The 61409-nt window shown below is 36.7% G+C and overlaps 2 protein-coding genes across 2 annotated transcripts; one reads left to right on the top strand and one right to left on the bottom strand.

Moving 5' to 3' along the window:
- Window positions 1-24496: 24496 nt before the first annotated feature.
- Window positions 24497-43117, top strand: LOC106088461 (scavenger receptor class B member 1). The gene is made up of 5 exons (XM_059369007.1): window positions 24497-24743; window positions 24824-25419; window positions 37591-37993; window positions 42407-42657; window positions 42733-43117. Exons 1-5 carry the CDS (start codon window positions 24719-24721, stop codon window positions 42940-42942), a joined length of 1485 nt encoding a protein of 494 aa, XP_059224990.1. The 5' UTR covers window positions 24497-24718; the 3' UTR covers window positions 42943-43117.
- LOC106088462 (ejaculatory bulb-specific protein 3) lies at window positions 43052-60841 on the bottom strand. The gene is given in 3 exon segments (NM_001311215.1): window positions 43052-43433; window positions 43710-43930; window positions 60798-60841. Coding segments are annotated over 2 exon segments (366 nt in total). The 5' UTR covers window positions 43906-43930; window positions 60798-60841; the 3' UTR covers window positions 43052-43263.
- Window positions 60842-61409: the final 568 nt, after the last annotated feature.

Genomic DNA, 61409 nt, shown 5'->3' with positions numbered 1-61409 from the left:
TCGATATGACATTTTAAGTCGAACTAGCCTTCTCCGTCCGTCCAACCGTCCGTCCGTCTGCCTGGCGAAAGAACGTTAACTTTCGAAGGAATAAAGCTAACCATTTACAATTTTTCACAAATGCTTCGTATTAGTGTAGATCGGTTGAGATTGTAAATGGGCCATATCGGTCCATGTTTTGATATAGCTGTCATATAAACCGATTTTGGATCTCGAATTCTTGAGCCTCTAGATGGCGCAACTCGTATCCGATTTGGCTGAAATTTTGCATGAGGTGTTTTATTATGACTTCCAACAACTGTACTGAATATGATTCCAATCGGTTCATAACCTGATATAGTTGCCATATAAACCGATCTGGGATCTTGACTTCTTGAGCCTCTAGAGGGCGCAATTATTATCCGATTTGACTGAAATTTGACGCGACGTGTTTTGTTATGACTTCCAACAACCGTGCTAAGTATGGTTCGAATCGGCCAATAACCTAATATAGCTGCCATATAAACCGATCTTGGATCTTGACTTCTTGAGTCACTAGAGGGCGCAATTTTTATCCCAATTGGCTGAAATTTGCCATGAAAATTTGCCATCTAAGTTTGATTCAAATCGGTGCATAGCCTGATATAGCTGTCATATAAACCGATCTGGGATCTTGACTTCTTGAGCCTCTAGAGGGCGTAATTATTATCCAATTTCGCTGAAATTTTGAGCAACGACTTTTCCCATAACCATAAACATGCGTGTCAAATATGGCCCGGATTTGTCCATAGCCTTATACAGCTCCCGTATAAATCGATCTCCCTATTTTATTTCTTGAGCCTCTAGAGGGCGCAATTACTCACCGATTTGGCTGAAATTTGGCATGACTTGTTTCGGTATGACTTCCAACAACTGCACTTAGTATACTTCAAATCGGTCCATAACCTGATATAGCTGCCATATAAACCAATCTGGGTTGTTGATTTCTTGAGCCTCTAGAGGGCGCAATTCTCATCCGATTTGGCTGAAATTTGCCATGACGTGTTTTGTTATGACTTCCAACAACCATGTTAAGTATGATTCAAATCGGTTCATAACCTGATATAGTTGCCATATAAACCGATCTGGGATCTTGATTTCTTGAGCCTCTAGAGGGCGTAACTATTATCCAATTTGGCTGAAATTTTGAGCAAAAACTTTTCCCATAACCTTCAACATTTGTGTCAAATATGGTCTGAATTAGTCTATAGCCTGATACAGCTCCCGTATAAATCGATCTCCCTATTTTATTTCTTGAGCCTCTAGAGGACGCAATTCCTCACCGATTTGGCTGAAATTTGGCATGACATGTTTCGGTATGACTTCCAACAACTCTACTAAGTATGGTTCAAATTGGTCCATAACCTGATATAGCTGCCATATAATCCGATCTGGGATCTTGACTTGATCTTGAGCCTCTAGAGGGCGTAATTATTATCCAATTTGGCTGAAATTTGGCATGACGTGTTTCGTTATGACTTTCATCAACTGTACTATGTATGGTTCAAATCGGTCCATAACCTAATATAGCTGCTATATAAACTGATCTGGGATCTTGACTTCTTGAGCCTCTAGAGGGCGCAATTGTGAAATTTTGTGAAATTTATGGTCCGAATCGGACCATAACTTGATATAACTGAATGGCATAGCAATTCTTATTTTTTATCCTTTGTTTGCCCATAAAGAGATACCGAGAAAAGAACTCGACAAATGCGATCCATGGTGGAGGGTATATAAGATTCGGCACGCTTTAACTTGTTTCAATTATTCACTTTCTATTGGGTTGCCCAAAAAGTAATTGCGGATTTTTCATATAGTCGGCGTTGACAAATTTTTTCACAGCTTGTGACTCTGTATTTGCATTCTTTCTTCTGACAGTTATCAGCTGTTACTTTTAGGTTGCTTTAGAAAAAAAGTGTAAAAAAAGTATATTTGATTAAAGTTCATTCTAAGTTTTATTTAAAATGCATTTACTTTCTTTTAAAAAATCCGCAATTACTTTTTGGGCAACCCAATATTAATATTTTTGCCAAAAAAATTATTAATAGAATTATAATCGCTAAAATTGTTTACCTTTCCAGAGGGAAAGACAAGTACATATGTCAACATCTCACCTAACTATGAGCTTACTTAATTTTTTTTTTTTATTTTTATTCCCCAAGATCGAAGGCGATCTCTTATTTCCTTATTTTACAACAGAATTGTCCTTGGACTATGCCTTTGTTCACTTGCTTCTCTTTACAGTGCGTAGAACAGGTTTTATGGGCAGGTGCGAAGTGTTCTTTGTTCTCATCCCAGGTGTAATTGTATATCATAGGCCTCCTAGGCCTATTAATATTTAACACCTTTTGCATTTTTCCTGATTTTGTTTTCTTTTTAAACAAAAGAAATTCTTTCGTACTTCAATTTGCATATCCAAAGAAGACAAAACATCAAATGATTAGTCATAGGCAGAATATTTCTTGACGAATGCTTGAAAGTTGTAATTGCTGCAACAACAACAATTGCTACTTGAATATTCAAAGGAAATCGTACACAAAAGGTGTTCGCAAAAGCCGTTTTATACCCTTCCCCAGTCATTTGGAATTTTGATTGTTTTTCCCATTGCATTTGGGATTATTTGTGTGTTCATCGTTTTGTTTTGCACCTACAAACTGGAAAAGTTTTTTTTTATTATTTTTATTAACACTACAAAAGATAAATATAAATTAGTAATTAATAAAAAGATTAGCAAATATTTTGAATATTTAATAGGTGAGAATGTAAATAGAATCTGCAAAAGGTAAGCTAATAATGATATTAAAAAATATAAAATTATTATTTTTTTCCATAAAAACAAATCTATCATAGGGCAGGCGTCTGAAGGCAATGTATTTCGAACGCCAATAAAAACAAATAATAACATGATGTCGCCACCAAGCCTGTAACAAAAGGAAATCAACTTCACTAGGTGCAGAATAAACTGGATATTTGAAGAGATTATATTGCTGTTGTTGTTGATAGTCAAATCAAAGAAAAACTATTTTAATTACAACCTGCAACACTCTGACACTATGGGTTGGGAAAAACCTGCCAAGGGTTAAGGGAAAATATTTTCAATTGCAGAAAAATTAAATTGTGCTTTATTTGTAATATTCCCCATAAATATGCATTCAAAAACTTTTTCATATCCAAACTGGAATATGCAAAAAAAATCTAAGTAAAAAGGCGATAAGTTCGGCCGGGCCGAACTATGGATAGCCACCACCTCAGGTATCCAACCTTTCATCAAAATACGGTGATTATACCTTATGCCCCATAGCAGCTATATCGAAATATGTTCCGATTTGAAATAAATATTAATAAGTACAAGGCATTGTTCAATTGTGTATAAGAAAATATTGATCTTTTTAGTAGCTATATCTAAGACTAAACCGATCTGAACCATACACGAAACGGATGTCGGAAAGCCTAACATAAGTCAATGAGTCAAATTTCAGTGAAATCGGATTTTAATGATTCTTTTATGGGGCCAAGACTTTAAATTGATATATTAGTGTATATGGGAGCTATATCCAAATCTGGACCGATTTCGGTCAAAATGCAGAAGAATGTCGAAGAGCCTAACCCAACTCACTGTCCCAAATTTCGGCTAAATCGGACAATAAATGCGCCTTTTATGGGCCCAAAACCTTAAATCGAGAGAACGGTATATATGGCAGCTATATGCAAGTCTGGACCGATCTAGGCCAAATTACAGAAATATGTCGAGGGGCTTAACATAACCCACTATCCCAAATTTCGGCGACGTCGAATGATAAATGCGTCTTTTATGAGCCCAAAACCTTAAATCGAAAGAACGGTCTATATGGCAGCTATATGCAAATCGTGATCGATCTGGGCAAAAATGAAGAAGGATGTCGAATGGCCTAACACAACTCACTGTCCCAAATTTCGGCGACATCGGACAATAAGGGTGGCTTTTAGGGGCCTAAGACCCTAAATCGGAGGATCGGTCGATAAGACAGCTATATCCAAATCTGAACCGATCTAGACTAAATTAAAGAGAGATGACGAGTGGCCCAACACAAATCACTGTCCCAAATTTCGGCGACATCGGACAATAAGGGTGCCTTTTAGGGGCCTAAGACCGTAAATGGGCGGATCGGTCTATATGACAGCTATATCCAAATCTGGACCAAATTGAAGAGAGATGACGAGTGGCCCAACACAACTCGCTGTCCCAAATTTCGTCGACATCGGACAATAAATGTGGCTTTTATGGACCTAAGACCATAAATCGGCGGATCGGTCTATATAGCAGCTATATCCAAATCTGAACCGATCTGGGCCAAATGGAAGAAGGATGTCGAAAGGCCTAACACAACTCACTGTGCCAAATTTCGGCGAAATTAGGCAATAAATGTGGCTTTTATGGGTCTAAGACCCTAAATCGAGAGAACTGTCTATGTGGCAGCTATATGCAAATCTGGACCGATCTGAGCCAAAATGAAGAAGGATGTTGAAGGGCCTATCACAACTCATTGTCCCAAATTTCAGCGAAATCGGACAATAAATGCGCCTTTTATGGGCCCAAAACCTTAAATCGAGGGAACGGTCTATATGGCAGCTATATCCAAATCTGGACCGATCTAGGTCAAAATTAAGAAGGATGTCGAAGGTCCTAACACAACTCACTGTCCCAAATTTCGGCGACATCGGACAATAAGGGTGGCTTTTAGGGGCCTAAGACCCTAAATCGGAGGATCGGTCGATATGACAGCTATATCCAAATCTGAACCGATCTAGACTAAATTGAAGAGAGATGACGAGTGGCCCAACACAAATCACTGTCCCAAATTTCGGCGACATCGGACAATAAGGGTGCCTTTTAGGGGCCTAAGACCGTAAATGGGCGGATCGGTCTATATGACAGCTATATCCAAATCTGGACCAAATTGAAGAGAGATGACGAGTGGCCCAACACAACTCACTGTCCCAAATTTCGTCGACATCGGACAATAAGGGTGGCTTTTAGGGGCCTAAGACCGTAAATGGGCGGATCGGTCTATATATCACCTATATCCGAATTTGGACCGATCTGGGCCAAAATGAAGAGAGATGACGAGTGGCCTAACCCAACTCACTGTTCCAAATTTCAGAAAAATTTGATAATAAATGTGGCTTTTATGGGCCTAAGACCCTAAATCGGCAGATTGGTCTATATGGTGGCTATATCCAGATATAATCCGATATAGCCCATCTTCGAACTTAACTTACTTATGGGCAAAAAAGGAATCTGTGCCAAGTTTCAGCTAAATATCTCTATTTTTAAAGACTGTGACGTGATTTCCACGGACAGACGAACGGACATGGCTAGATCGTCTTGGATTTTTACACTGATCAAGAAAATGTATACTTTATAGGGTCGGAAATGGAAATTTCGATGTGTTGCAAACGGAATAACAACATGAATATACACCACCCTTCGGTGGTGGGTATAAAAATAGATGACAAATTTGATTTTATTTGATCAATTTTGCAATTTTAAGCATGCGGTCCATATCTGAATTACAACCCGGACTCCAATTATTACACATGTTAGGCAATTGCCTTAGCTCTATATCACAAAATAAAGGCATGTCGCCTTCGCACAACACACACACTCCAGCACTCATTACAGTAATATTTTCTGGTGGTTTCTCTCTCTCTCTATCTCTTTCTCTCTATCTCCCTCTCTCACACTTGCTCTCACTTGACAGTAGTTAACTGTTATCTCTTAATTTACTCATTCTAAGAATAAATAAAAGACAAGCAGAACAAAGAAGCCGACAAGCGACTTGAGAGGGCATATGATTACTGCCTCGTCCATGGCATTAAAATTGTGATATGGCATTTGAATGCAATATTGGGAAGGGAAATTATCTTATATTTAATTATAGCAACTATGGCAGATTTTGCCTTCAAAAGAAAATATCCGCTAAAAGACATTGTCCAATGAAATTTTCCAAGGCAAGATATGTAGCTACAAAACCAAAAGGCATTTAGCAATACAAATAAAGGATAAATCAAAGGCATTTATCTAATTAATTAATCAATCGATTGATCTGAGTCTGTAGTGCATTCATAAAGAAAATACAACAAATAGGGCTACCCTACTTGCATCAGCATAGATAAAGAACTTCGCATATAGACTGGTTGGTGGCGCTTGTGAATATTGAGAATTAACTAAAAACATGACGCAAGCGGAATTCTGCTTTCAATGGCATGCGGTGTGCTTAGTTTGCTATTTCTAAATATGCAATATGTCCTTTCCCATGAAGGAAACTATGGCGTAATGCATGGATAAAGGGTTTCATCAGTCTTAGCTTTCAATATGTGTTTAGTTTAGTTCAATTGGCTTTGACAGAACATTTTAGAAACTCTGACACCAAGTTTCGATCTCCCCATTGGGCTTTTGGTCGTCCCGGTTTGCGTATACCACGGTGTGTGCCTTCAAAAGACTTCTTTGTTGGAGCTTCTTCATCCATTATGACAACATGACCTAGCCAACGCAACCGTTGCGTTTCGATACGTGTAACTGTGTTATCGTCGTCACAATTTAGTACCTCGTGTTTTAATCGGGTGACAGCCATGTGACTTTGTGAATATTTTTATGCTGAAATCTGGTGCTGCTAACTACCATGTTTTTTGCCGAGGCGAAATCTATTGGCCTCTTAATCTAAATTTTCCATAAAAAAGTTTAACTTTTTAAAATTTAATTAAAATTTTGATAAAACTTTCTGAAAAAATTAAATTTTAAAATTTTTCTTTGAGAAATAAAATGTTTACAAAATTTTCGATACAAATAAAATTGTATCAACACTTCAAATAGAAATAAAACAAGTAAACGCGTGCTAAGTTCGGCCGGGCCGAATTTTGGCAATCCACCACCATGGACTCTGCTAAAAATTTATAAAAATATAAATTTAGTTGAAGGGTATAATTTTATTCTATATACCAAACTTCTGTCAAACCAGCAAAAATTAAAGCTTGTAGGAACCGAACAACGATGATCGAGAGACCGGTTTACATGGGAGCAAAATCGGGCTCTAGACTGATTTGGACTGTATTTGACAGAGTTGTTGAAAGTCATAACAGAACACCGCATGCAAAATTTCAGCCAAATCGGAAAAAATGGCGGCTTGTAAGAGCTCAAGAAGTCAAATCGGGAGATCGATTTATATGGGAGCTATATCAGGTTATAGACCGACTTCGGCCGTACTTAGCACAGTTGTTGGAAGTCATAACAAAACACTTTTTGCAAAATTTCAGCCAAATAGGACAAAAATTGCTGCTTCCAGGGCTCATGAATTGAAATCGGGAGATCGGTTTATATGGGAGCTATATCAGGTTTTAAACCGATTCGGTCCGTATTTGACACAGTTATTGTAAGTCATAACAGAACACTACGTACAAAATTTCAGCTAAATCGGACAAAAATTTCAGTTTGTAAAGGCTCAAGAAGTAAAATCGGAAGATCGGTTTATATGGGAGCTATATCAGGTTAGAGACCGATTTGAGCCGTACTTGGCGCAGTTGTTGGAAGTCATAACAGAACACTACATGCAAAATTTCAATCAAATCGGACAAAAATTGCGGCTTCCAAGGGCTCAAGAAGTCAAATCGGCAGATCGGTTTATATAGAGGAGCTATATCAGGTTATAAACCGATTCGGTCCGTATTTGACACAGTTATTGTAAATCATAACAGAACACTACGTACAAAATTTCAGGCAAATCGGACAAAAATTTCAGTTTGTAAGGGCTCAAGAAGTAAAATCGGGAGATCGGTTGATATGGGAGCTATATCAGGTTATAGACCGATTCGGACAGTATAAAACACAGTTATTGGAAGTCATAAGAGAACACTAAATGCAAAATTTCAGCCAAATTGGACAAAAATTGCGGCTTCCAGGGGCTCAAGAAGTCAAATCAGGAGATCGGTTTATATGGGAGCAATATCAGGTTATTGAGCGATTTCGGCCGTACTTGGCACAGTTGTTGCACATCATAACAGAACATCGCATGCTAAATTTCAGCCAAATCGGACAAAAATGGCAGCTTGTAAGTGCTCAAAAAGTCATATTGGGAGATCGGTTTATATGGGAGCTATATCGGGTTATATACCGATTTGAAGCGTACTTAGCACAGTTATTAGAAGTCATAACAGAACACTACGTGCAAAATTTCAGCCAAATCGGACAAAATCTGCGGTTTCCAGGGGCTCAGGAAGTCATATCGGGAGATCGGCTTATATGGGAGCTATATCAGGTTATAGACTGATTTAGGCCGTACTGCACACAAGTGTTGGAAGTTATAACGGAACACCACATGCAAAATTTCATCCAAATCGGACAAAAATTGCGGCTTCCAGGAGCTCAAGAAGTCAAATCGGGAGATCGGTTTAGATGGGAGCTATATCTAAATCTGATCCAATATGGCCCATATGCAATCCTCAACGCCCTACTTCAATATTAAGTAAAATACAAATTTTCCATGAACATTCCATTTAGTAACTGGGGCAAACTTCTCACAAATCAATGAGTGCTGTAAAGCTCAATGATAAGGGATCTCCTTTTTATAGCCGAGTCCGAAGGGCGTACCGCAGAGCGACACCTCTTTGGAGAGAAGTTTTTACATGGCAAAGTACCACACAAATATCGCCAGCATAAGGAAGGGATAACCACCACTGAAAACATTTTCTGATTTTCCTGCCTGGATTCGAACCCAAGCGTTCAGCGTCATAAGCGGACATGCTAACCTCGGCGCTACGTTGGCCTCCATGACGAATATTAAGTATCTGTACAAAATTTCAAACGGCTAGCTTTACGCGTTCGACCGCTTTCATGATTTCGACAGGCGGACGGACGGATGGGCATGGCTAGATCAATTGAGAACGTCCAGACGATCAAGATTATATATACTTTATGGGGTCTTAGATGAATATTTCAAGGTGTTACAAACGGAATGACGAGATTAGTATACCCCCATCCTATGGTGGAGGGTATAGAAATCAAATTTTGGCAAATTTTTTTTCGAACATCAATATTTATCTAATTCTCTGGAAAAAAAAACCCATTTTGAAATATTTCCTAAAAAAAGTCTGACAAAATTTTTTAATAAAAATCGAATTTGGACAAAATTTTCTATGATAATCAAGATTTTTTACATGGCCCTGTCAAAGTACTCATCGGCCTCTTATCGAATGCCAGCAATTCCCTCGTCGTTCTCCGGTCGATGACCGGCCATAGCGCCTTCGCAATCCGCTAACCATTTACCGCCTCGCCACCGTCGCCGCCCTGGCCCTCCCCTCTACTGTGTTCAGTAGCTCGACAAATGGCACGTAGGCAAGACCGACGACTGGTTCGCCCGGCGCAGACGAACCCCTCCTGGCGCACTCATCCGCCCTCTCATTTCCTGGAATTCATATCGTGGGACCGGAGCCAACCCGGGGTTTCCAAACAGTCCGCCACTCATCTCGACTTCACCATGCTCGACCCCAAGGCCTTGAGCGCCGCCATACTGTCCACATAAATTCTGAGTCTCGAGGGCGGTAAGTCTCTTGCCAGAATTTCTCTTACGGCTACTGCAATGGCACAGACCTATGCCTGAAAGACCGTACACTCGTCCGGCAGTCTCAGAGACATACTGATATTGAGTGCATCAGAGTAGACCCCTAATTCAGTCCCTGACTCCATCTTGGAGCCATCTGTGTAGATTGAGGTCTCATCGTCCTCATGTATACCATCCGCCCTCCATTTATCCCTCTCAGGAAAACGAATCGCGAATGTCCTCCCTCCAGTCGGCACTGGTGCCAGGTAGTCGGAGATCCTCCTCAGTCTACCCTCCGTATTCATAACACCCAGAATCGAACAGTGGTCGCAACCATCCTCTTTCAGCATGCCGAGCTCTCTCAGCCTAAGCGCAACCCTGGCGACGCAGTTCCAAATATAGGCCCCGACGGGTCTATCGACTCCTGGTCTGCCTGCGGTGCGAATCTCAGCGCCCCTGTGATCCCGACGCAAGCCAATCTCTGGACCTTCTCGTACACCTTCGCACGCTTCCTCTTCCCTACGGCGTCCTACCATACCAGTGCTCCATAGGCCAGTACTCATCTCACGATGGCCGTATACATCCAATAAATCATTTTGGGAGTCTCACCCCCTTTCCTTCCGAACATCCTCCAGCAGGAGTAAAAAGCTCACGGTGCCTTACGGCTTCTTTCCTCGGTGTTCCTCTTCTAGGACAGTTTCGAATCGAGGATTATGCCTAGGTACTTTGCCGACAGCCACAGGGTGACCCCGTCCATTGATGGGAGTCTGAACTCCGGTATCTTTTATCTACGTGTAAAGAGCACCAGCTCCGTCTTCCCTGGGTTGGTCCTCAACCCATTTCTGGTAGCCCATCGCGACAACCGACTCAGTGACCCTTCCATGATCTCGCTGATTGTCGACAAAAACTTGCCTCGGACCAGCAGCACGACGTCGTCCGCATAAGCGATAATCCTCGTGCCATCCCCACCGAGATCCATCAGGATTTCATTAATCACGAGGTTCCACATTATCGCTGAGAACACCCCTCTTTGGGGCGTTCCACACAAACTCCCAGGTTTGCATTATTAATCCTGCCATAAAGCATATTATTTGTCCATTGGGAGATGAAGGGGGTGAATCCCCGTGCGGTCCAGTGCGGCGACTATCGCTTCGATCTCCACATTATTGAAAGCCCCCTCAATATTTAAGAAGGCCGCCAAAGTGTAATCCTTCTGTCGGAGAGACGTCTCGACCTCGTGGAGGGCCGTCTCCATCGACCTGCCTTTAAGATGTGCATATTGTGCCCCACTAAAGTTCTTCGGCAACAGTCCCCCTCTCACCTTCAGATCAATCAGTCTTTCCATTGTTTTCAGCAAAAAAACGATGACCGACTAATAGGCCTATAATCCTTCATCATACTGTGGTTTATTCTTCCCGCCTTGGGGATGAAGAACACCTTGACTTCCCGCCCTCGGGAAGTCAGACTTGACCTGAAGATCTGCTCAAGCCAAGGCAGGGTGACTCCAAGGGAATCCTGCAGCAGTGGTGGGAAAATTCCATCAGGACCAGCCAACTTAAATGGCCGGAAAGTCCAGACCGCCCATGCTATCTTCTCCTAGTCCACTATGTTCCTGATGAGATCATCCGTTAAGGCCACATGTAGGTATTGCGATGTCCTGATCGCCGACCTCTTCCTGGCCGCCTAGGAAATGAGCCTCCATCAGGAGTTCCATCATCTCCTGCCCACTCTCAGTGTAAATCCCGTCCTCCCTCCTCAGGGAACAACTAGCTCTAGATGAGATGCTTCGAGAGCATTTTGCGCAACCTAGATGCCTCACTAGTGCTTTCCAATTCCCCACAAAATTTCGCCCAAGAATATCAACAAAACTTTTCTAAAATAATTTAATCTTTGAAAATTTTTCATGGCTGAAGTGGCTATCAATACTTTTTTATCGATAAATTTTTATCATTTTTCATGATTTTAATGCTTACGCTCTAATCCCATTGTGCAGCATTACACAATTGATTACTTTCCCATGTTATCCAGCCAAGCCACCTTGATTGATACTTATAAATCGCCTTTAGATATGAGCTTTGATATGATTACCTATTGATTATTGACTGTAAAAAACATAACTAAAGCTTCCGTTGGAAAAATCACACGCACACACACACACTCACATGCGGAGTGAACATGTGGACCTAATCCGGCCTTTGTTTTAATTATTTTAATTAAAATCATTTAAAAGTTAATTTGTAATAAAAATTAATTAACAACCTGATCGCCAAGAAATCTTTGTAGACAAGTTTTGCTGCGTTTATTTTCGAATCAGCCGTTTAACGATAACTCACAAACAGTTACACGTGATTCCAAGATAAGTCTATAAGAACTGACTTTTAGAGCATCAAAAATAGGAAAATATTTTTTTAGGAAATTTTTGAAGGAATTTTATTTAAGAACGTAATGAGGAAATAACCAGATATAAGTTTAAAAATCTTTGCTATAGAAGACAATTAAAAATAATACATAAGTTATTGAAAAAATAATACAAATTAAAAACAAATCTTTTGAATAATTTGTATAATCTCTTAACCGATCTGTATATAATTTTTACATAATATTCCTGGAGCTCTGAAATAATTTATAATAAATTTTTATTCGTTACATGAATGAACCTTCCCCCTATACTATGCCAATCCCATTGATATATATTCTCATCAAAAAGAATATGCACACACATTTCACCATTTGAAAATGCAACTTAATCATTTACTATCAACAACAATAGAAATTACACAAAACAAATCTGATGATGGGATAGGTACGGGAACCTTATCATCTGCTACAAAAGCATGTGGCAGAAGGTTCCTGAAAAAAAACCACAAACAAATTACAACAAAAGGTAGGTATATTAGAAAACACAATTAAAAAATGCCTACTCTTAGGAATCACCAAGAGAATCCCAATAAAAGTTGATAAGCTGAGTTTTTTTGATGATGACTGCTATAAGTCCCCCCGATACGCCTCTTAGCAATCTACAGCTCAGTATCAGAATATTTTATAATCAAATACCAAGCATAATTTAGTTCCATTCATTAAATTTAATTATAATGGCCCATGGTCTAGACGAAAAATTTTTTTCAAGTTTTTTCCTTTTCTATTGCAAAAAATCTTCCATCATTAAGCTCGTCTCAAAGAGAAACGAACGAAAAAAATTTAATTTCTAAAATCAATTTAAAAATTTGGCGCACATGTCTTCAGTCACATTTTGCTTAGCCATCTTGCATTAAAAATTGTATTCAAAGCCAAGGTGTCACACCATAATCACTTTAGCTCATGCCCCAATTCATTGAAATCATTTTTAGCATCTAGAGGGGCAGCGGTTAACATGAATAATCACTCATAAATCCCTATGGAATGTAATTAAGTTGTCACAATTCTATGAATTTATTGAACTCGAATTTCAAACAAAGAATTCAAATAATGGTGATACGTTATTATTCCCTAACGACAAAGTTTATCTTTAAGCAAAAGCTTTGTTATTAATCACAGATACGGGAGGGTGTGTGTGTGTGTATGTGAGTTTGGCTTAAGATCAATTTCATTGTAAACAAAAGCTATACGGAAAGCCCTTGGCTACTTAACATAGACAACAAGCTTTGATTTACAGAAATAGAAAATAGTTTGCTCTCTCTCTCTCTTATAAAATAGAGAATAAAGGGTTAGTTATTCACCACGAGGTGAATAACATTGCACAACACATAGAAAAGCTTAAAAGAGTTGCTAGTGAAGGTAAAAGGTTTGACAAAGGCAATAACTTAAGACCTTAATATAAAAAAATAAAATAAAATAAAATAAAAAAACATTAAATAAAATAAAATAAAATAAAAGAATGGATGGAATGAAGGGAAATGAAATGGACTGAAATGGAATGAAATGGAATGAAATGGAATGGAATGAAATGAAATAAAATAAAATGAAATGGAATGGAATGGAATGAAATGAAATAAAATAAAATGAAATGGAATGAAATGAAATAAAATGAAATGAGATGGAAAGGAATGGAATGAAATGGAATGAAGTGGAATTGAATGGATGATATGAAATGGAATGTAATGGAATGAAATGGTATGAAATGGAATGAAATGGTATGAAATGGAATGAAATGGAATGGAATGGAATGAAATGAAATGAAATGAAATGAAATGAAATGAAATGGAATGGAATGGAATGGAATGAAATAAAATGAAATGGAATGGAATGAAATGAAATGGAACGAAATGGAATAGAATGAAATGGAATGGAATGAAATGTAATGGAATGAAATGGAATAGAGTGAAATGGAATTGAATGGAATGGAATGGAATGGAATGGAATGGAATGGAATGGAATGGAATGAAATGGAAGTGAATGGAATGAAATGGAATGGAATGGAATGGAATGGAATGGAATGGAATGAAATGGAATTGAATGGAATGGAATGGAATGGAATGGAATGGAATGGAATGAAATGGAATGAAATGGAATGGAATGGAATGGAATGAAATGAAATGAAATGAAATGAAATGAAATGAAATGAAATGAAATGAAATGAAATGAAATGAAATGAAATGAAATGAAATGAAATGAAATGAAATGAAATGAAATGAAATGAAATGAAATGAAATGAAATGAAATGAAATGAAATGAAATGAAATGAAATGAAATGAAATGAAATGAAATGAAATGAAATGAAATGAAATGAAATGAAATGAAATGAAATGAAATGAAATGAAATGAAATGAAATGAAATGAAATGAAATGAAATGAAATGAAATGAAATGAAATGAAATGAAATGAAATGAAATGGTATGAAATGAAATGAAATGGAATGAAATGGAATTGAATGGAATTGAATGGAATGGAATGGAATGGAATGGAATGGAATGGAATGGAATGGAATGGAATGGAATGGAATGAAATGGAATGAAATGGAATGAAATGGAATTGAATGGAATGAAATGGAATGGAATGGAATGGAATGAAATGGAATGAAATGAAATGGAATGGAATGAAATGAAATGAAATGAAATGAAATGAAATGAAATGAAATGAAATGAAATGAAATGAAATGAAATGAAATGAAATGAAATGAAATGAAATGAAATGAAATGAAATGAAATGAAATGAAATGAAATGAAATGAAATGAAATGAAATGAAATGAAATGAAATGAAATGAAATGAAATGAAATGAAATGAAATGAAATGAATGAAATGGAATGGAATGGAATGGAATGGAATGGAATGCAATGGAATGGAATGAAATGAAATGGAATTGAATGGAATGGAATGGAATGGAATGGAATGAAATGGAACGAAATGGAATAGAATGAAATGGAATGGAATGAAATGGAATGAAATGTAATGGAATGAAATGGAATAGAGTGAAATGGAATTGAATGGAATGGAATGGAATGGAATGGAATGGAATGGAATGGAATGGAATGGAATGGAATGGAATGGAATGGAATGGAATGAAATTGAATGGAATGGAATGAAATGGAATGAAATGGAATTGAATGGAATGAAATGGAATGGAATGGAATGGAATGGAATGGAATGGAATGGAATGGAATGAAATGGAATGAAATGAAATGAAATGGAATGGAATGGAATGGAATGAAATGAAATGAAATGAAATTAAATTAAATTAAATTAAATTATATTAAATTAAATTAAATTAAATTAAATTAAATTAAATTAAATTAAATTAAATTAAATTAAATTAAATTAAATTAAATTAAATTAAATTAAATTAAATTAAATTAAATTAAATTAAATTAAATTAAATTAAATTAAATTAAATTAAATTAAATTAAATTAAATTAAATTAAATTAAATTAAATTAAATTAAATTAAATTAAATTAAATTAAATTAAATTAAATTAAATTAAATTAAATTAAATTAAATTAAATTAAATTAAATTAAATTAAATTAAATTAAATTAAATTAAATTAAATTAAATTAAATTAAATTAAATTAAATTAAATGAAATGAAATGAAATGAAATGAAATGAAATGAAATGAAATGAAATGAAATGAAATGAAATGAAATGAAATGAAATGAAATGAAATGAAATGAAATGAAATGAAATGAAATGAAATGAAATGAAATGAAATGAAATGAAATGAAAAGAAATGAAATGAAATGAAATGAAATGAAATGAAATGAAATGAAATGAAATGAAATGAAATGAAATGAAATGAAATGAAATGAAATGAAATGAAATGAAATGAAATGAAATGAAATGAAATGAAATGAAATGAAATGAAATGAAATGAAATGAAATGAAATGAAATGAAATGAAATGAAATGAAATGAAATGAAATGAAATGAAATGAAATGAAATGAAATGAAATGAAATGAAATGAAATGAAATGAAATGAAATGAAATGAAATGAAATGAAATGAAATGAAATGAAATGAAATGAAATGAAATGAAATGAAATGAAATGAAATGAAATGAAATGAAATGAAATGAAATGAAATGAAATGAAATGAAATGAAATGAAATGAAATGAAATGAAATGAAATGAAATGAAATGAAATGAAATGAAATGAAATGAAATGAAATGAAATGAAATGAAATGAAATGAAATGAAATGAAATGAAATGAAATGAAATGAAATGAAATGAAATGAAATGAAATGAAATGAAATGAAATGAAATGAAATGAAATGAAATGAAATGAAATGAAATGAAATGAAATGAAATGAATTGAAATGAAATGAAATGATATGAAATGAAATGAAATGAAATGAAATGAAATGAAATGAAATGAAATGAAATGAAATGAAATGAAATGAAATGAAATGAAATGAAATGAAATGAAATGAAATGAAATGAAATGAAATGAAATGAAATGAAATGAAATGAAATGAAATGAAATGAAATGAAATGAAATGAAATGAAATGAAATGAAATGAAATGAAATGAAATGGTTTGAAATGAAATGAAATGGAATGGAATGAAATGGAATTGAATGGAATGAAATGGAATGGAATGGAATGGAATGGAATGGAATGGAATGGAATGGAATGGAATGGAATGGAATCGAATGGAATGGAATGGAATGGAATGGAATGGAATGGAATCGAATGAAATGAAATGGAATTGAATGGAATGGAATGGAATGGAATGAAATGGAATGAAATGGAATGAAATGGAATGAAATGGAATGAAATGGAATGAAATGGAATGAAATGGAATGAAGTGGAATGAAGTGGAATGAAATGGAATGAAATGAAATGATATGGAATGAAATGGAATGGAACGAATTGGAATGAAATAAAATAAAATTAAATTAATAAGAATGAAATGGAACGAAATGAAATGGAATGGAATGGAATGAAATGGAATGAAATGGAATGAAATGGAACGAAATGAAATGGAATGGAATGGAATGAAATGGAATGAAATGGAATGAAGTGGAATGAAATGGAATGAAATGAAATGATATGGAATGAAATGGAATGGAACGAATTGGAATGAAATAAAATAAAATTAAATTAATAAGAATAATAAAAAAATAATTATTGATTGACCCTTGTAGGGCCTCAAGAGGTCAAATTGGGGGAACGAATTTTATGTTTCGGTTTTATGGGGGTTTTATCCATTTATGGACTTATATGGTCTGTTGCCAAGAATTGCGCTCTCTAGAGGCTCAAAATATATCGATATCGTCGGGAGATCGATTTATATGGGAGCTATATCCAAATACGCACCGATATGGCCCATTTACAATCCCAACTGAACTACACTACTATGTAATGTTTGTGCAAAATTTCAAGCCCCTAACTTAATTGGTTGGAAAGTTAGCGTGCTTTCGACAGACAGACGGATGGACGAACATGGCTAAATTGACTTGAAAAGTCAAGACGATCAAGAATATATATGCTATGTTGGGTCTCAGATCGATATTTCGTTGAGTTACAAACGAAATGAAATATTCTATGGTATAAAGAGGGTATAAAAAGGAGGTCCTTTATATTGAGCTTAAACTTGAATCAGACAGCCCTCATTGATATGTTAAAAATTTGCCCCCTGTTGCCTGGTGGAATATTTGTGGGAAAATAGCATATATATGTACGGGGTAGCTAGCACGTGTTGTTGCCAGGTTTACACCGGTTTAACTGTCAAACTAGAGATGCCAGCAATATGAGATTTGTTGTATTAACAGCTTATTTAGAAACCATACAAACTGAAAAATCACATCCGACTATTGTTGGTGAACTAAAACACCTCAAAGTGGATAAATTGTTTGTGTGTCACACCATAAATCGTTATAATAAAAGTGGTGGCTTGGCAAAACTGCAACCACACCTGAAATGGTTCGGTGAGTAAAGGTTTGAATTCAATTAAATCCACACCAGAGTGGCCATAGTGAAAATATTGAAACTCGTTTTTTGACCAACTCAGAGCAAAAGAAGGTCATATCAAGCAAAATTGAATGGATTCTGGAATTTAGATTACTTCTACACATTTTTGTTATTTTAATCAATTTGAACTGGTAACACTTCGTGTCAGCTACACTATATATAAAATGCTAAAATTATGTTTTTTTAAATAAATTCTTATTTTATTTAAAAAATTTATTTATTCAAGAAACTTTTTTATTAATTTTTTCTTAAATTTGTTTTTTTTTTAATAATTTTTTTTATAATTTTTATAATTAATTAACCCATAAACTTCCAGCAATTAAATCAACACATCAATTCCACACACCAATTAACATAATTAAGCGATGTGAAACAACACCTACATGAGTAGTAAAATATAAAATAAAAAAAAATCATCAATATAATCACCTATAAATTTTCGCAATTAAACATTAATTGCAATGTCTGGGCATAAGTCCTGATTTTTAAAAGTCGGCGATCCATGACAACCTATTGCTAGACATTAATTGGCCTCTAGATTTCGTATTTGCACGAGTCAACATTACACACCCACTTTTTTATGTACATCTAATAGTGTTGAGAACTTAGCGACCACTAGTTGAAGAATTCTTAAAGTCAACTGCAAAGTCATTTGGAACATGTGATTTTTTTTTTACATTTAATTTTATGTCGTGCCGTCTGGTTTTGATAAGGCCTAAATGTGATGCTGCGAACCTCCAAATTTCGTTTTTGTTGTTGCCACTCGAGGCATTTGCTACTCCTTATCAATTGTCACACTTCCGAACCTCAATTAAATAAATCTAAAAAATATTTTCCATAAAAAATTAAATACAAGTAAGTAGCATCATTAGACAACAACATCATCATTTATGTACATGCTATCATTGCTCCGTCTGTCTGTCTGTCTGTCTATGCGTTTGTATGTCCCAAGACATTAACGCAAGCCTGATCTTCCGCTCGTCTGTCCCATCAGAATGTGGCAGGTCTTTTTCATATGCGTATGATCATTTCATTGGTGGAGATACCACTACTACAAGCCAACAATGCGTTCTCTGGCATCTCATCTTCACTTGTCTCACACACTCTGAGGGTGAGCACATTTTTAAGAGGCAGTGATAAGAGTTAAATGCGGTTCAAACAGTGATAAGACACAGTTTAGAACTGCAGAATGAAAGGGATACACTTGGAGAAAATTTTAGGCCTAAACTATTTAGAGGACTTCAATTTTCTTTATACGCCCAAAAGTATTTAAATCCATATCTGAGTAAAGGGAAAAGCTAATGAAACTGTCATTCCAAAGAAAACGTATTCCAAAGGGAGAATGGTAATAAAAGTATCATTCCCCAGGGAAAAGGGCAATAAAAGTACCGTTCCCCAATGGAATGGGTAGTAAGAGTACCCAAGGGAAGGGTAAAAATAACACCCTTCCACAACGGAAAGGGTACAAATAATACTCTTCCAGCAGGAAAAGGGTAATAATAACAACTTTTCCCAAGGAAAAGGGTTATAGTAGTAACATTCTTCATGGACAAGGGTTATAATAACAGTACCCTTCTTCATGGATAAGGGTAACAATAATAGTACCCTTCCCAAAGGAAAGGTTAATTATAATATGCTTCCCCAAGGGAAATTGCTACAATAGTTCACTTCCCCAAACGAAGGGGAAATAATAGTACTCTGCCCCAAGGGAAAGCGTAATAAAAGTACCTCCCCCAGGCAAAAGGGCAATAATAAATGTATCCTTTCCTAAGGGAAAAGGAATAACTGTATGGTAAAAACAGCACTCTTCCCCAGGGGAAAGCTAGAAAAAAACACCCTACCCCAAGGAAACCGTAGAAAAAGCACCCATATCCAAGGAAACCGAAGAAAAAGCATCCTTTCCCAAGGGAAAGTTAGTAAAAGCACCCTTTCCCAAGGAAAAGGTGGAAAATACTACCCCTCCCCAAGGGAAAGGGTAAAAAAAGTACCATTCCGGTAATAAAAGTACCCTTCCCCAAGCGAAAGGGCAATAATAGTATCCCACCACAAGGGGAAGGGTTTTAATAATACCATTCCCCAGGGAAAAGGGTAAAAATAGTACCCTTCCCCAAGGAAAAGGGTACTAATAGTACTCGTCCTCAAGGAGAGGATAATAAAGTACCCTTTTTCAAGGAAAAGGGTAATAATAGTACACTTCCCCGAGGGAAAGGGTAATTAAGGTAACCTTCCACATGGGAAAGGGTAATAGTGGTGACCTTCCTCCAGGGAAAGGGTAAAAATAGTACCCTTCCTTAAGGAAACGGGTAATAGAAGTACCCTTCCCCAAGGGAAAGGGTAATAAAGTACCCATTCACGTAAGAAAGGGTAAGAATTGTACTCTTCCCCGAGGGAAAGGGTAATAATAGCACACTTCCCCGAGGGAAAGCGTAATTATAGTATACTTCCCTGAGGGAAAGGGTAATTATAGTACCCTTCTACAAGGGTAAGAGTGATAATAGTATACTTCCCTGAGGGAAAGGGTAATTATAGTGACCTTCCTTAAGGGAACGGGTAATAGAAGTACCCCTCCCCAAGGGAAAGGGTAATTATAGTACCCTTCCCAAAGGGAAAGGGTAATTATAGTAAGATTCCACAAGGGAAATGGTAATAATGGTACCCTTCCCCAAGGGATAGGGTAATAGAAGTACCCTTCCCCAAAGAAAAGGTACCCTGCCACAAGGAAAAGAGTAATAAATGTACCCATTCACGTAGGAAAGGATTAGAATTGTACCCTTCCTCGAGGGAAAGGGTTAGAATTGGACCCTTCCCCGAGGGAAAGGGTAATAATAGTACATTTCCCTGAAGGAAAGGGTAATTATAGTACCCTTCTACAAGGGAAAGAGTGATAATAGTACCCTTCCCAAAGGGAAAGGGTAATTATAGTGACCTTCCTTAAGGGAACGGGTAATAGAAGTACCCCTTCCCAAGGGAAAGGGTAATTATAGTACCCTTCCACAAGGGAAACGGTAATTATAGTAAGATTCCACAAGGGAAAGGGTAATGATGGTACCCTTCCCCAAGGGATAGGGTAATAGAAGTACCCTTCCCCAAAGGAAAGGTACCCTGCCACAAGGAAAAGAGTAATAAAAGTACCCATTCACGTAGGAAAGGATTGGAATTGTACCCTTCCCCGAGGGAAAGGGTTAGAATTGGACCCTTCCCCGAGGGAAAGGGTAATAATAGTACATTTCCCTGAAGGAAAGGGTAATTATGGTGGAAAGGGTAATTATGGAAACGGTACCCTTCCCCAAGGGAAAGCGAAATAGCAGTAACTCCCCCAAGGAAAAGGATTATAATAAAAGTATCCTTCCGTAAGGGAATGGGTATATCCGTAAGCTAATAAAAGCACCCTTCCCCAAAGGAAAGGTAGAAAAACCACCTTTCCTTAACGGAAAGGTAAAAAAAGAAACGTAATAAAAGCACCCTTTCCCAAGAGAAAGGGTAATAAAAGTACCATTCACCAATAAAACGGGTAATAAAAATACCCATCATGGAGGAAATAGGTTTTAGAAGTACCCTTCCTCAAGGGAAAGGGTACTGAAAGTACCCTAACCCTCGGAAAAAGGTAACGAAAGTACTTTAGCCCAAGGTAAAGGATAGAAATTTAAGTACCTTTCCCGAGGGAAAAGGTAAGAAGAGTACCCTTCGCCGAGGGAAAGAGTAAAAAATGTTAGCAATAGTACCACTATTCAAGTGAAAGGGTAATAATACCATCCTTCCCCAATGAAAAGGGTAATTATAGTACAATTCCCCACGGGAAAGGGTAATAATAGTACCCATCCCCAAGGTAAAGGGTAATAAAAGTAGCCTTCCTTAAGGGAAAGCGGTAATAAAAGTAGCCTTCCTTAAGGGAAAGGGTAATCATAGTACCCTTCCCCAAGGAAAAGGGTGATAATAGTACCCTTCCCCGAATGAGAGGGTAATAATAATACCCCTCCCCAAGGGAGAGGGTACTAATAGTTCCCCTCCACAAGGGAACGGGTAATAATAGTACCATTTCCAAAGGGAGGGGGTAAAAATGGTACCCCAAGGGGAAGGGTACCATTTTAAAAGTACCCATTCCCGTAAGAAAGGGTTCGAATTCTACCTACCCTGAGGAAAAGGGTAATAATAGTAACCTTCCCCGAGGGACAGGGTAGTAATAGAACTCTTTCCGAAGGGAAAGGGTAATAATAGTACCCTTCCTTAAGGGAAAGGGTAATAGAAGTACCCTGCCCCAAGGGAAAGGGTAATAATAATACCCTTCCCCAAGAGAAAGGGTATTAATAATACCCTTTCCGAAGAAAGGATAATGATAATAATAATATCGTTCCCCAAGAGAAAGGGTTATAAAGCGCCCTTCTCCAAGAGAAGGGGAATTAATAGTACCCTTCCCTAAGAAAGGACAATAATAATAATATCCTTTCCCAAGGGAATTGACAATAATATTACCATTCCCCAATGGGAAGGAAAATGATAGTACCCTTCCCCGGGGGAAGGGACAATATTAATACCCTTTCCAAAGTGAAAGGGTAATAACAGTACCCTTCCCAAAGTGAAAGGATAATAACAGTAACCTTCACCGAGCGAAAATAAATAATAGTACACTTCCCCAAGGAACAGGGTTATAATAGTACCCTTCCGCATTGGAAAGGGTAATAATAGCACCCTTCTCCAAGGGAAATGATAATAAAAGTACCTTTCCCCCAGGAGAAGGTTAATAAAAGCATCATTCCCCCAGGGAAAGTGTAAAAATTAACGCTTTCCCAAGGAAAAGGGTAATTAAGATAATTTTCCTCAAGGAAAAGGGTATTTAAGATACTTTTCCCCATGGAAAAGGGTAATGAAATTAACCTCCACCAAGGAAAAGGTAATAAATGTAACATTCCCCAAGGAAAGAGTAATAATAGTACCCTTCCTCCTGGGAAAGAATATTAGTAGAAATTTTCAACAAGGGAAAAGACAATATTGGTACCCTTCCCCAAGGGAAAGGGTTAAACCAGTATCCTTCAAACAGGAAAGGGTTATAATAGTACTCTTCCAAAGGAAAGGGTAAAAATAGTACCCTTCCCCAAAGTAAAGGGTAATATTAGTACCTTTCTCCAAAGGAAAGGTTAATAATGGAAAGGTTAATAAATGGAGGGAAGGATACTTCCCTAAACGAAAGGTTAATATAAATAAAGTATTGAGTTGCCCAAAAAGTAATTGCGGATTTTTTAAAAGAAAGTAAATGCATTTTAATAAAACTTAGAATGAACTTTAATCAAATATACTTTTTTTACACTTTTTTTCTAAAGCAAGCTAAAAGTAACAGCTGATAACTGACAGAAGAAAGAATGCAATTACAGAGTCACAAGCTGTGAAAAAATTTGTCAACGCCAATGAAAAATCCGCAATTACTTTTTGGGCAACCCAATATATCCTCAAGGGAAAGGATGACCTTTCCCTAGGAGAAAGGGTTATAGTACACTTCCGAAAGGTAAATGGCAATAAAAGTACCGTTTTCTAAGAGAAAGGGTTATAAGAATGCCCTTCGGTAGGGAAAGTGTAATAATGAACCCTTTCCCTAGGTAAAGAGTATTAATAATACCCTTCTCCAAGGCAAGGGGTAATAAAAGCACATATACCAAGTATCTGGAAGGCAGCTCACCCAAAATGGATATGGGCAACATAGAACGAATCTGAAATCCATATTTGAGCTCCCATTTAAGCTTCGTCATTCTGTGTGTAACTCCTCGAAATATTCGTCTAAGATCCCATAAAGTATATATATTCTTGATCGTCATGACATTTTAAGTCGAACTAGCCATGTCCGTCCGTCTGTCTGTCGAAAGCACGCTAACTTTCGAAAGAGTAAAGCTAGCCGCTTTAAATTATGCACAAATACTTCCTATAGGTGTAGGTCGGTTGAGATTATAAATGGGCTATATCGGTCCACGTTTTGATATAGCTGCCATATAAACCGATCTGGGGTTATGACTTGTTGAGTCACTAGAGAGCGCAATTCTCATCCGATTTGGCTGATATTTTGTGCGAATTGTTTTATTATTATTATGCTTCTTGAGCCCCTACAAGACGCAATTCTTATCCGAATGGACTGTATGACTACTAATACTATGGTCTTTAACATTCAATTCATTTATGATTATTATCCTGTTTTCCCTGTTTGCCTAAAAAAAACTCGAGAAATGCGATCCAAGGTGGAGGGTATAAAAGATTCGGCCCGGCCGAAATTAGCACTCTGCTACTTGTTAAACCTAAGTTTACCGGGCTTTTCTAAACGTCAAACGTAGTCCCTTAGCATTATTCTCGGTGTATTTAATGAACATTAAACTAGACATCGGATGATAAGAAATGTTTAAGTTTTTTATACATGTGTTTTTTCTTGCTTTTTTCGTTTCAAAAATATAAGCCGGCGATATTGTGTTGTTTCTGTTTCTTTTTGCTGATTTTGGACTTGAAATCCCCGGCCGAATGAGATTTCAAGCCTTAGTCGGGCTGGCCACGTCTTGAAAGAAATAACGCCGACTTTAATCCAGAAACTGGACTCGGGCTCAACGGACGCGTTTTCAAATTGAGCGAGTACACGAGTTTAACGTTTAGTGGTTTGCTCAGTGAATTTGAGTGTTTTCTCAATGATCTTGAATTATTAAACAAGGATTTAAAGATTTTTTAAACAAAAAATTGAATAAAACTGAAAAAAAAATCATGACTGCCAACAAGTGTTTCAAATGTTAGTAGTGAATTTCAATTTTGGAAAAAAAAAGAAATTTAGTGAAATGTGTGATTTCTTTTCCTTTGTTTCCCTTATAGGCAAATTAGTGCTGTTAGGAGTTTCAGGTGTCTTATTTCTGGCCTTTTTCATTGTCTCTCTGGCCATTGACTATCAACTGGAATTATCCAAGGAGCACATACGCTTTCGCAAAGGTTTCATTTCGCAAATGAATTGGAAGGAATCACCTTTCGGCAGTATTAGCATGTATCTGTTCAATGTCACCAATGCCGAGGAATTCCTTAATGGCAATGACACCCGCATGCGTGTCCAGGAGGTGGGACCCATTGTCTACAAAATGCGCGGTCAAAATAAAATTCTCAATCAAACCGATGATATGTTGATATATCACAAGACCCGCTACAAGCATATCGAATTTGATCCTGAGGCTAGTTGCGCGCCCGATATTCTCAATCAGACCATTACATTGCCCAATCTGGTGTTGTTGGGTGCTGCAGCCAAATTACATGATTGGGTGTTCCTGGTGCGCCATGCCTTCAATGCCATCACCATTAATGAGCCATTGTTCATGAACCGCAGTGTCTATTACTTTTTGTGGGATTTCAAGGTGCCAGCGTTGAATTTATTATCACAGTATGTGCCAAATATTGTGTCCAATTGTGGATTGTTGTTCAATGTGAGTATCTAGCTTAGCTATCTGTAAATTTATATGGCCAATGCCAGTGGGCTTAAAGTGGTGGTTGCTTCAATGGCTAATATTTTTGTTCAGTGGCCATATTAAGTGGAAGATTTTCGCGAGAGTTGCGTTAGGTCAGAATATAGAGGAAGTGTTGGTTTTCAGTATATATTGGGTTGCCCAAAAAGTAATTGCGGATTTTTCATAAAGTCGGCGTTGACAAATTTTTTCACAGCTTGTGACTCTGTAATTGCATTCTTTCTTCTGTCAGTTATCAGCTGTTACTTTTAACTTGCTTTAGGAAAAAGTGTAAAAAAAGTATATTTGATTAAAGTTCATTCTAAGTTTTATTAAAAATGCATTTAATTTCTTTAAAAAATCCGCAATTACTTTTTGGGCAACCCAATAAATAAACAAAAATGTTTTACATTTTAATATTTTTGACTTTTCTCATCTCAAAATCCAAATTTTAAAATTTCAAACTTAAAATTTTAAAAAAATGTCATTTGGTGGAATGCCTAAAACGATATTATAAAGTTTTTATAGAAGCTTTAGTGTAGTCTAAATAAGAATATATGTTTAGAATTGATTAAAAAAAAACATTAAAATTTTAATTTTTTAATTCTTTTGGAACATCGAATTTTTTAATTTCGATACCAATTCATTTTTTGAAACGAGCGCCTACAGAGCATAGTTTTAACTAATTCTTATATTCGACTATTTGAACTATCAGTTGCCAACATTTAATTTTCGAACTTCTAATTAACAAAGTTAAAAGTTTAATGTTTAAAATTTCAAAATTTCGAACTTTGAATTTTCGAACATACATTTTTCGACCAAAAATTTTTCAAACATTGAATTTTTGGACTCCGAATTTTCAAACTTTCAAACAATTATTTTTGAACCTCGTTTTAAACTCGATTTTTTTGATTAGGAATTTTTGAAACTGATATCGAACTTTGAAGTCTGAAACTTCCAATTTTCGAAGATCGAATTTTTGATTGATCGATTTTCTTACCTTCAAAAACAATTAAACTTTTGAAGAGAGTACCTACAGAAAAGGATTTCGAAACATTCGAACTTTCAATATTTCTTAAATTTTCGAATTTCTCATAAATTTTAGGTTTCAATTTTAGAACATTTAGTTTTATAACTTTTATTTTTAATCCTATATTTTCGATCTTACGAAAATCGATCATTTTTGAACTTTTGTACTTCACAATTTTCGAACTTTGAATTTTCAAAGTTGGAATTAAAATTTTCAACCTCTATTTTTCGAACTTTTGAACATCGGATATTCAATTTAACATTGGTTTTACCAACATCGAATTTTTTATCTTTAAATTTTCAAACTTGTAAAAAAAACAATTAAATTTTTGAAGAGAGTACCTACAGAAAAGGATTTCGAAACATTTGAACTTTCAATATTTCTAAAATTTTCGAATTTCTCATAAATTTTAGGTTTAAATTTTAGAACATTTAGTTTTATAACTTTTATTTTTAATCCTATATTTTCGATCTTACGAAAATCGAACACATTTGTACTTCACAATTTTCGAACTTCGAATTTTCAAAGTTGGAATTAAAATTTTCACCCTCTAATTTTTCGAACTTTTGAACATCGAATTTTCAATTTAACATTGATTTTACCAACATCGCATTTTTCATCTTTAAATTTTCAAACTTGTAAATAAGATTTTTAACCTCTTTTTTCGAACTTCGAAAGTCTAAATTTCAAACATTTACTTTCAAACGCCTTTTTTTGTCAAACTTATATTTTTCTAACGCCGATTTTCAAATTAAAATTTTAGATTTAACGAACATCGAATTTTCGAACTTTGAATTTTCAAACTTCGAATTCTATTGTTGAACCTCTGTTTTTTGAACTTTCGAATTTTTTAACGTCGAATTACACTTACTTTCAAACTTCTTTTTGTCAAACTTACATTTTTTAACACCGATTTTTTAAACATACATTTTTCGAACATTGAATTTTTAAAACTCGAATTTTCGAACCCCAAATTTTTTAAATACTCTTTTTAAACCTCGAATGTTTTAATTTCAAAACCAATTCAACTTTTAAAACGACCCCCTAGGGAGAATTTTAACTAATTTTTAATTCGATTATTCGAACTTCAAGTCATCAAAATTTAAATATTCGAACTTCTAATTAGGATAATTAAAACTGTCTGTTTCGCTTTCTTTTTTCGGTCATACAATCTTGTTGAGATTTCATTGCAGGATATTGTCCGGCTTTAGACCATTGTTTAATGCTTTCTATTCAAAGAATTCAATGCAAATTTTGCCCATGAACATTCCTCTAAGGAATAGAGGCAAACTTCTCACATATAAATGAGTCGGACTGCACTCATTTATATGTGTTTAAGCTCAATGATAAGCGGTCTCCTTTTTATAGCCGAGTCCGAACGGCATGCCGCAGTGCGACACCTCTTTGGAGAGAAGTTTTACATGGCATAGTACTCCACAAATGTTCCCAGCATTAGGAGGGGAAAACCACTGCTGAAAATTTTTATCTGATGGTCTCGGCAGGATTCGAACCCAGGCGTTCAGCGTCATAGGCGGACATGCTTACCTCTGCGCTAGGGTGGCCTCTCTTCAAAGAATATCCTACCTAAAAACATTTAAAAGTCAACAAAAGTGTGCTGTTGCTAGAAACATTTGACTGGCTATCCGTATCGTGATTTCAATTTCGACCACCAATAATAACATCAGCGGACGGATTTTTGGACCGCTAATTTTTGAACTTCTCGTTTCGAACCTCACATTTTTTAACTTCAATGCCAATTCAATTTTTGAAACGAGCGCCTAGTTTCAACTAATTCTTTAAGTCGAGCTTTCAGTCGCCAACATTTAAATTTTCGAACTTCTAATTACAAAGTTAAAAATTTAAAGTTTCAAATTTTCGAACATGAAGTTTTCGAACATACATTTTTCAATCATTGAATTTTTGTACTTTGGAAATTTCAAACTTTCAAACAATTACTTTTGAACCTCAATTGTTGGAATTTAGAATTTTAGAACTTCGAATTTTCAATCATTTTTTTTCAAAACTCATTTTTTTCAAACTTAAATTTTTCGAAACCTTTTGAACCTTAAATTTTTTCAACTTCGAATTTGCAATTTCGAATTTTCAAATTCGATGTTTCGAATTTTCAAATTCGATGTTTCGAATTTTCTAACATATATTTTGAAACTGTTTTTTCGAACTTCGATTTTTCGAACTTAAATTTATCGAATTTTCGGACTTTGAATATTCAAAACTTTGTTTTCGAACTTTTATTTTCCCAACTTATATTTCAAGGACCTTCTATTTTTCTAACTAAGAAATTTAAAACTTAAAATTTTTTAAGTTAGAATTTTCGAACTACGAATTTTCAAACTTTGAATTTTCAAACTTCGAATTTTCAAACTTTGAATTTTCAAACTTTGAATTTTCAAACTTTGAATTTTCAAACTTGGAATTTTCAAACTTTGAATTTTCAAACTTCGAATTTTCAAACATTTCATTTCAAGCTTAACCTTTTCGAACTTTTAATTTTCCAAACTTCGAATTTCCAAAATCCAATTTTTTTTTTTCATTTTCTCTAACTAACTTTTTTTCAACATTAATTTTTTCAAATTTAAATTTTTCGAAGATCGATATTTCAAACTTCTAATTCGATTTTCGATTGTTCGAACCTCGAATTTTCAAATTTATACTTCTATTATAGAACCTCGAATTTATTAACTTCTAAACGAATTAGGTTTTTGAAACGAGCGCCTGAAGAGAATGATTACATTAAACTTATTTTTTAATCGATTTTTCGAACTTTCAATTTATTTCAATTTCAAAATTGAAAATTTCGGACTTGTAATGAAAATAGTTCTAAATATATAGTTTAACATTTTTGCGCTTATAATTTTCGAACTTTGATTTTCAAAAACCGATTTTTTGAATTTAAATTCTTCGAATTTTCAAACATATATTTTGAAACTATTTTTTCGAACTTCGATTTTTTGAACTAATTTTACATTCGAACTTTCAATTGAAAAATTATTAATTTTCTAATCTTTTATAAACATAATTAAAAATTTTAGTTTTCGAACTTGGAATTTTTAAACTTTAATTTTTCGAACTTAAATTTTTTCGATTTTTCAAACTTCGAATTTTGAAACATATCTTTTCATATTCTCGAACTAACTCTTTTTCAACATCAATTTTTCGAAAATCGAGATTTAAAAATTTGATTTTCGGCTTAAAATTTTCAACCTTTTATTTCGAACCTCAAATTTTTTTTTTGCGAATCTTGAATTTTTAATCTTCGAAACGAAATAAAAAACGCCATATTTTTTCATCATCATCTTCCCCACATGCTATTATTTGTCGCACCGATTTTGCATTAGTGAGCTTGTAGTCCTATGTGTTCCGTTAGGATACCAAAAGCTTCACTGACCTTCTTCTTACTTCCTTTCAGTAAGAGCCTCGTCCCCTCACGAACCGGTTAGGATACCAAAAGCTACACTGACCTTCTTCTTACTTCCTTTCAGTAAGAGACTCGTCCTCTCACGAACCGGATCACCCCATAGGGTTTTCACCGTCTTACCGACTGTTTCGCTGTTCCACAATTTAACATGGGCGTTCGACACCCACGCCCTTAACTCGGACTGCGGATTGTGCCATCATCAGAGAAGGCGTTAATTATTGCCCTTGTGTCCATGTTACTGTCCGTAAAGATGTTCACATCTGACTTCCTAGCTTTAGCCCCCCACCTACTCACGAATTCCGAGATCGCCCGGATCTCCGCCTGAAGGACCGTATTATGGTCAGGCAGTCTAAAACAGATCTCAGTCCCTGGGTTCTCAATCTAGACCCCCAGGCTCACTCTGTACTCTACCTTTAATCCATCTGTGTAACATGATCTTCCAGATGGCAATTCTAGGATTCCATCAGTCCAAGACTTTGCGGCTGGCAACAGTGCCTCGCACTCGATCTCAAATGTCATCTCCGGTATCCGATCGAATCCTCTTCCCTTCCTTCCAGGTTTACTATCGTCGCCTCGATTATACCGCGATGGTATGAGCTGCTCCCATCCTCAATCCATTTTCTCATCGCCTTAAGTTTCATAGCCGCAATGGTTGCCTCATATTTAATCTGTACGTTAATGGGTCGGATATCTGGAATAGTCTTCAGTGACTTAGTGGTGTCCTCATTGCTTCGCCTATGCCAAGACAACAACTTTTTGCACCAAATTGAAACGTAAGTAAGTATTGGTCTAATCACGCTCCTGTAGAGCCAGTGGACTATCCTCGGATTCAGGCACCATTTCGAGCTTACGGCCCGTCTACATAGTTCCCAACATCTGTGAGTCTTCTCAGTACGCTCCTGAATGGGACACTTCCAATTAAGTTTCCTATGCAAGATCACTCCTAAGTATTTGACCTTGTCAAATATCGAAATCATTTTATTGAGAAAACGTGGTGCGCCACATTGGTCCACCTTCGTCTTCCTCGTGAACAGGAATATTTCAGTCTTCTTTGGATTAAGATTGAGACCCCTGGGTCTGGCCCAGTCAATTGAACTTTTCATCTTTCTCGTGAACAGACACATTTCAGTTTTGAAAATATATATTTCTCTAAGTTAACATTGAGACCCCTGGGTCTAGCTCAGTCATATGCCATATCGGGTAAGAATTGCGCCCTCAAGTGAAGATGTGTGTGGGAGCTATATCAGGTTAGAAACCAACTTTGACCATACTTGACATAATTGTTGGAAGTCATAATAAAACACTTCTTGCAAAATTCCAGCCAAATCGAATAATAATTTCGCCCGCTCAAGAGGTCAAGATTCGAGATCAATTTATATGCTAGCTATACCCGGTCATAGGCCGATTTAGACCATACTAGGTATAGTCGTTGGAAGACAAAGCAAAACACTTCATACAAAATTTCATTCAAATGGGATAAGAATTTCGTCCTCTAGAGGCTCAAGAAATCAAGACCCAAGAGCGGTTTATATGGCAGTTTTATCAAAACATGGACCGATATGGCCCATTAACATGTATGAAATATTTGTGCAAAATTTCAAGCGCCTAGCTTTATTCCTTCGAAAGTTAGCATGATATCGACAGACAGACGTACATGGCTAAATCGACTCAGAATGTCAAGGCGATCAAGAATATACATACTTTGTTGGGTCTGAGGTCAATACTTCGATGTGTAACAAACGGAATGACGAAATTAGTTTACCTCCATCCTAATTAGTATACCCCCATCCTTTGCGTTTTTAAAATCGGTGCAATTTTCCAAATTTTTTATAAAAAGTTGCCCATTTTGTAGTACATATGACACCACCATTAACAGCAGCAACAGATCAAATATTATGAACTTTTTTCACTTTGTTTGCCTTTTAGGACACTCTGCAATGTTTTTGTAAATTGATGTGACAGCAGTTGTCACATAAGCCCGCAAGAAACTTGTGAATCATAGGATACGTAACGTGTTGTCTTCAAACAATGTTACCGCATATTTATTGCGTTGCCACCTAAACGCGTTGCAATTGCTAGAAGAGTTATCGCTTTTATCGAAAAGCAAATAATCAGTCTCAAAATTGACGCATGCATCGCAGATTGACGTTAGCATTCTCAAAGAACAAAATTTAATTGAAAAATATTTTTCATTCACAAAAGTCATAAAGCCTAAAGTCAACGTCATATATAGTGATATGATAATCAGTGACAGTAATCAGCTGATTCATACAAAAACACTTATTTTAGTTGGTATATATGTAAAAGTGAAATATTTCCTTTTTTTTCATTTGTATATATGTGTGTATGTAAATACATATGAATACAAGTTTTCTAAGAATATAATAATTAAGACAAAAAAAAAACAACAAAATATTGTGCACAATAGGTAGATCTTGTGGCATGACAAACGCTTAGCAGTCAATAGGTCAACTAAAACTGATAAAGGGTTGCCGCATGTAATCTAGAAACATGTGTTTTTGTTTTGTAAATTAACAGGTTGTCAAAACTGTCATGACTTGGACTAATGGGCTCTGTGGCAAGACTTGAAGCTTTCATAAGTGTTGTTGTTAGCGGTAAAAAAAAGAATTTTAGTAAAAACAAACAATCGGCAAAGGAATTCGTTGTACATATTTACAAATAATGACAAGCAATGAGACTTTTCAATATTTGAACGATAATTATGAAATGCTAGGCTGATATTGCAATAACAATAATCAATGAATCAAGAAAACTTATGAATTTTGTATTTGTATTATGGCATTTTTAATTCCTAGTTTTGAATATTGTATGGAAATCTATAAATAATCATAATCTTCTCATATATAATCAATTTGTGTTTGTTTGTTCCGTATAGACTCAAAAACGGCTGAACCGATTTTCTTGAAATTTTCACATAATAATCCGGTGGTGAAAAAAGGGTACTACAAATGCAAATTTTGCCCAAGAACATTCCACTAAGGAACAGGGGCAAACTTCTCACAAATCAATGAGTGCAGTCCGATTCAAATTTAAGCTCAATGCTAAGGGTCCTCCTTTTTATAGCCGAGTCCGAACAGCGTGCCACAGTGCGACATCTCTTTGGAGAGAAGTTTTACATGGCATAGTAGCTCACAAATGTCGCCAGCATTAGGAGGGGAAAACCACCGGTGAAAATTTTTTCTGATGGTCTCGCTAGGATTCGAACCCAGGCGTTCAGCGTCATAGGCGGACATACTAATCTCTGCGCTACGTTGGCCTCCTAAATTTTCCGATTTCTGAGGGGGGGCGGACCCTCCCCCTTACCCTAATTTTCAGAAACAATAAATCTCGGAAATGTGTGGTGCGATTTCAGCGAAATTTTGTATGATCTCTTACAGTAACCTAAAAACAAAAATTTGGTATCCAAATTCCGGAGGCACATAGGGGGGACGCCCCACCCCAAAACCTACCATATATATATATAGACCAATCACAACAATATGGGACTCAAATGAAAGGTATTTACGATTAGAAAACGAATCTGAAATCCAATTTTCGGACCACGTGTTTGGGGGACCACTCCAACCCCCAACCCCTAAATCGGACATATTTACCGACCCTGGCAATATGGGACTCAAATAAAAGGTATTTGCGAGTAGAATACGAATTTAACATCCAAAAGTGGAACCAAGTTTCTGGTTCCCAAAAACACCCCCCACACAGAACTTATGTACTGACCAAGGCAATATGAGGATCGAATTAAAGTTACTACATTCTTTGATATCCGAAGGGGGAGGTGAACCCTTCCCCTTGCCCAAAATTTCAGAAACGCCAGATGTCAGAAATGGGTGGTGCGATTTAAGCGAAATTTTGTGTGATCTCTTATAGTAACCTAAAAACAAAAATTTGGTATCCAATTTCCGGATGGGGTACCTAGGGGGCCGCCCCACCACATATTTACCGACCATATAAATATGGGACTCAAATGAAACGTATTTGCGAGTAAACTACGAATCTGATATCCAAATGTGGGACCAAATTTCTGGGGGTCCCCCCTTCCCCAAAACACCCCCTAAACAGGACTTACTTACTGACCATGGCAATATGGGGTTCAAATGAAAGGTATTTAAGATTGGAAAACGAATTTGATATCCAATTGTCGGATCAAGTGTTTGGGGGACCAACCCAACCCCCAAAACACCCCAAAATCGGACCAATTTACGACCATAGCAATATGGGGCTCAAATGAAAGATCTTTGGAAATAAAGAACGAATCTGATATCAATATTCGGGAAAAGTGTCTATGGGGCCACCCCATCCCCATAACACCACCCAAATAAGAAGTATTTGCTGACCATTGCAATATGAGCCAAGTAACTGGGCGGCCGCTCATCCCCCAAAACACCCCCCAAACTTGTCATGTTTGCCGACTATGGAAAAATGAGGCTCAAATGGAAGGTATTTGGGAGTAGACCATAAATCTGACACCAATATTCGGGACCAACTATCTAGGGGACGTCCCACTTCCATAACAACCCCCAAATAGGACGTATTTGCTCACCAAGACAATTTGGGTCTTCAAGACAGTGGAACTAGATATTCATATTTTTAGGGCCCAAACCAGATATATTTGCTGGTTTTTCAGTAAGGGGTTTCAGTGAATGGAATTTGAGATTACTAAACGGATTTGATATCCAATTTTGTGGCCAATGGCAATATTAGGTTCAAATAAATGATATATAGATATATGAGAATAGAGCACTTTGCTGATATATTTTCAGGGCTAAGTGTTTGGGGGACCACCCCACTCCCCAAAACACCACTAAATCGGGAACATTTTCCGACCACATCAGTGTGGGGCTTAAATAAATGGTAATATGGGGCTCAAATGAAAGGTCTTTGGGAGTAAAGCACAAATCTGATATCAATATTCGGGAAAAGTTCCCACTCCCACAACACCACCCTAAAAGTTCGCATTTGCTGACCATTGCAATATGGGGAGGAAAAGGTATTTTAGAGTGGAACACGAATCCTACCCTACACCACTACTGTGGTACAGGGTATTATATCTTAGTGAATTAGTTTGTAACACCCAAAAGGTAGAGAAATAGACCCATTGATAAGTATACCGATCGATTTAGAATCTCTTTCTGATTCGATTTAGCTTTGTCCGCCTGTCTGTCTGTCCGTCTGTCCATGTTAATTTGTGTACAGGTCGCAATTTTCATCCGATCGTCTTCAAATTTGATACAGGCATGTTTTTCGGCCTAGAGACGAAGCCTATTAAAATTGGAAAAAATCGGATCAGATATGGATATAGCTCCCCTATATATGTGCCTTCGATTTGCAGTAATAATGGAATACAAATGTCATTTGTTAACCTATTCTCTCGAAATTCGTTAGGACGGATTTTCTTATGACTCTCGACATTACTGGTGAATTTCATTGGAATCGGTTCAGATTTAGATATAGCTCTCATATACATATAGCCCGATTTTCACTCCTAGAGCCATTGCAAGCTCATTTATTGACCAATCTTCCCAAAATTTTGTACAACACCTTCCTCGACGACTACCACAATATCTGAGAAGTTTGCTTGAAATCGGTTCAGATTTAGATATAGCTCCCATATATATAGGTTCGTCCGATTTGCAGTAATATAGCAATTAAATGGTGTTTTGTTATCCCATCCGCTCGAAATTCGGCGGGACGGATTTTCTTATGACTCTCGACATTACTGGTGAATTTCATTGAAATCGGTTCAGATTTAGATATAGCTCTCATATACATATAGCCCGATTTTCACTCCTAAAGCCATTGCAACGTCATTTATTGACCAATCTTCCCAAAATTGTGTACAACACCTTCCTCGACGACTACCACAATATCTGAGAAGTTTTCTTGAAATCGTCCCTCGAAATTTGGCGGGACGGATTTTCTTATGACTCTCGACATTTCTGGTGAATTTCATAGAATTCGGCTCAGATTTACATATATCTCTCATATATATATACACATATATATATATATATATATATATATATATATATATATATATATATATATATATATATATATATATATATATATATATATATATATATCGCCCGATTTTCACTCCTAGAACCATTGCAATCGCATTTATTGACCAATTTTTCCAAAACTTTGTACAACGCCTTGCTCGACGACTTCCACATTATCTGCGAAATTTGCTCGAAATCGGTTCGGAATTAGATATAGCTCCAATGTTTATGTTTGTCAGATTTTGGGCAATTTCCCAAAATATTGTCATTTGTCAACCGTTGTTATTACGCTTTGAACATATTTGCTCGCCAAGGTCGATCAAAATTGGTTCAGAATTGGATATAGTTCCCACATTGTACTTATAGGGTAGGTGTAGGGTATTGTGCAGTCGGCATCGCCCGACTTTTGCCCTTCCTTACTGTTTTTTTCAAGGCTAAGTGTCTGGGGGATCACCTCACACCCGAAACTCTAAATCGGATATACATATTTACCGATCATGTCAATATGGGGCTTAAATGAGAGGTATTTGGGAGTAGAGCACGAAATTCATAACCACTTTCGGGAGTCCACACTGGGGGTCCACACCACCCCCCAAAACCCACCAATCACCAACCTAGGGGCCAGCCCACTCCCAAAATCTCAATGGGAATATCGGGCTCAAACAATGTATTTTAAGAGAGGAGTACATCTAACATCCAAACTTAAATGGCCCTAAACCCTTCGAGCGAATTAGTAGTACAATAACGATAATATGGGATTCAGATAAAGACATTTATATTGTTATGCTATTTGTCAAGCGATATACATATACCATTTTTCGTAGCATGGTATTTTACTTAAAGCTCTTTAATTGTCGAAAATAAACTTGCAAAGACAGTTTTGTTCCATATGCACAGAAGGAGCAGCGGAGCGGACCCGATTCAGCTAGTTGACAATAAAAATAAATTTTAAATTCCAACTAAAATCTAATCTCGAAAAATTAAAAACTCAATAATCCTAATTTGTAAATGTGTTTAAAGTATGTAATAATTATGCCCATCAATTCATCCACATAAATAGATCCAAGGCTTTCATGAACCTACTTATCGTATTTATAAAGATCAAGGTTTAAATTCTCTTGAGCAATATAATGATAATGAAATTTGAAATATGTAGGTTCAATCAACTAATTTAATCTCATTTGCTACCAAAAGCAGAACTTATCAAATAATGTCAAACAATTGTCAGGCGCCTGTATGACTTAGAGGGGTTTTTTGAACTGATGCAACAATTCGCCGAATCAGTAGTTTTGAATGGGATCCCATTTAAGAAACTGATTATGAGTTCAATTTAAACAAATAAGCAGAAAACAAATTAATAATGGGTTGCCAAAAAGGTAATTGCGGATTTTTCATATAGTCGGCGTTGACAAATTTTTTCAACGGCTTGTGACTCTGTAATTGCATTCTTTCTTCTGTCAGTTATCAGCTGTTACTTTTAGCGTGCTTTAGAAAAAAAAAGTGTAAAAAAAGTAAATTTGATTAAAGTTCATTCTAAGTTTTATTAAAAATGCATTTACTTTCTTTTAAAAAATCCGCAATTACTTTTTGGGTAACCCAATAATATTTTTTTTTTTTTATATATAATTTAATCCTTTTTTTCTTTACCTCTCCTCCACTTACAGGCCCTGCGTGAAAAAACCGAAATCTACAATGTTCGCATTGGCACCAAAAATGGTTTTGATAATTTCTTCCGCATCAATCAGCTTAACGGCCAGGAATATTTCGCTGAACAAAAATCCAACATTGGACGCAATAAACCAAATGAAACTTGTCCCATTAATGTGGTCAATGCCTTGGACAATTCCCTATTCCCACCCTACATAAAGAAGAATACGAACTTCACCATTGTGGCTATTGAAACTTGTCGTACCATGGAAATGTACTATGATGGCATACAGGAGCATAATGGATATAAGGGCTATCGTTATGTCATCGAGGATCGCAATACTCAACCCTCGTGCTTGGACAATTCAAGGGGCATCAAGTTGCACAAGGGAATGTGGGATGTCTCCAAGTGTGTGATAAGTAAGTATGAGAAATATAAGACACAACAATAGAAGCTAGTTGAACAGCTGGACAATTTTCAAATGTACTGCTCAAATTACTAAAAGGGAATTTTGTTTTTTTTTTAAGAAAATCGGTGATTTTTATCATACATTCCTTTTTGTCATACCATTTGTAACACACATAGACACATAGACCATTCATTTCCGACCCTAAAAGTATAAAAAATTCTTTACCTTTGCACTGTGGGATAGAATCGAAAAAAAAACAAGTAAAAGCGTGCTTAGTTCGGCCGGGCCGAATCTTATATACCCTCCACCATGGATCGCATTTGTCGAGTTCTTTTCCCGGCATCTCTTCTTAGGCAAAACAGGATACAAGAAATGATTTGCTCTGCTATTAGAGCGATATCAAGATATGGTCCGGTTCGGACCACAATTATATTATATGTTGGAGACCTGTGTAAAATGTCATCCAATTCGAATAAGAATTGCGAACTTTGGGGGCTCAAGAAGTAAAATAGAGGTCGATTTATATGGGAGCTGTATCGGGCTATAGACCGATTCAGACCATAATAAACACGTATGTTGATGGTCATGAGAGAATCCGTCGTAAAAAATTTCAGGCAAATCGGATAATAATTGCGACCTCTACAGGTTCAAGAAGTCAAGATCCCAGACCGGTTTATATGACAGCTATATAAGGTTATGAACCGATTTGAACCATACTTGGCACAGTTGTTGGATATCATAACAAAACACGTCGTGCCAAAATTCATTCAAATCGGATAAGAATTGCGCCCTCTAGAGGCTCAAGAAGTCAAGACCCAAGATCGGTTTATATGACAGCTATATCAGGTTATGGACCGATTTGAAACATTCTTGGCACAGATGTTTCATATCATGACAAAACACGTCGTGCGAAATTTCATTCCAATCGGATAAGAATTGCGCACTCTAGAGGCTTAAGAAGTCAAGACCCAAGATCGGTTTATATGGCAGCTATATCAGGTTATGGACCGATTTGAACCATATTTGGCATAGTTCTTGGATATCATAACAAAACACGTCGTGCCGAAATTCATTCAAATCGGATAAGAATTGCGCACTCTAGAGGCTCAAGAAGTCAAGACCCAAGATCGGTTTATATGACAGCTATATCAAAACATGGACCGATATGGCCCATTTACAATACCAACCGACCTACACTAATAAGAAGTATTTGTGCAAAATTTCAAGAGGCTAGCTTTACTCCTTCGGAAGTTAGCGTGCTTTCGACGGACGGACGGACAGACGGACGGACAGACGGACGGACAGACGGACGGACAGACGGACGGACAGACGGACGGACATGGCTAGATCGACATAAAATGTTACGACGATCAAGAATATATATACTTTATGGGGTCTCAGACGAATATTTCGACTAGTTACAAACAGAATGACGAAATTAGTATACCCCCATCTTATGGTGGAGGGTATAAAAACAAGTAAATGCGAGCTAAATTCGGCCGGGATGAATCTTATATACCCTCCACCATGGATCGCATTTGTCGAGTTCTATGCGCGGTATCTCTTTTTAGGCAAACAAAGAATATTGAATAAGAACTATTAGTCCGATTTGGGCCATAAATGAATGCTGAACATTGTAGAAGTCATTGTGTAATATTTCAGTTCATTCGGATAAGAATTGCTCCTTGAAGGGGCTCAAGAAGCAAAATCTGGAGATAGGTTCATATGGGAGCTGTATCAAGCTATTGATCGATTCTGACCATATTGAACACGTATGATGAAGGTCATGAGAGAAGCCGTTGTACAAAATTTTTCTGCCAAATCCGATAAGACGGATGGACATTGCGCCCTCTATAGGCGCAATGCATTTTAAAGGGTACATTCAGTGTCAAATCGCATATTCTTGTTAAATTTTGCAAAAAAATTTAACAACGCCGATAGTATCGAAAAAAAAATATAAATCGATATTTAAATAAAAAATAAAATATCTTTAGTGCCGTCGATATTTTGCCAGCTTTATCTAAAACGGCAGATTTTATAGTACTTTTTTTTTTTTGTTTTTGTCCCACTGTGAGTCATAAAATTCTAAGGTGACCTATCCATGTCCGTCCGTCTTTAATAATAATGATAATGAGGCAAAACTTTGTACAGATAATTGGTTTTACCAATAGCAGGTTAAATTCGCCATAGTGACCGATCTCCCGATTAAAGGCCTTATGTCCATAAAACGGTCATTTGTTACACTATATATTTGCTATATTTGTATACAACTGTAACATGGACCCATCCCCCGACTCAAAGCCTTGAGGCTATAAAATACCAATTTATACCTGATTCGGTTATAATGTGAAACAGAGAGTAGTATTGGAACCCTAAATGCCTATTCCAAATGTTCCGATCTGATCGGACCATATTTGCATAAAGCTGCAATTTAGATCGATCTCCCGATTTAAAATCTGGAGCTCAAATACGGTGTATTCATTTCCCGAAGGGTACAAAAATTTTAACCAAGGAGTAGTTTAGCCGTTACCAAAAACTTCAGTCCATAGAAGTCATATTTATTATCCGATTTCGGTTTAATTTTTAGCAATGAGTTCTAAAAAACTTTCGACATTCGTGGCAAATATGGTCAAAATCGGTTTCTACTCGATTTTCTGATCTCCCGATTTGACTTCTTGCGCCACTAGAAGGCGCTTGGACCATCCGATTTGTATGAAATTTTGTATATAGGGTTTTGATCAAAATCCAGCCGTTACCAAAAACTTCAGTCCATAGAAGTCATATTTATTATCCGATTTCGGTTTAATTTTTAACAGTGAGTTCTAAAAAACTTTCGACATTCGTGGCAAATATGGTCAAAATCGGTTTCTACTCGATTTTCTGATCTCCCGATTTGACTTCTTGCGCCACTAGAAGGCGCTTGGATCATCCGATTTGTATGAAATTTTGTATATAGGGTTTTGCTTCCAATATCCGTGTAAAATATGGTCCAAATCGTTCTATAACTTAATGCAGCTCCTATGTAAACCGATTTTGCCATTTGATTTTTTTTGCATCTAGAGGCCGCTTTTATAATACTTCTTAGCTGAAATTTTGCACAAATTATATTGCTATGGCTTCAAACATTACTGGCAAATATGATCGAAATCGGCCTGCAGCCTGATGCAGCTTCATATTTACCGATTTCCCGATTTAATTTTTTAAACCTCCTGAGGGCGCTATTACTAAACGATTTGGCTGAAATTTTGCACGTAGTGCTTTGTTATGGCTTCCAACATCTGTGGCAAATGGGTATAAAGCAGATACAGTTCCCCTATAAATTGATCTCCCTATTGACTTCCCAAGTTTCTAGACGGCGTTATTATTCTACTATACGATTTGACATTTGCACATTTGCACCTACAATTTGGAATCATATGCTCATAGATGGCGCTTTAACCATCTGAATTGTATGAAAATTTGCATATTGGGTTTTGCTATGACTTCCAACATCCGTGTAAAATGTGGTCCAAGACTACCTATAATCTCATGCAGCTCCTATGTAAACCGATTTCGCCATTTGATTTTTTTAGCCTCTAGATGGCGCTATTTTTATACGTTTTAGCTAAAATTTTGCACAAATTGTATTGTTGTGGCTTAAAGAATTAATGACAAATATGATCGAAATCGGCCTGCAACCTGATTCAGCACCTATGTAAACCGATTTCCCGATTTGGTTTTTAAAGCTTCTAGAGGGCGCTATTACTACATGATTTGGCAAAAAATGTTTACATAGTGGTTTAATATGGCTTCCAAAATCCGTGGCAACGATGGTTTAAATTGGTCTAAAACCTAATACGGCTCCCATATAAACCGATCTCCTGATTTGTGTTTCTCATGCCTCTAGAGGGCGCTATTATTATACTATACGATTTGACATTTGAACATTTGCACCTTCAATTTGGAATCTTAAGCCTCTAGAGGGTGCTTTAACCATCTGAATTGTATGAAATTTTGCATACAGGGTTTTGCTATGACTTCCAACATCCGTGTAAAATATGGTCCATATTGTTCTATAAACTTATACAGCTCCTATGTAAACCGATTTCGCCATTTGATTTTTTGAGCCTCTAGAGGGTGCTTTTATTATACGTTTGAGCTGAAATTTTTTTGGATCATATTTTTGTCCATGCCAAATATGATCCAAATAGGCCAAAAATCTAATAAAGCTGTCATATAAACCATTCTCCCGATTTGACTACTCGAGTCCCTAGAAGTGCTTTAACCAACCGATATGTATGAAATTTTGCACATAGTGTTTTGTTATAACTTACGACGACATCCGTGGAGGGCACATAAGATTGGGTCAAGCCGAATTTAATGCAATTTTTTGTTTTAATTTAAAAAGTTACTTAACCCATTTTTTTTTCATTTCCACTTTCAGATGATGCTCCCTCTGTTTTTTCGGCGCCACACTTTCTTCATACATCCTACAATTACTCAGAACATTATGAAGGCATGTCACCCAATGTAGAAAAACACAAGGCCCACATTATATTGGAGCCCACGACAGGAGTGCCTCTTGCAGAGCGTTATCGTTTCATGTCCAGCATACCCATGCCCGATATGAAGGGCTACAACAAAAATCTACAGAAATTCCATAATGTGGTGGTACCCAATTTCTGGTATGAGTTTGTAAGTATCGGAATAAGGTTTTTCCCACTATTTCAATGTGTAACCAATCCACACTCTCTTGCTCTCTCGTTTCAGCTTTTGGGTGATTTGCCCCCACTCATTGAAATTCCCATAAAGATCAATGCCCAGCTGATAACCATAATTCAGCCCGTACTCACAGTGATATTTTTCCTAATAGCCATAGTTAGTTTCCTTAAGTTGTATTTATTGGTTAAGCAACAGACCTTCTTAGAGTTCTATGGCCTTCTGAGGGAGGCGTTTCAAAGGAAAAAGATTGGCGAGTAGCATTAAGGCTAGCTCTTCTCTTTAAATCTAAGATTAGCTTTTTGTTGTAAGTTTAGTTAAGCCTATAGGTTCTAATTTAAGTTTTTGTTTTCATATATTTTTTTTTTTATTTTTTAGTTTCTAATGAGAAAAAAAAACAAATAAAATGCTTTATAAATACATGAGTAAAATATAAGTTTGGAAAAAAATTCGTTGGTTTTTGGAAATGCTTAATGACAAAATGTAAACAAAGCAATGACAATGCAATGGTCACTGTTCGATGTGCAAACGAAAAATATGGGAATGGATGGTAAATGTGATATCATTCGAATTGTGGCTTATTTAAAGGTTATGCTTGGCCCTATATGAACCATTGGGATCATATTTGTTCAACAATAGCTTCCATTCACCGGGACGATTGGCCCTCAAGAAGTTGATGACTTTTTGGGAATTTCTCCTTTGCACATCACTGCATTTGCTGCAATCACTTTGCAAGGCATCGGGTAAGAGTTCTGGAATATAGGATAATAATTAAAAAATAAATTAAATGTTAAATAAAGGAGAGGAAGACACTTGTATAGGAGTTTTAGAAATTTTTCATTTTTAATTTTTTTTTAAAAATATTCGATTTTTCGCAAACCTTTTGTTTTAGATCTATAATATCTTCGGCAATATTCCTCATACCATATGTACTTTTTTTGAGTTTTTGAAGAACCCCCCATATTCTTATTGATGTCTCCTCTCTTTTACTCTCTCTCTCTCTCTCTCTCTCTCTCTGTCATACTCACTCTTTAATTCACGACCTTCGGGTGTACAAGATCCCTTCTCCATCAGACACTTTATGTAATTGGTCAAAATGCGATTGTTGCTCAAAACATTTTCCACATCTACATTATCATATTTGTTGGTGTACATTTTATCGGAGGCTGCTGCCAGACCCAAACAAACGCCAGCAACCAGTAAACAGACCAAAGTAGTCTTCATTTCTCTTTTTGTGCTATGTGAAAATCTGGAATAGGAAAATTAACAACAACAAAATATTAAATATAAATCATAACAGACATAAGCACTTGCTTAAATAAGAGCTTGTGGTCAAAGACAAATAAAAACCCAGTTTTCAAATGGCAAAATTGTGGCAACGTCCACTAGACTACAGCGCATGTGAAGCATATGTACATGTGTGTCCTATTAAGCGACCATCAATGACCAAGAGTGAAGAGGAAGACAATTAGTTGTCTGGTTTGACATGTGACAAGTTTTTTTGTTTTGGCGCGCATGCGCATTTGCTGCCAAAGAGGCCTCTGTCTAGCAACAAACAAGTGGTGGGGAGGCCATATAGAGTTGCCATGATGGCAAAATATTTAAAATTTTTGTAATTAATTTGATTTTTAATTACAATTCGATTTTATTATACCCACCACCGAAAGATGGGGTTATATTCATTTTGTCATTCCGTTTGCAACACATCGAAATATCCATTTCCTACCCTATAAAGACTATATATATTCTTGATCAGCGTAAAAATCTAAGACGATCTAGCCATGTCCGTCCGTCTGCCTGTCTGTCCGTTGAAATCACGCTACAGTCTTTAAAAATAGAGATATTGAGCTGGAACTTTGCACAGATTCTTTTTTTGTCCATAAGCAAGATAAGTTCGAAGATGGCTATATCGAACAATATGTTGATATTGCCCCCATATAGACCGATCCGCCGATTTAGGGTCTTAGGCCCATAAAAGCCACATTTATTACCCGATCTTGCTGAAATTTGGGACAGTGAGTTATGTTAGGCCACTCGACGTCCTTCTTCAATTTGGCCCAGATCGGTTCAGATTTGGATATAGCTGCCATATAGACCGATTTCTCGATTTAAGGTCTTGGGCCCCGAAAAGTCGAATTTTGCTGAAATTTAGGACAGTTCGTTGTGGTAGGCCCTTCGACAGCCCTCTTCAATTTGGCTCAGTTCGGTCCAGATTTGGATGTAGCTGCCATATAGACCGATCTCTCGATTTAAGGTTTTGGGCCAATAAAGGGTGCATTTATTTTCCGATGTTGCCAAAATTTGGGACAGTGAGTTAAGTGACGCCCCTCGATATCTTTCTGCAATATGGCACAGATCGGTTCAGATTTGAATTTAGCCCCCATATAGACCGATCCGCCGATTTAGAATCTTAGGCCCATGAACGCCACATTTATTATCCGATTTTGCTGAAATTTTAGACAGTGAGTTCTGTTAGGCCCCTCGATATCCTTCTGCAATATGGCACAGATCGGTCCAGATTTGGATATAGCTGCCATATAGACCGATTTCTCGATTTAAGGTTTTAGGGCCATAAAAGGCGCATTTATTGTCCGATTTCGCCGAAATTTGTGACATTGAGTTGTGTTAGGCCCTTCGACGCCCTTCTTCAATTTGGTCCAAATTGATTCAGATTTGGAAATAGCGGCCATATAGACCGATCTCTCGATTTAAAGTCTTGGCCCCATAAAAGGCACATTTATAATCAAATTTGACGCAGTGACTTATGTTAGGCTTTTCGACATCCGTATCGTATATGGTTCAAATCGGTCTGTATTTGAATTTAGCTATCAATTAGTTCAATATGGGCGCATAAGTTATGCGGATTATGACGAAAGGTGGTTATTTATGTATACTCGAGGTTGTGGGTATCCAAAGTTAGGCCAACTGAACTCCTTTTTATTTCATTTCATTTCGTTTCATTTTATTTTATTTTATTTTATTTTATTTTATTTTATTTTATTTTATTTTATTTTATTTTATTTTATTTTATTTTATTTTATTTTATTTTATTTTATTTTATTTTATTTTATTTTATTTTATTTTATTTTATTTTATTTTATTTTATTTTATTTTATTTTATTTTATTTTATTTTATTTTATTTTATTTTATTTTATTTTATTTTATTTTGTTTTATTTTATTTTATTTTATTTTATATTATATTATTTTATTTTTTTATTTTATTTTTTTTATTTTATTTTATTTAATTTTTTATATATTACTCTATTTTTTCCATCATGTTATTGTATTTCTTGTTCTTCGAATTTGTGATATTTGATTATTTTTTATGAAGATGGTAACCCTGGAGAGATTAATAGTTTCTTGACTACTGTGAGAAGCAAATTTAGAGCCATTATGCCGCCAACTGCACTTATGAAAAACGATTACATAATAATCTTGGGACAATCCGGACAGTGCAGCTGCCTGCGTAACTTTGCCAAGATTTTGTATTTTTAGTACCATTGTTGTTGTTTAATAAAGTGAATCAAGGCAATGTGTTTATTGTTTCCATCACAACATTTCTAAGAAAAAACTTAAAGGCCCGTCAGAGAAAAAAAAAACAAAGAATTGGAGGAATTAAAAACTAACAAAAACAATAACAACTATATGAAATGTTCATTGTAAACATGCATTGAATATCAAATAGAGTTTAATTTGGCCACCCCACCATAACGAATTATTCATTATAGTCTATTATTGCGTTTTTGTTGTTGTTGTTAAATCATGTGGCGTTTTTTTTTTTTTTGTTTTGTGATCAAAGTCTGTTTGACGTTTTGTAGCCATACGACATTATTGGTCATTGATGTTTATCCATTTATGAAACCCTTATAGCTAAAAGTGTTGAATTCCTCATATGTCTAGTCTCAAGTACGGCTTATATGAAATTTTCATAAAGTTAAGGTCAGCTGAAGTGGTCTAAGTTGGTTGAATTTACGAATTCTGAGTGATTTACAGATAAAGGCATTTGCAAAGCATTGAGGGTTAAGATAGGAAGAAGGTAGATAAGAGAATTTATAAAAAAAAAAAAACAAAAATTTCGAAAATAACAACACTTAAATTTTCCCCATACTTCTGAAATTTTTGGCCTATAGACTTGCAAGGGAACTATTGGCAATCGTTTGGGGTTCAAACTACTTTTAATTCTATGCGTATGCTTGTAAGAACTTTCTCTGTGGTCAAGCAATGAACACAGTTTTATCCTTTTAACTTGTTGCATTTGGTGTCGGTAATGGCTTCGTTCGATTTATTTCGATCTTTCTCAAAGATCGCACTATACGAGTCGTTATGGATGGGTTCTCATTCAATGAGCATAAACTGACCGCAGGTGTACCCCAGGGCTCTGTTCTTTCTCCTTCTCTTTTTCTAATTTTCATCAGCGATCTGTTGGGTCAGACATCGAATCCGATCTACTCATTTGCGGATGACAGTTATCTCTGTCATTCGTATTCATTCGACCATAGGCCGAGTCTTCGAGAGATTAAGGACAAGAGGCGGGTTATGGACGATACACTCTGCCAGGATTTGCTGGCCATTTCTGAGAGTAAACTCTCATTTATGGGCTGGAGCTTCAAAATTATCCCTGGAGCTACTGGACCGTGTACAGAGGAGAGCGATGGCTTTGATTGGGGACAGTGGGGTATCCAACTCAGTCATCTCCCTTCATCATTGTCGCAATGTGGGTTGTTTGGCGCTGTTCTATCGGTACTTTCATGGTGGGTGTTCGTCTGATATTCGTCTTCTTATTACTGATATAAGGATGTATGTCAGGGATACTAGACATTTCAGGAACTCACACCCGTTTGTAATTGATTGGCCAGCGGACCGCACAATGCATTATAGAGAGAATTATTATTTCGCCCGAACCGAACCACCCACTTTGACATCCAAAGATTTAAGACAAATGTCAATGAGGACTACATCCTTTTCCCCCCTCTAATTCCTAATTTCCTCTCGCCAACGCAATGCACTGCGTTCATAGGGGACATCCCCTGCGTGTTGGCTGACAGAAAAAAAAAACAAGCAAGAGCGTGCTAAGTTCGGCCGGACCGAATCTTATATCTCTATCTTGTATCTCTTTTTAATAAGAATAAGAACTGTTATGCTATTGAAGCTTTATCAAGTTATAATCCGATTCGGACCATAAATGAATGCTGAACATTGTTGAAGTCATTGTGTAATATTTCAGTTCATTCGGATAAGAGTTGCGTCTTGTAGGGGTTCAAGAAGCAAAATCGGGAGATAGGTTTATATGGGAGTTGTATCATGCTATTGACCGATTTGGACCATATTAGACACGTAAGTTGATGGTCATGGGCGAAGCCGTTGTACAAAATTTCTGCCAAATCGGATGATAATTGCGCCCTCTAGAGGCCCGGGAAGTCAAGATCCCAGATCGGTTTATATGGCAGCTATATCAGATTATGAACCGAATCATACTTAACACAGTTGTTGGAAGTGATACCAAAACACTACGGGCAAAAAAATTCATTGTTCTGTGTCGGTTTAATAAAGATTTTTTGCATAGAAATGCAAAAATTCTATCCCTATGAATATTCATAATTCGGACTCACATTTCCTCTGCATTAAAATATATGACTCTTATGTGATATTGAATCGATTAATGCTTAATAAGGTACTGGTTGAAACCAAGTTATATATTCATTTACAGGTAGTGGTAGTTGCCCAACAACAAAATATTGAGTACACTTTCTGTCAAAATCAATGATTAGTGCAACTCTGATTTTGTGTATGTTACTAGTTCTCGCCGTTTTTCGTTCTTTGTGTTGGTTATGGTTATTAACTATAATACACACATACAACCAAAACTCGTTGACAGATAGTGTACTTCGCGAGAAAAAATTTTACTCAACTGTTTTAGGTACACTGGTAATTATGTCATGATTGAAACCTTATTTTCTTTATATTAAAAATGTGAAAGCAACATTGCTTTAAATACACTCAGGAGTTTAATGTAAGACAAAAGTGAGGCAATAAAATCCACATGATATTCAAAATATTTTATCGAAGTCCTAAATCAAATGTTCTTAACTTATACTTGAACACTTTTTGAAATGTTGAATTCCTCATATGTTGAAATCGGATAATAAATGCTCTTTTTATAGATTCAAGATTTTAAATCGAGAAATCGTTCCATATGGCAACTACAACCAAACCTGGACCGATCTGGACCAAATTAAACAAGGATATAGAAATCATCCTATTTTATTATAACTCCACTACTATATCCGTAGTTATACTTTAATGGGGGCTGGGGGTCTCGATCATATTTTATTCAGGTCCCGAGAACTCGTAAACAAGTAAAATTTTCAGACAATACATCAGCTTTTTATGGGATTAAGACCCCAAATGGGAAGATCGGTCTATATGACAACTATATCTATATAGTCTGATCTGACTCATATTTAGATCAGATGTCGGGAGGCTTAAAACAATTCACTATTTCAAATTTCAATGAAATTGGGTAAAAAATAAAACTTGTATGAGCTTTAGACCCTTAATCAGCATATCGGTCTATATGACAGCTATATCTAAATACAGTTCGATCTGAACCATATATAGGTCAGATGGCGGGTGGTTTAAAATAACTCACTGATTCAAAATTCACAGAATTTGGGTAATAAATGCAGCTTTTATGGGTTCCAGCCCCTTGAACGACAGGTCGGCCTATATGGCAACTGTATCCAAATATAGTTCGATCTGAAACATATTTGGGGCGGATGTCGGGAGGCTTAAAACAACTAACTGTTTCAAATTTCAGCGTAATCGAATAAAAAATACAGTTTTTATGTGCTTCAGACTCTTTATCGGGAGATCCGTCAATATGGCAACTATATCTAAATATAGTCCGCTCCGAACTATATTTAGGTCGAAGGTGGGCAGGCTCAAAACTACTCACTATTTCAAATTTTATCGAAATCGGAAAATAAATAAAGCTTTTATGGGATTTAGACCCTATATCAGGTGATATTTTCCCCATCGATACATTCGGCAATGTTACGCTCTTTGTAAAATTGAAAAAAAATTTGCGATCCGATCATGAAGGCATCCCAATCATACATATTGCAATTGTCTTTCTTGTTGAGTAAATCAAGTAACATTGGAATCGGCCCTTAACTGGAAATAGCTTTCTTATTAAATCTCCTGTTTTTACTTCTTGAGCCTAGGTTAGGTTTAAGTGGCAGTCTGCCATCAGACTCACTTAGACGTTTTCGTCCATTGCGATACCACAGGAACAGAAGAAAGGAGATGTGTTCTAGTTCCTACCGTTGAACCATCCAGATTGCTTTAAAAATCCCAATAACTTGCGAATGTTCACATCCGCTAAATCAGACTAGTTCTCAAAGAAATGAGAACCTATAGTGAAACTCCTTCTGACTGCCAGTGCGGGACACACTCACATAAGGTGCTCTATAGTCTCTTCTTCTTCGATGTCCTCACAGCTTCTGCAAAAGTCGTTGCTTGCAACCTTAAGTCTGTCAGCATGTTTTCCGATTAGACACTGACCTGTCATGACGGACATAATGACTGAGACGTCTGATCTAGCCAATGATTGCAAAGCGGCAGACCTCTTCAAGTCTAGATTAGGCCACATAGTTTTGGAATGCTCACAGCCCCCACTTTGTGACCATCTATCATTCGTTGTCCTTCGGGCCTGGTCCTGAAAACTTAGCTTATATGTCGCTAGAGGCATACCCACAGATTCCAGTAGTCCTGGAATGTCCTTCGGGCCTGGTCCAGAAAACTTAGCTTACATGTCGCTAGAAGCATACCCACAGATGTCAGTATCCCGGACTGTGTGGGAAAGTTGCTAGTCCCTCAACCTCGTCCGCTTCATATTTCCCTGGGATATCTCTGTGGCCCGGCACCCAGAACAGCTGAATTTTGAACTGGTCAGTCATCTAGTTGAGAGATCTGTGACAGTCGAGGGCGGTTTTTGTGTTCAGAAATACGTTATCCAAGGATTTAATGGCTGACTGGGTGACTCAGAAGATATTTACGCCAATCGTCGTGATGACATTATATCTTAGCCATTCCACCACTTCCTTAATTGCAAGGATCTCCGCTTGATACACACTGTAGTGGTCGGGTAACCTCTTCGATATGAACAGTTCTAGATCTTTAGATTACACCCCAAAGACCACCTGGTCGTTTAGTTTGGAACCAACCGTATAGAAGTCGGGAATAGTGGTGCAGTACTTTTTTATCACAAAGCGACTCAAGTAGGGTATAATCCACACTACCTGGAATGTCGGATATTGTATGAAGGATAACACTGTGTCCGTAGCCGCCACATGACCAATGAGAAACATTTAGACCACTCTTTGCTAGAAAACAGGCTCTGTGTCTCCCATTCCCCGTACCCTTGAGAAGTTTAAATCCCCGAATTCTTAGTCAACGAACCATTCCTCCATACACCCATGGTTCCTGGATAAGAACCACATCAAATCACCCCGTCATCAGGAGAACCTGTAGTGCCGCCGAAGCGGCCTTACAATGATGGAGATTTATCTGTAGAAACCAGACCATGGTCAGGATTCAGAACCTCCACCACTGTTGTGTTAGCCTCGTCTTCTGATTCCACCAGGAATTCATCCTCACAAGATTCGTTAGAACTTGTCAGAATGAGCTTCCGTACGCATCCAGGGGTAGGTGAGAAAGCTTTGGAACCACCCTTCCTCAGAGAAAGCTATGGAACCACTCTTCCCCAGGACACTGGTCACTTGCGGTGTAGACGATTTCTCCTTAGAAGCTTCACTAACTGCTGCTGTCGAAGTACTTTCTGAGTTCCGTGCTTCCCCGATGGCGCACACTTTGAGCCCAGTCTTACTTTGTGACCCACCCACACAGAGCTTGTCGGGTCCCGTTTCGATGCCATCCCCTCCTGTCTCGATAGTGGCAGGGGGATTTTCAGTCTCCTGCAATCCGCCAGACTTTAGCGAAGTGGTCGATAGTTCCTCAGGCAAGTGTTTAGCTACAACTGCTGAGTCGTCTCCTGATTCCACAACCCCACCGCGTCTATAGACCTTCAGTTTCAACTCGGAGTTTAGTACGAATACTGCATGTCTCCGGTTACCATCAGCCTCATCCAATCTACCAATCTTCAAGTTGGTGGTTGAAAGATTGGGATAACATTCCCTTAGTTTTCTAAGCATCGATTCAGGATCTGAAGGAATTCTTGGTATCCAGGGATTTTCAGTCTCCTGCAATCCGCCATACTTTAGCAATGTGCTCGATAGTTCCTCAGACAAGTGTTCAGCAACAACTGCTTAGTCGTCTCTTGGTTCCCCAACTCCACCGCTTCTATAGACCTTCAGTTTCAACTTGTTTAAGCCGTAGTATAAAACCCCTTCAGACTTGTCTGCGAGACAACCGCAGTTTAGTACGAAAACTGCATGTCTCCGATAACCATCAGCCTCATCCAATCTACCAATCTTCAAGTTGGTGGTTGAAAGATTGGGATTACATTCCCTTAGTCTTCCATACTTCCCTCAAGATCTGAGGGAATCCTTGGTATCCAAGTATGCGCCATTGGTCGAGATGGAATATCTTCTTTTTTGACTAAATCTAGTGCTGCATCTGGTCAGATCTCACCATTCTTTTTTAGCGCACAACGATACATTTCAATTGAGCGTTGATCCCCGAAGGCAATTAGTCTGTATCGGCCCCGATACCAGCCCGCATCGTCACAAACAGTAGGAGGCCCAGGAAATTTCGCAAGGACATCGAATTATACTGATGACAGTCCTTTGACTATCCCACTCCAATTATTCCTAGGTATGCAGCCCTGTTCTTCTTCCTTGTCGACAACTGCCATAATCAAACTGTCCCTAGCGACATTAGCAAAGGTTCTTGGACCCATCTTACTATTGTTCGCCCTAGTTCTTTTAGGCATGGGATGCCCTCCAGGTGACCGCAGTCTTTTGGCTGACTGCGGCGCAGTTTCCGAATCTAGAAGTCTTTAAATCTGTAGTCTTTGGGGTAGCCTGTGCAGCGAATTCCGGAGCCCAATTTAGGGTGTCTCTCTCACTATTAGTGAGAGGATCATTCGCACCAAGCCTCTCAATAAACCTGAAAGCTATGCATTTTCTATTATTCCAACTTCTTAAAGAGCGTATTGGTTTGCGGAGGAAGACCGATGGCCTAGGCAAATTATAGGCATGCGAAGAAAGAATAGGTTCGGCCATGTCCTTAAGACTCGAACCAGGTGTCTTCATCAGAACCCACTGCTGACCAGTCGTCTGTCGCCTAGTGCAGCCAGGAGCAGCCGCTCCCCCAGTCTAAGTTTCAGTAGCAGACAACATGCTACGGCCTGATACCACCATCGCAGCTGTTGGATCTTTGGAATCCATTCTAAGCCTACTCCCGGGCTCCACTGGAAACGCAGATCATCAACCGCCTAATAGATACCTCTATCGCAGCTTAAATTTTACTTCCAAAAAATAATGACCTATTACGAGTGATATAATGACCTATTACGAGTCCACTAAACGGTTCAAACAGCGATTCTTAAGCCTAGAGAGGTCACAATTTGCATACGATCAAGCTTAAACTTTGTGCGATGATTTCTTCCATGATTTCCCACTAACTTTATTAAATTTGGTTTTAATCGGTCCATGCATTGGCATTGCTTCTAAATAAACCGATACTGTGACTTCTATTTCGCATTTTCATTTTAAATATAGGTAATAGGAAATAAACGATAGTATCGATAATTATTTTTTGAAATATCGAAAATATCGAATGTTGCAAATATCGATAGTTTGCCAGCTCTATTCTAAAGCCACATGAAAAAATAATTCTTATTTGATTGTTCTGATTCTAATTTCCTATTCTATGCTTGCGATTTATATCTCAATGTTATATCAATGTAGTTTACTAAAGAAAGGAAGAATAACAAATCATATGTAAATAAAAATTTTTAAGATTCCAAGCACATCGGAATTTTATTGGAATTCTACTAAAAAATGATTCATTCACCGTCATTCAATAATAGAAACGCCAATTACTCATAGAATTTTTTCAAACCTAAACCATTTGTGGAAAAACTATCATGGATGTTTTAGATTTGTCTCTTTGTTGATGTAACAAAAAAAAACATTTATCGATACCACTACCTTCAAACTGTTCATGCATTTGTGAGAAATATGGTTTTATGGGATGAAAATTGCATATTTTATAGATATTTTTTCGCTTTTTGCAAATAAAAATATCTTCAAAATCCCATTTCGGGCAGAGATGATTTCCAAATTGTCATTTTTAGTACATTTGCTGTAGAGGTTGCAAATATTGTTTGATGCAACAAATAATAATGCATGTGTTTAGGGGACATATGAAGTCAAAGAAGTAAGAGCGTGCTAAGTTCGGCCGGGACGAATATTATATACCCTCCACCATGCATCGCATTTGTCGAGTTCTATGCACGGTATCTCTTTTTAGGCAAACAAAGAATATTGAATAAGAACTGTTATGCTATAGGAGCTATATCAAGTTATAGTCCGATTCGGACCATAAATGAATGCTGAATACTGTAGAAGTCATTGTATAATATTTCAGTTCATTCGGATAAGAATTGCCCCTTATAGGGGCTCAAGAAGCAAAATCGGGAGAAAGGTTTAAATGGGAGCTGTATCAAGCTATTGAGCGATTCAGACCATATTGAACACGTATGTTGAAGGTCATGAGAAAAGCCGTTGTACAACATTTCTGCCAAAGCGTATAAGAATTGCGCCCTCTAGAGGCTCAAGAAGTCACGATCCCAGATCGGTTTATATGGCAGCTATATCAGGTTATGTATCGATTTGCAACATACTTAGCACAGTAATTGGGAAGTCATAACAAAACACCTCATGCAAAATTTCAGCCAAATCGAATGAGAATTTCTCGCTCTATTGGCTCAAGAAGTCAAGATCCAAGATCGGTTTATATGACAGCTATACCAGATTATGAACCTATTTAAATCATACTTAACGCAGTTGTTGGAAGGGATACCTAAACACCACGTGCAAAATTTCAGTCAAATCGGATAGAAATTGCGCCCTCTAGAGGCTCAAGAAGTCAAGACCCAAGATCGGTTTATATGGCAGCTATATCAAAACATGGACCGATTTGAACCATAGTTAGCACAGTTGATGGAATTGATACCAAAACACCCCGTGCAATTTTTCAGTCATATCGGATGAGAATTGCGCCCCCTAGAGGCTCAAGAAGTCAAGACCCAAGTTCGGTTTATATGGCAGCTATATCAAAACATAGATGGATTTGGCCCATTTACAATCCCAACCGATCTACACTAATAAAAAGTATTTGTGCAAAATTTCAAGCGGCTAGCTTTACTTCTTCGAAAGTTAGTGTGCTTTCGAAAGACAGACGGAGGGACGGATGGACAGACCGACGGACAGGGCTGATCGACCTAAAATGACATGACGATTAAGAAAAGAAAAGAATTTATGGGGTCTCAGACGCATATTTCCAGGTGTTACAAACAGAATGACGAAATTAGTATACCCCCATCCTATTGTGGTGGGTATAATCAATGTGGAGCTCAAATGAAATGTATTGGGGGACAGAGCATGAAATTGATACCCATTTTCGGGACAAATTTCCTGGGGCTATACCCCTTCCCAAAAACACCCCACAAACAGCAATTATTTATTGACCATTGTAATATGGGGCTAAGTAAAGGTATTTGGGAGTAAAATACGATTCTAATATCCAAATGTGGAACCAAGTATTTGGGGCACCGCCACTTCCCTAAGAGTACAAATTTATCGACCAAATGAAAGGTATTTGAGATTAGAAAACGAATTGGGGTTGATTGGGATCAAGATCAGGGCCAAGTGTCTAGGGACCAACTCACCCCGAAAACAACCATAAATCGGACATACATATTTACGGGTCAAGGCAATATGGGACTCAAATGAAAGGTGTTTGGGAGTAGATCACGAAATTCATACCCATTTTCGGGACCGCGTTTCTGGGGGTCCAAACCACTTCATTCTCTTAAGAATGGAGTACATCTAAGATCCAAACTCAAATGACCCTAAACCCGTTGAGCGAATTCATAAATCAGTAAAGATCATATGGGATTCAGATAAAGGCATTTATCTGACTCCCATATGGGCCTCCCAGGGCGCAATTCTTATTCGAATTGGCTGACATTTTACACAGGTCTCCAACATGTAATTTAATTGTGGTCCAAACCGGACCATATATTGATATCGCTCTAATAGCAGAGCAAATCTTTTCTTATATCCTTTTTTGCCTAAGAAGAGATGCCGGTGCCATGGTGAAGGGTATATAAGATTCGGCCCGGCCGAACTTGGCACGCATTTACTTGTTAAAAATTTTTAATTTCAGGTTAGAAGTTAAAATTCATATTCGACATTCTCAGTAATCTTACAATATTTTAATTTTCAAAAAAATTATAAAATCACTCTATTATTTCTATTTGCATTCGAATTAGTAGATTTTCACATGTGCGCTTTAATGTTGATGGGGAAGATTTTTTACAAAAACTTATAAATTAAACATAAGCATTAAAATTTATTAGCTTTTCGCTTTCTCGCATCTTTTAAATTGTTGTGTTTGTTTGCTGCTGGCAAATTTAGAATTGGCCTATATTTGTCATCGGCTTAAAGCAAAAAAAAAAAACAAAAACGCACACAAAAACTACACGAAAACACTTTCATTTGCGGTCTTAATTTACAGATCGAACAGAGTTGAGAGACAAACAAGTGTTTAGAAAATCTATGACTTTTGACGTTTTTTATTAAATAATTTAAATATAGTTTTTTTCTTCTTTTTTGGGAAAAACATTCACTTTCATTAACTTTTGTGAATTAAGAGATTAGCATAAACCACACATGCGATGAACTATAATTTATGGAAAGATACAGCAGTGTTTTTTAAGCAGTGTTTTAACGAATTAAAAATAAGAAAAAATGGAAAAATTTTAAATGCAATTTTTCCCACGAATATTCCACTAAGAAACACCGAGAGTTAGCCCTTTTATCGAGAAGTGCTCTCTTATTCAATGTGTACCTAAATGAAAGGAGAACTTCTTTTGGTGGTCTAGTACAAACGGGTTGCCGCCGAGCAGACCTCCTCGCAGAGAAATTTTACATGACTGTAGGCCACATGTCAACAGCTTTTGTTAGAGAAATTTTTGCAGAATTATGGTCTGAAATGAGCGTGGCTCATAGTCGCTAAAGTGAATAACATGACCACCGAACGCCATGGTCCAAATGCCTGCGCTAATATGACAGACATCTTTCAGTGAAATTTATTCTGCTTAGCGATGTTAATTATCCCCCCATAGCAATGTGGTGACAATTCCTATTTATACCCTACACCACTGTAGTACAGGGTATTATAAGTTTGGGCATTTTTTTGCAACGCTTAGAAGGAGAAGAGCTAGACCCATTGGTAAGTATACCGGGCGACTCAGAATCACTTTCTGATTCGATTTAGCCATGTCCGTCTGTACGTCTGTGAGTCCATGTATTCTTGTAATCAAAGTGCAGGTCTTATTTGTTGTCCAATCATCACGAAATTTTGGACATATCACTTTTTTGGCCCAAGAACGGACGCTATTGATTTTGGTAAAAATCGGTCCAGATTTGGATATAGCACCCATATATATGTATCGCCCGATTTTTACTTAAATGGCCGTAGAAGCTAGAATTTTCAACCGATCTGCACAAAATTTGGCACGAAATGTTCTGTTAGTGATCATAATATATTTTCAAAATTTCATCAAAATCGATCCAGATTTGGATATAGCTCCCATATATATGTATCGCCCGATTTGAACTTAAATGGCCGTAGTAGCTACAATTTTCAACCGATCTGCACAAAATTTGGCACGAAATGTTCTGTTACTGATCATAACATATTTGCAAGATTTCATCAAAATCGGTCCAGATTTGGATATAGCTTCCATATATATGTATCGCCCGATTTGAACTTAAATGGCCGTAGTAGCTACAATTTTCAACCGATCTGCACAAAATTTGGCACGAAATGTTCTGTGACTAAACATAACATATTTGCAAGATTTCATCAAAATCGGTTAAGATTTGGATATTGCTCCCATATATGTGTATCGCCCGATTTTTACTTAAATGGCCGTAAAAGCTACAATTTTCAACCAATCTGCACAAAATTTGGCCCGAAATGTTCTGTTACTGATTATAATATATTTGCAAAATTTCATCAAAATTGGCTCAGATTTGGATATAGCTTCCATATATATATATCGCCCGATTTGAACTTAAATGGCCGTAGTAGCTACAATTTTCAACCGATCTGCACAAAATTTGGCACGAAATGTTCTGTTACTGATCATAATATATTTGCAAAATTTCATCAAAATCGGTCCAGATTTGGATATAGCTCCCATATATATGTATCGCCCGATTTGAACTTAAATGGCCGTAGTAGCTACAATTTTCAACCGATCTGCACAAAATTTGGCACGAAATGTTCTGTTACTGATCACAACATATCTGCAAGATTTCATCAAAATCGGTTCAGATTTGGATATAGCTCTCATATATATGTATCGCCCGATTTGCTTTTAATTGGCCGTAGAAGCTAAAATTTTCAACCAATCTACACATAATTTGGCATGGGTTGTTCTGTTACTGATCATAACATATCTGCAAGATTTTATCAAAATCGGTTCAGATTTAGATATAGCTCCCATATATATATTTATAAAAGAAAAGAATTGCTATGCCATTGAGCTATTGGGTTGCCCAAAAAGTAATTGCGGATTTTTTAAAAGAAAGTAAATGCATTTTTAATAAAGCTTAGAATGAACTTTAATCAAATATACTTTTTTTACACTTTTTTTCTAAAGCAAGCTAAAAGTAACAGCTGATAACCGACAGAAGAAAGAATGCAATTAGAGAGTGACAAGCTGTGAAAAAATTTGTCAACGCCGACTATATGAAAAATCCGCAATAACTTTTTGGGCAACCCAATATATCAAGTTATGGTCCCATTCGGACCATAATTGGATTGAATGTTGGAGACCATAGTAGAAGCCATTGCGTAAAATTTCAGTCAATTCGAGTTTGGAGAGAAAGGTTTATATGCGAGCTGTATCAGGCTTTTGACCGATTCGAACCATATTTGACACGTATGTTGAAAGTCATGAAAGAAGCCGTCGTACAAATTGTTCATCCCAATCGATTGATAATAACGCCCTCTGGAGGCTCAAGAAGTCAAGATCCCAGATCGGTTTATATGTCAGCTATATCAGGTTATGGATCGATTTGAACCATACTTAGCACAGTTGTTGGAAGTCCTAACTTTACACGTCGTGCAAAATTTCAGCAAAATCGTATAGGAACTGCGCCCTCTAGACGCTCAAGAAGTCAAGACCCAGATCGGTTTATATGACAGCTATATCACGGTATGTACCGATGTCAACCATACTCATCACAGTTATTGAAAGTCATAATAAGACACTTTATGCAAAATTTCAGCCAAATCGGATGAGAATTGCGCCCTCTAGAGGCTTAAGAAGCCAAGACCCAAGATCGGTTTATATGGCAGCTATATCATAACATGGACCGATTTGGCCCATTTACAATCCCAACAGACCTACACTAATAAAAAGTATTTGTGCAAAATTTTAAGCGCCTAGCTTTACTCCTTCGAAAGTTAGCGTGCTTTCGACAGATAGACTGACGGACATGGCAAGATAAACTTAAAATGACATGACGATCAAGAATATGTATACTTTATGGAGCTTAGATGCATATTTCCAGGTGTTACAAACGGAATGACGAAATTAGTATACCCCCATCCTATGGTGGAGGGTATTAAAATGTCACCACAATACACAAAAATGGCCGGAAAGAAACTTCCAGCGAGAAATTAAAAAATATTTTTCACCAGTCTTAATTCTCTGATTAAAGTTTCACAAAAAGGGGCGGGTTTTGCCCGCCCCTGGGATTCAGCTGCAAAAGGACACCACTCAAAATTTAATCAGACAGCATCCTCTTGAAAGTGTGGAATTATTTTTAGTACTTTACTGAAATATATATTATTTTGAAAATATATGTCACCCTAGCGCCGCAGAGGTAAGCATGTCCGCCTATGACGCTGAATGTCTAAGTTCGAATCCTGGCGAGACCACCAGGAAAAATCGCAGTACACAAAAATGGCTGGAGAGAAACTTCCCGGCGAGAAATTAAAAAATATTTTTCACCAGTCTTAATTCTCTGATTAAAGTTTCACAAAAAGGGGCGGGTTTTGCCCGCCCCTGGGATTCAGCTGCAAAAGGACACCACTCAAAATTTAATCAGACAGCATCCTCTTGAAAGTGTGGAATTCTTTTCTAGTACTTTACTGAAATATATATTATTATGAAAATATATGTCACCCTAGCGCAGCAGAGGTCAGCATGACCGCATATGACGCTGAATGCCTAAGTTCGAATCCTGGCGCAAGACCTCCAGAAAAGAATCTTCAGCGGTGGTTTTCCCTCCTAATTCTGGCAACATTTGTGGGGTCCTATGCCATGTAAAAACTTCTCTCCAAAGAGGTTTCGCCACGCAGCACGCTGTTCGGACTCGACTATAAAAAGGAGGCAACTTATCATGGAGCTTAAACTTGAATCGGACTGCACTTATAGATATGTGAGGAGTTTGTCCATGTTTCTTAAAGGAATGTTCATAGGCAAAATTTGCAATTTGCATGTTTACAACAAATTATATTTTTCGCAATATCTCATTTCGTGTTTAAAAATCTCTTATTCTTTCAAAAAAAAAAAAACTTTAACACTTTACTTAAATTTGTAGGTCCATTTTGATAATTCTTTGTTAAAAAAAAATCACTTCATCTTCAATGAACGCAATTTCACTCATTTTTTCCTTTTCTTAATTTTTTTCACTTTTTTTCATTTGTCTCTTTTTTCTTGTAGTTGCATTTCGTTTTTTAGAAAATGTCCATTCTTTGTGTACAACTTTTTTTTTGGGCACATTAAATGATGGGTCTTATGTGGGGCTACCACCGCCTCCCGTTCCGTCGAAAATGACTTACTTTCTTGTGTAAACTGTTATGTTTAAAAGCTTAAACAATATTATACTCATTTTTGATTTTCTTATGTCTTTATATACCAAACGCATTACACAGAGCTACACGGTAAAAAAAAGTGCTTACCAAGACTTAGATATCAAAATTTACTTTCGTTAGCAAATATTGTCAAAATCTACTTTTTATACGATTTTTTTAAAAAATTTACTTTCTATAAGAAATTTTTCAAAATTTAATTTCTATAGCTAATTATGCCATTTCTATAGAAGATTATTTAAAACTTTAATTTCTGTAGGAAAACCTGTCAAAACTTCATGGGAAATTTTGTCAAAATTTGCAATCTAAGAGAAATTTTGTCAAAATTTGCATTCTAAGAGAAATTTTCTTAAAATTTGCATTCTAATGGATATTTTGTCAATATGCATTCTAAGGAATATTTTGTCACAGTTTGCATTCTAGAGATATTTTGTCACAAGTTGCACAGTGGGGAAATTTTGTCAAAATTTGCGTTGCAAGGGAAGTTTTATCAAAATTTGCGTTGTAAGGGAAGTTTTGTCAAAATTAGATTTCTAAAGAAAACTTTGTCACAATATGCATTATAAGGGGAATTTTTCACAA

This window comes from Stomoxys calcitrans, chromosome 5 (assembly GCF_963082655.1).
Source record: "Stomoxys calcitrans chromosome 5, idStoCalc2.1, whole genome shotgun sequence".
NCBI lineage: Eukaryota > Metazoa > Arthropoda > Insecta > Diptera > Muscidae > Stomoxys > Stomoxys calcitrans.
The sequence above is the reverse complement of the archived record's forward strand: the minus strand, read 5'-3'. Positions and strand labels throughout refer to the sequence as shown.

Coding starts and splice junctions, on each gene's coding strand:
- LOC106088461 (XM_059369007.1), top strand. CDS start 24,719: ATGACTGCCAACAAGTGTTTCAAAT. Junction 25,420..37,590: donor ATTGTGGATTGTTGTTCAAT/GTGAGTATCTAG, acceptor CTCCACTTACAG/GCCCTGCGTGAAAAAACCGA. Junction 42,658..42,732: donor CCAATTTCTGGTATGAGTTT/GTAAGTATCGGA, acceptor CTCTCGTTTCAG/CTTTTGGGTGATTTGCCCCC.